At 39.1% G+C, this 72,089-nt stretch overlaps 3 protein-coding genes across 4 annotated transcripts; 2 read left to right on the top strand and 1 right to left on the bottom strand.

Moving 5' to 3' along the window:
* Window positions 1–42,526: 42,526 nt before the first annotated feature.
* glrx2 (glutaredoxin 2) lies at window positions 42,527–49,832 on the top strand. 2 transcript variants are annotated; one of them, XM_038715124.1, is made up of 4 exons: window positions 42,527–42,565; window positions 43,769–43,835; window positions 44,248–44,424; window positions 48,876–49,832. In XM_038715124.1, exons 2-4 carry the CDS (start codon window positions 43,770–43,772, stop codon window positions 49,038–49,040), a joined length of 408 nt encoding a protein of 135 aa, XP_038571052.1. In that variant the 5' UTR covers window positions 42,527–42,565; window position 43,769; the 3' UTR covers window positions 49,041–49,832. The 2 variants fall into 2 exon arrangements, with proteins under 2 accessions (XP_038571052.1, XP_038571051.1); XM_038715123.1 differs by lacking the exon at window positions 42,527–42,565 and adding an exon at window positions 42,590–42,776.
* Window positions 49,833–50,113: 281 nt separating this feature from the next.
* uchl5 (ubiquitin carboxyl-terminal hydrolase L5) lies at window positions 50,114–57,331 on the top strand. The gene is made up of 11 exons (XM_038715120.1): window positions 50,114–50,312; window positions 50,781–50,844; window positions 50,929–51,034; window positions 52,341–52,466; window positions 53,229–53,290; window positions 53,735–53,865; window positions 54,083–54,146; window positions 54,420–54,522; window positions 55,954–56,067; window positions 56,314–56,412; window positions 56,950–57,331. Exons 1-11 carry the CDS (start codon window positions 50,237–50,239, stop codon window positions 56,992–56,994), a joined length of 990 nt encoding a protein of 329 aa, XP_038571048.1. The 5' UTR covers window positions 50,114–50,236; the 3' UTR covers window positions 56,995–57,331.
* A 3,653-nt stretch (window positions 57,332–60,984) lies between these two features.
* LOC119900308 (regulator of G-protein signaling 21-like) lies at window positions 60,985–63,317 on the bottom strand. Its single transcript, XM_038715122.1, has 5 exons — window positions 63,187–63,317; window positions 62,990–63,079; window positions 62,437–62,498; window positions 62,065–62,231; window positions 60,985–61,876 (listed from the first exon to the last, which is right to left on the bottom strand). Exons 1-5 carry the CDS (start codon window positions 63,273–63,275, stop codon window positions 61,682–61,684), a joined length of 603 nt encoding a protein of 200 aa, XP_038571050.1. The 5' UTR covers window positions 63,276–63,317; the 3' UTR covers window positions 60,985–61,681.
* Between the last annotated feature and the right edge of the window lie 8,772 nt (window positions 63,318–72,089).

Below are 72,089 nucleotides of genomic sequence, written 5' to 3'. Positions count from 1 at the left end.
AGAGACCATAGTCTTCTTTAGCACACACACACACACATGCACACACACAATAGTGTGATGGTGGCAAGGATATTTAGTTTTCATATTTGAGGGAGGGCTGTCTGTATCAAAAGATCTATCAGCATACAGCAAACTACTAGAATAATAGATAGTTATTAGATAAGGAGCTGACTATTAAAATGATGAGGTTACAGTTTAAGGCAGGATACTTTTTTCAAGAAGTGGTCAATTTTGAGATTTTGGTCTACTCAAATGGACAGAAAAATTCCAAAATACACATTTAGATGGTGTTTGTTTTAAGCTCCTAACCTTCATCTGTTTGCATCTTTAGATTAACTCTAAATTGACTAAAACAAGCTAATCTGCATATTTAAACATAACATTTCAAGGGAAGAGACTCTTAATGTATGTTAATGTAGTTATTTTGTTTAACCTATTCACCTGCAGCGCCTTGTCAAATCTTTGCAAATTAGAGCATTTTTGCTTTTTGTCTGCACTGAGGGAGCTCAAGAAGGACGGAGGGCATCGGAACTCGACAAAGTCTTGATAGCCTGATATTTTGATTTTTTATTTAATTAATATATTTGTTGGACAGGGAAGCTGTGAGCAAAGGAATATTTATATATTCATTTTTTAAAAAGCAACCCAGAAAAAAGGGCACTTTCTCTACAGGAAAAAAGGGCAGGTGTCCAAGCCCTCTTTGATGTCTGTGTTTACTCCTGGCTGCACACACGGCAGGACATTAACACATGATGCTGATATGCAATCTTTAGGCTCCATTTGCGTCTTAAAAGTAAAATGACTTTGATTAAAACAATTCTAGATCTTGCATGATGGCAGACAAAAGTTATGTCACATGGCAATGCAGATAAGACATACATTTTGAAAAGAACCTTTACAGTATGGTAAAGGATTGGGAAATTGTTGATATGGCAAAGACACTATGGTTAAGGTATGATTAGTTTGGCAACTAAAACACTTACGTTAAGTTAGGTTTAGGGAGAGATTATGGTTAATAAATGGGAAAATGTGCAGGTCTGTGATGGGACAGGGCACAAACTTCAGTCTCCTGCATGAAAATCTGAAGAATGGTCTTCTCTCACCCTGACCCTCACTGTCTGCCTTGCTGTATATGTGTATATTGTTGGCACTGAATGTTGGTATTGGACATAAAGTGCAAGGTGCAGAATTGTCCAATATGGACATAGTTCCTAAGGATACTTCACTGGCCTACAATGCCAGAGATGCCTGTCTAAGAAAGAAAAAGTAGTTGATACTGTTCTCTATGTCTGTCTGTTCATCAAGTCAAGTGTATTTATATCACTGACTACTGACCTCAGCACTGAAGTCGTTCAAGCATGTGTAATGGAGGAGTCATGTAAAATACCAATAAAATACAGCAGCAGCAGTACCAGGGGATTTTACTGATTAGCCCTGCCTGGTTGAAGGTGTGTTAATCACTGACATCCGCTGCTGTTCTATTGTACTATTTGTTTGAAATGACAACCTGCATACACATGACTACAATTTATTAATGTCCCTGCATCCAAACACAGCCTACAAATATTAACAGCTGACGTATGATATATACCTTTGACTAAAGGTTAAATTTCAGGGGCGGAAATATGTGAATGTGTGAGTGTGTAATGTATTGGTTTATGGTTCTAAATGATGAATTGTACTTAAATAATAACAGAAAAGAAGTACAGGAGGTGACGATTTAAAGTGGTATATATTCATACACATTTATGGATTATGTTGTACATAGTCTTTATGCATGTTAATGTATTTGTGTGTGTTCCTTCCGAGAACATAAACCACAAAACACTGTTATATAATCAGCTTGGGGTGTCGGTTTTTTGACATAAAGTAAGAATTAAGAAAGTAGATCAAGTGTTTAAAAGAGAGTGTTTAAACAAGCTGTATCATAAATAATGTTGTCTTTTTGGGCTGCAAAATACAGTTGACCACAAGTACTTAATTCATTTGTTCATATCTAACGAAGGTTGAGGTCAAGGGCAACTGGACTTGGTTGAAGAAAAACTAGAAGACGTTTCGTCCCTTATCCAAGAGACTATTTCAGTTCTAATTTGTTAATAAGAGCAGATGTATATAATATAAGCTTTGGTTCCACAGTGGCCTAACCACTGCAGATTGATCTTCATCTGTGAATGCAACAGAGAATTTGCAGTGGAGTTGTTCTGAGTGACCATGTATACTTCTTCCAACAATACCCCCTGACACATGTCCTACAGCTCTCTATACCCACATGGGTCATGTTTAATGAGAGGAGCATCAACTTTTGTCCAGTGTTGGGCAGTAGCGTCGCTACAAATAGTTACTAGTTTAACTACATTTCTCAGTAGCTTGGTGGTAGCGTCGCTATTTTCTGAATCAAATAGCTTTTCGGTAAGGAAGCTCTTTTATTGACCGAGTAGCGCTGTAGCTTCCACACACGCTACGTTTTCCCAAGCGTTTCTGAAGGATCAGTAAGTGACGCCACCCCCACACATGGACCTGTATGTGCAGCCGGTAGATGCGCTTCCTGTGACGGTGACATCACGTACCGATCCTTGGGCTGATGTCTGCGACTTTGCTGCAGGGGAATAAAGACACGCGTGATTGAGTTTACTTTCTATTGTGATAGTTATTGTAACACCTCTTGTGAGACATCTCTCTCTCTCTCTCTCTCTATCTCGCCCATTGCCATGAATGTTTAGGTTGCAATGTTGCCAGAGTACAAATTCACATATAAACAATAAAAATAAAGTAAAATATAATATAATACATATATAAGTAATTAATAATGTGATAATTAAGTGACTTTATACAAACAACAATGGTTCTCCCATTGTTGCATGAGGAAATACATTTAGCTGCAATGATATGGCAATAAGTAGGAGCGTTTCTGTGTGTCTGATTCAGCTCTCTGGCAGGCACACACACACCGTTTGGAGCAGGTTTTTAGTTTTTCTTCTATTGCTACTATGGCTGCTGTATATATATATATATATATATATATATATATATGAACTATAAAATATAAAAAAATTAAAAGTAAATATAACTAAGCTACTTTGCTGTAGCATAGCTTGCTACGTTTCACTGGGGGGTAGCTTCTGTGTAGTGAAGCTTTATTTAAAGAGGTGGTATTGTGCTTTTTCCCTCTCCTTTATTGAGTTATATCTCTTTTTTGTGCATGTAATAGGTTTGCAAAGTGAAAAAGCCATCCCAAAGGGAGTTCCTATCTCCCACAGAAAGCTCTGCTTTCAACTGCACTGTCACAATGAAAACGCGTCATAAAGCTTGCCAAGCGGCTAGCAGGGGTCAGGCACTCCCTCAAACCAAGCTAGTCTGAGTGGAGGCCCTTTGATTTTAGTTAAGCCCCTTTTCCACTGCACAGTACCAGCTCGACTTGGCTCAACTCGCCTTTTGTTTGGTTTTCCATTGTAGACTTGTTGTACCTGTACCTGCTCCCAGGTACTTTTTTCATATCACCTCACCTCCATCGAGGTTCCAAGCAAGCTGAGGGATACTAAAATGTAACGTGAAAACACGACAGACTGCTGATTGGTCAGAGAGAATATTCACTATTCACTGCATCATCATTGCGTGCGCCAGACACAGAAACAGAAAGTTTTATATTTAACAGTTTTCGTATGGAATTTCATCACTAAATCCACTTCTGAGAAGTTTTGAGGTGAGAAATCAGCTGTGTAGATTTCGAATATTGACAGTTTATATATATAAATATATACACACACACACACACACACAGTAAAGGCCTAGTTTATATTGAATTAACCACAGTAGCAATAGAAGAAAGACTAAAAACCTGCTCCAAACAGTGCGTGTGTGGAAAAAAGAGCTGAATCAGACACACAGAAACTCTCCTACTTATTGCCATTACATTGCAGCTAAATGTATTTCCTCATGCAACAAACAGAGAACCATTGTTGTTTGTATAAAGTAACTTAATAATCACATTATTAATTAATTATATATTTTTTATTGTTTATAAATGTGATCGGTACGTGATGTCACCGTCACACGGAAGCGCTTCTGCCGGCTGCACATACAGGTCCGTGTGTGGCGGTGGCGTCACTTACTGATCCTTCAGAAATGCCTGAGAAAATGTAGCGTGTGTGGAAGCTACAGCGCTACTAGGTCAGTAAAAGAGCTTTGTTACTGAAAAGCTATTTGATTCAGAAAATAGCGATGCTACCACCAAGCTACTGAGAAAAGTAATTAAACTAGTAACAACGCTACAGAAAGAAAAGCACATTGTCAGTCATTTTTGTTTGACCAAGGAAACTGACTAACAACTTATCAGAAGTACTGATCCCTGCAACATGACAAGGCCACAGTATCTCAGCTCTGTTACAGATGTGCAATGTCTTGACATTGTGTTATTGGATAGTTTTTCTATTGTTGAACTCTTTGCTGACTTTTCACAGTCAAATGTTCCTGCAGCTGTTGTTTTTAAGTTTTCTAGAAGGCTGCTGGAGTGAAGAGAACTAAGCGAATTTACCAAGCCTCCAGAAACTGTGTAAAGGTGGAAAAGGTGTGTGCGTGAGGGGGACACAGTCACTCACTCAACAGTGTTTTTTAGTTTAAGAGTCTTAGTTGATCCAGAATTTATGGGAAAAAAAATTAATCTTACTTAGTCTAGAACTAGACAGCTTTGTGCATCAGATGGATTTAGATTATTAATTTAGATGGATCTATCTGAAGTATGACTATTACTTTGATTGTATTTATACAGTGCTTTTCTGGTATAGAGCTTTAAAGCGCTGGTCACATTCACCCATCCACATACACATTCATACACTAATGGCAGAGGCTGCCAAGCAAGGTGCAACCTGCTCATCAGGAGGGATATAGCACTTCCTATCCAATGCTCATCCATACACACACACTCCTACAGCGACAGCACAGCCATCAAGCAATTTGAGGGCAACTGGGGGAGCAAGGAATCGAGCCAGCAACCCTCTGAAATTTGGATACAGCTAAAGCTTACTAACTGGAACAGCATCATTATTAAAGGTTCTGTGTATGAGAATCATTAATATAACAAGAGCAATATAACAGCTATCTGATTGTAGTCTAGTGTTTAATTTGTATTCGTCTCCGTAGCCTAAAGTTACATTGCCCTCCATATGCTCATGCATCCTTAACTCAACACTAGCTAGAACATTTTGTTATGCATTTTTGGCCCTCTCACCTGAACTGCTTCTCATCTCTGACACTGACCCTCTGGTGCACTCTTATCACATCCTCTGTCTGAAAACATTGAACTCAGTTGCCCCAATCAGAACCAGTGCCCTAAAGAACTGGCAGACATAACCGTCTGTAACTCCCTTATGCTACATAGCAGACAATATACATTATTACAGAATCAATTATAAAAAATGGTAAACAGAAATAAACTATAATCAATGGAGCGTTGCTGAGGATGAATTAGAGTTTAAGAGTCTGATCGTTTGGGGGAAAAAGCTGCTCTGCAGTCCTGGTGCAGCAGCAGAAACTCCTATATCTTTTCCCAGAAGGCATCAGGGCGAACAGGCTGTGGCTGAGTGGGTTACTGTCCTTTAGTGCCCTTTGGGCTCTGCATAGGCACCTCACCTCACCGATATCGCTGATGCTCGGGAGATGGGTACCAATGATCTTCCAAGCAGTTTTAATCACCCGCTGCAGAGCCCTCCAGTCCTGGGCCGTGCACATCCCATGCCAGTTTGTGATGTTTCCAGTCAGGATGCTTTCTATAAAAGTAAAAGCTGACAAGAACTTGCTGTAGGAATTTGGACTTCTTAAGCTTCCTCAAGAAATATAGTCGTTTTTCTTCACCAGCGTGGAGATGTGAGATGACCATGTCAGGTTCTCTGTGATGCTGATTCCCAGGAACCTGAAACTGTTCACCTGCTCCACCTCAGCAGCACTGATGTAGACAGGAGTGTGTGTCTTTATCTCCTTTTTCCTAAAATCAACAATCAGCTCCTTACTTTTGCTGATGTTGAGCAGTAGGTTGTTCTCTGAGCAACACTCTACAAGATTATGATATGAAGTCTTATCGTTGTTTGAAATCCGGCCAACGATGGTGGTGTCATACCCAAACTTCACAACAGAGTTCTCTCCATGTCGGGGGATGCAGTCGTGGGTGTGCGGTGTGAACAGGAGGGGGCTGAGCACACAGCCCTGGGGGGCTCCGGTGTTGAGCACTCGAGTGGAGGAGGTATATCCCCCAATCCGAACTGACTGGGATCGGTTTGTGAGGAACTCCGATATCCAGTTGCAGAGTGTTGTATTTAAAGCCAGAGTGCTGAGTTTGCTGGTAAGTTTCATGGGGAAGATATTGTTGAATGCTGAGATCATGTGACATTGTAACGTCACTTCCTTTACATCTGTATCTCTTTCCACACTTAATAAAATACTTAACTATATGAAGTCATTGACTTGCGCCTTGGATGTGGTCACTACCAGAATACAGAAAGAGATGCTTTCTGTTGGCTCTTTCATCTTGGCTATTGTAAAAAGCTCACTGATCTCCGGCTCCGTCCCTTTTTGTTTTGAAAATGCTCTGGTTGAATCCCATCCTTAAAAAATCCCACCACTCTGAATAACTACATTTTTATCCAAGGTCCTAGAGAAAGCTGTTTTCAAACAATTAGTGGCACAATTGTCAGACAATGACTTACTCAAAATATTCAAGTCTGGCATGTGATCTCTCCATTGCACTGAGGCTGCTCTCCTCGGAGTCTAATAAACTGCTATTGAACGACGATGCTGGTGAGTGCTCCATTGTAGTTCTTTCGGACCTCAGCGTTGTTTTGACACAGTATCACAAAATGTTCATTGACAGACTGGAAAGGTGGGCGGGACTCTTTAAAGCTAACGGAACTAGCAACTTATGCTAAGCCCTCGGCCAAAAATCTTGTTGTAGTTTTTTTTTTTTTTTTAACCAGGACTTGTGTTTTGAACCCCATGTAAAGAAACTTGTTTAATTATGTTTTTATCATTTGAGAAATATAGCCAAGGTTAGGTCATTATGGAAAAACCCATACATGCATTTATCTCCTCCAGCCTCGACTACTGTAACTCCCTAAATACCTGTCTCAGGATCCTTGCATCCTTGTACTGGCTGCCTGTTTCTCTTAGGATTGAAATAATTTTAGTTACTTTTAAGGCCAGGCAGGGTAGCCCCGTCATATATTGCTGAGCTCTTCTCCTCCTGTGAGCCCGCTCTGGTAGAGAGCTGCTAGCCATTCCTAGGTCTAGGATAAAAACTGAAGGAGACGGGACCTTTGCTGGATTGTAGAGTCCCAGTTTTCACTTCTTAAGACACATGTTTACTTATTTGCATATTGACTTGTTTATGTTTTATATACTTATTGTCGTGAATCAGTGTGACGGCAATTTTTATCTTAATTTTTTTAATTTTGACTTTTGTATGCTTTATATAAATTATTGTACACCACAGTGTGAGTAAGGCACTTTGTTTTCTGTTTTGAAAAGTGCTTTATTTTCTCATCTAATGCAGTGAATTAACAGTTTGTTTCAACCAAACCAGAGCTGGTGATTGTTGGTTGGTTGGTTGTTGGTTTATTTTGTTTCTGTCCAGTTTGAATGACGTATGTTTTACGATGATCTGCGAGGTAAAATAACTGTTTTCTTGAGTCTGGTGGATTGTATTGCCCATTTAATTTTGTCTGAGACGCTGGTGCTCTAGTGCAACATTTAGTGACAGCCAATGTTGCATATTGCTCCTTATTTGCTGTGTTGGACAAATCAAAATGTCTGCCGTGAGAAAGAAATATTCTTGTCTGACAGATTTTAAACACAATAAGAAGACATTCTCAGGAGATAATCAAGCTTGATAAGGCTGAAGCTTAGGCAGATTGAGGTTAAAACATGCACACAAACAAAATTTTTAAAAATGGTCCAGAGATTGTAGTATGAAAGAAATATGAAACCTGAATAAGCCATTGGACCATAGTGTATTGAGTAAGACAAGCTGTTAGATTAGTCCATCCCATGGGACCTGTTGGGGAAAAGGAAGTGGTACTTGTGCACTCAAAAGCTTTTAATACATGGACAAACACTGGCTATACAACAAAGAGCTGAATGGAAAAAAACAGCTGAAACGGGTCAACAAATGTGGAAAAAGCCAATAAACAAATCACTTCTCAGCTCTGTTTTGTTTCCACAAATTTCTAGGCTAAAATTTAGTCTATCCTATTATGATTATGAATTGGGTACTTTCCACATAGAGGTCTTCTCTCTTGTCGCAGGCTGGATAATAAAAGCAAAACATTCACATTGTTCATGGCACCAACTCTAAAGCTAGGCTTCCTGCCCACAATTTTACATATGACAAACAAACATGACAAACCACACATATCCAAGCAGGTCTCAAGTCTCATCCTTCAAGTCTCAAGCAAGTCTGGGGTCAAGCAAGTCACAAGTCAAGTCATATGAAATTCTTAGGAATTCCTGATGGCAATTCAACTGTATGATCATTTTGGAAGATGTAGTGAGTCTTTCTGTTGTAACTATATTGAACTATACACAAAGAATTAGTACTTTTTAGTCTACTACTGGCTTCACTGATTATTGAAATGGGGTAGTGTGGTGTCCGAACGATAATGCTGCGATGATGTGTTGAGAAGAAATCCGCTTGACACTGTTCTTGGTTATAAAAGTTTATTACATCAAAGAATTCAGCATCAATTACAAGCTCTGCAGCAGCTTGGAGAGTGACCCAGCCCGATGGCCACTCTGTCTCTCTGTACATCGAACACAGCTTATATAGGACATGTTTAGGTCTCTGCTAAATACCATATAAGGGCAAAGTCCCTTCATAGACACTAATCTCTACTCCCCCTACCACTGGGTCAGAGGTCAAATTTCATAGGAGGGTTCACTCTTTGCACACCCATCAATCATTACTTCCCCATAAGGGTTCACTGTCCCCATAAGGGTTCACTGTCCCCAGCTACAGAGCATTATGTTAAACTGTAATGGTCAAATGCACATATGTTATACACCACAGTAGAAAAATAGAGTAATAAAAACATTTGTCAGTAACAGTAACCTCTTTCTTAACATTTCTGTAAAATTAATTTTAAACGCCTATGCAAGGCATATCAAAAGTTAATTGAATGCAGTTCTTGAACCATTTGGAGAAAATACATGGTATCTCTGAAAGATAACACTCTTACACTCCCCGAATGAACTCTGAGTGCCAACACTCTGTAACACACTGATGTATCTAACCCAAAAGTCAGAACCACTGTAAGTGCTACTGGAATTGATTAATAAAAGTTTAAACACACTAAAACTAATTTTAGTAACTAACTAATTTTTTATTTCCCCTTGAAAAATCCTGCTAACAAATGCATGAAGACCACTACAGCTGGGATTCATTTACTGCAAAACACTATGGGGCCATAGCATAAAGCCATACCTAGTCCAATTTTAAATTTTACACCAATACCATGAAAAATTAATGTTTTTCTATGTTTTAGCGTATTTTTTCTAAAACAGTACTGTCCCCTGGTGGCAAGGGGCTGCTGCTGCATCACTCCGTAGATTTACGCAGATGTGTTTTTTTGCTGGTAGATCATGAACTTCCTATTTAAAGCTGGATATCGTTATTTTCAGAATTTTATTGGCTACACGAAGTGCCAGTCATCGGCACAATTGGTTGCAATTGCCTCGGCCCACCCACGAAATAATAGTGGCTGGCCTGTCTTTACAGCACAGACTCTCGTTGGATGTTGTAGGCTGTGAAAGGCATGTGTGAGCTCCTATGGGGTCGAATTAGCTGTCAGCCGAAAGGTCAGAGTTCAGCAGCTAATATGATTACAAGATATTGCACTCGTTTACGTCCAATCGAAGTTATTATGGTTATAATGACATACTAGCCACATCTGCCAGCAGATATGAAACGATGCAACAGCAGTCCCTGGGGATTTATTGATGGAATAATGTGTTTTGGACTAAATGTTTTTGCTGGATTGGATCGTCTGGACCTTTGACAACGTAACAAGACCACTTTTGTGTCGGAATATAATCAATTGGTGGATTAAGTTACTATGAGGCTCATAGATGAGTTACGTCAGTTTTAATTGTACTGGTTCGTATGACAGAGGCGCTGATTGTGGTGATTGTCCCTTGAACTGGTCGAATGGTTTGCATTGGTCGAATCACAAGGATTTTAGCTTTCAAACGGTGTACCATATGAGGATGAACTTAACATAGCAGTTGTGGGCACATAACAAAATCTGTCATCAGGACCTGTTACCACCTGGGATGTTAAGATGTTTTCACATAAGCACCAAACTGCAGCTAAACAACTGGGTGTAGCTTAGCTAGCTTTCTATGCGTTCAACCAGCCTATAAATTAGCTAAAAAGCCACAGTCACGTAATGTTTCTTTATCTGTTCTGTAGTGACGGATGAAGTTGGATGTTGTGGTGGTTGTGTCAGTGATTTTTGAGCTGCAGACCTTGCACACCGCTGTTCTTTTCTTCCTAATGTCATCGACAACATAATCCTTGAATGTCTGTGGTGTATTACACGTAATGGTCTTTTTCTATGCCGCTGGTTACAGAGATCCGGACTACTATGTGAAAGCACACATGGTTGAAGGATCATGCCACAAATGTTGGAATAAGCGAATTCAAGTATTTAATAAAAAAGTCATTTTCAAGTCATCTGTCTGAAGTCTAAGCCAAGTCTCAAGTCATGAATACCAAGTCAAAGTCAAGTTGTGTCTTTTGTCTGTTTTACTGAAGCGAGTCTTCAAATTTGGGACTCAAGTCTGACTCGTGTCCCCCACCTCTTTGACAAACACAACATGAAAAACACAACATAAGGAATAGTGCATGTACTGAATTGATTGCCTGGGGCCAAACTCTGCTTGTCATTGCATTGCTTTGCCCGCTGTGCAGTTGACTCTCGAAACTTCAGTCAGGTTTGTAAACCTTAGTTTGTACCTTGATATGCACATTGTCCCAAATAAACCGAACTACATATTGTATGGGTGCTCTTCAGCACTTATATTCATATGATAAACAGTCCTATCTTTATTTAACACAAGAAAGCACTTTCATTGTCACCCACGCCAAAGTGACCACTCTAGCTCAGCTCATGTGAAAACATCTACAGTACTAAGTAGCATGCAGGACTCGTTCAATACAGAGAGATGGTGATCAGAGATGAGGAGATGAACACTGATTCACTGTTGCAGTTTTCCATTAAAGCTTAAATCTGCATCTGTATTTTGACTGTATTTTCCATATTAAATGGCACCTATGACATGTTGTCAAAATGCTTACTGATTCCACAACAATCACTACAACAGAACATTTGTCAACCAAATCAATGAAAACAATAAACACAACAAATCAAAGGTGGAACATCAAAAATACATTAGAAGTCCTCTAAAAATCTGTTGACAGTAAGTAATACTCAGTGAGATACACAGCATAAATCCTATTTAACAGATTCCCTAATGAAAAACATATTAATCAACAAAAACATTGCACACATTAACATAGAGCTGAAGTGAACCCAGAACTTCCAGGTTCTGTTCCAGAAGTATAAAAACACTCATTCAAATCCCATTTCCGTTTGTAACATAGCCTTTCTCAGCAGTAAGTCATATAGATCACTTCATATGTCTAGATATAATGAAAACAATATAATGTTCACTGAATATTTCTTCAGCTAATGAATGGAAACATTACTAGAAGAAAGCGTTGGTAAATTCTATGGATGAAATCACTGCCGCACTTGTAAATGTTCATCAGAGCTGATGTTTTCTGTATGCTCATAAACTTGCTTATCTTTATTAAGATTTAGATTTTATATTTATTCATTTAGCGATCAAAGCGATACAATTGCTATATATGTCAGAGGTCGCATGCCCATGGAGCAGCTAGGGGTTAAGTGTCTTGCTCAGGGACACATTGGTGGATGTCACAGTGGGGAATCAAACCTGCGTCTATCACACCAAAGGCATGTGTCTTATCCGCTGCCCCATCACCACCCCCCTTAAAATCATGAAAGTTTTAAATTCTAATAGCTAGTGCTGTAGTGGAACTGATTTATCTTCTAAATCACAGAGACACGATTCCTTTTTACTGACGTCATGACTTCAGCTTTCTTTAGATTTTCTTTAGAAAATATATTTGTCTGACTACCAGCATTTCTTTTGGGCTATATTGTCACAGGTTAGATTCTGTCACACTAAGTTAGTTTTACTGTATTGATCATTCTTTCTGAAATGCTGGAATATGATAAGATAAAAGACCAATTAACATTCAGTAACTATGCTAGCTCCTGTGAGGCTAGTTATGCTTCTTCCGCTAAGATAACTCAGTATGCTGTTTTATGCTAACAAATAACTGTTCCTTTGTTAAAATAACAAGGTACTCAGTTTCTGTTATCAAGTATAGTAGGATAAAACCAGCTTAACTACATTGTCTAGCCAAAGCTAACATGTCTTGCTTAAAAAAGGGGTTTTGACAGTGGTGGAGAGTAAAGTAAAAGTAGCACTGCCACACTGTAATAACACTCAAATTAAAGTCCTTCATAAATGTTAAGTAAACTTATGGAATTATTGACAGAAAACTCTAAACATTACTCCCTGCGGTGTGGAGGCCTGCTATTCCATATTATATTATTTGATCATGAGTGGTGATTTGACATTAATATTTAATTATCATTTTACTGTGGAGGTGAAATATCTCAAATGGGCTTCTAGTTACCATTAGTTTCATCTATAACAAGGCATCATATCTGACAAGCCTACTAAAGAAATACAGCTGTTGAATTAATGTAGTGGGGTACATTTCTCTCTGAAATGTATTAGGGTAGAAGTAGAAAGTGGCATAAAATAAATATATTTAAGCACAGTACTTGAGTAATTGTAATTAGACAATGCAATCCACCATTGAGTTTTGAGTTTCTGTTATGGGTCTTGGCTGATGTAAGTCCTGCTTTGCAGTACAAGAACAAGCCCGAGTTTTTTGTATAATTCCTCCATCCACTCTCTCTGCCATTTCCTTGTGGCTGCTCATATCAAATTCAAAACCCTGGTGATAATGGAGGTGTAACCTTGTATTGTCCAGGTTTCACTCAAGCCTTACATACCAACCCCTTTTCATCACTCAACCCAGGTGCCAAACCTATTCTAGCTGGCCCCCCAATGGCTGACCTTCCTACTCCAGGCAGGGCTGCAAAGTCACACCCTGAAATGAACAAAGTGAGGCTGCATTTGAGAAAACCATTCCATGTTGACTAATTACGACAATATAAAGACTGTGTTCTCAACACAGTCATGGCAGGAACATGCTTCCTTGACAGTAAATGATATAACGCTCAAAGAAAGTGTAACTCATACATTGGATCTTTCTGTAATCATGCTTATGTTATCCTTTATCATCAAGTATCACATACCAGCTGTGTTGGTAATTATATGTATGCTGTGTGCAGTTTACTGACATCACCTCACATCATTTCTTGGTAATGAGGATGAAAATGTCTTAACAGCTTCCTCTTGATGTTAGTTTGCAATGCTAATTGCCTGGTGTGACCATTAGCTTTAAATTCCCGAAATACTGCAAACTAATCCTCAGTCATGTACAGTTCTCTGAAGTTTAGCTTGGTTTATAGTTGATGCAAAGCGGTTCAATTTTTTGTTGCTCAATATTAGGTTTCATCTACTGATGGGATCACCACAACAGTTATTTAATTATCTTACCCACAGTAACAGTAACAGTGTTTACATTCTTTCATTCATTTTGTGATATATAGTGATGATGGATTGTCATTATAGAACTGGAATCACGTTCATGTAACTTCTATTTGGCCTTGTCTCATTATTAAACCTGAACCTTACAGTCAAGATGGCCGCGAAGATAACAAAAATTGGAATTTATTAATCTTGTATCTTGCATAACTTGTGGATGATAACATAACAGGTACCTATGGATGTCTTGAGCCACAACAAATAAAAAATGTGGCTTGCAACAGACAAGGTATGTTTTTACCCTATAATTGCTGGAAATGCCCTTTTCTATGTTGTAACTGTAGAATGGCGAATACTGCTGAAAAGACAGAAGTCAAGGCTTTACGATAGGCTCTGTCAATAAATTACTGCAACCATGGGACGTCCTTGAATATACAGTCATAAAAGTGCACAAAAAACATCAGGGTGATGGATCCAGTAGATAAGCAGCAGACAGATTCACTCTCTCTCACCCACACACAGTTACAGAGAAAAGAGAAGATTTTTGAGCATTTTGTAAAACTTTCTTAATGTTGTCTTCATTCTCTGTAATATCCAATGGCATTAGACAACACATATAATACATATTCTGATCTTAGCCCTCACATTCAACCACTTTACCAAGTCAAACAAAGTGACCATGAGATGTGGTTTAAGCTTAGAAAGAAGACTTTATGGACTTTAATTTGTCACATATTCTGTTCTTATTACATGCAAACACACATTGAATAAAACAAAATACACTATACACTATTACTTCTTATATTTACTTGGTGTCGAAATAGGTCCAGGATACATTGTGATCCATATCTGCCACATTTATATCTCATGAAATGATTTGTCCTCTTACTTGTACTGTACTGTTATCCTGATACCAGTGGGAGGAGTTGCAGTCCTTAAAGACACAAGCACTTCAAGGAAATATAATGATACAATAAGTCAAAAAGCATTGAAAAAATGTTAAATGATCTCACGCCATAGGCGTAGATCATTACATTGCAAATCTAAATACAAACTTTCTAGTATTTCTTATACTTGTCACCATAACACATGTGGAAAAGCTTTGCAATTCAAGATTTGCAGGAATGAAGGACATGTAGCATTTGGGTAAACACACTCAACACTTTGTTGGCGGAGAGTTTTGAGAAATTTTGATGTGCAGCAGAACAGCCTGTTCAACCTCTAAAGACTCTTTATTCAGTATATCCTTCACTGGCTATCCATCGACTGTAACATTTTATGAAGTGCAACTGCAGCTGCTGCTGCTGCTGCTGCTGCTCCACCAAAGGCACAACTTTCAGAAGTGATGCAGGGATTCAAGGTTGGCTGGTTTCTGGTCTGGGAGATATTACCCTCTGGAGGGAGGGGGCATCAATCGCGCTTGTCTTGAGGAACAAAACCCTTTGTCTGCAGCCGGGGAGTGTCTTGTTTTTATGTATTTATTTATTTTTCCTCACTTTCGCCAAACCCAGTGTGACTTTCATTAAGAACTCATTAGGGCTCTCCAAAGTTCCAGATTGCATCATAAAACATCATAAAATAAATAAAAAATTTCAGACAAAATGTGAAATAAAATCAGAAAATTCCCTTTGAAGGAAGACTTTGTGTGTGTGTGTGCTTGTTCATGTCATGTTATTTTTGGGGGGAGGCAGTGCGATGTTCATTCATTAAATCTTCAGTTGGACATTTTTTTAAATGCATCATTTTAGCAGATGATGAATAAATGATCACAGAACCACAGGCATCAAAAAGAGAATTAACGTGATTTTAATCTCTGACTTACCTACTGACAAGAAGCTTTACTCAGTTCATTTTCTCAAATGAAGCTAATTGACCCAAAGATTTGGAAAGATTAAGTCACACTGCCAATTTTGCTGTTTCATTTCAATCAAAGTTCTCCACTTTGTTTTCACTTGAATCCATTCCTGGTGTTACTTTGCGTTTGGTTCGTATTTCTTAGACTTTTCTTCTTCCTCCTCTGACATCCATCTGACCGCTCATTGACCACCTTCCTCCGGCACTCCCTGCAATTACAAAACATGATTAATTTATTTGGAACCCAGTTGGTGTAGTACATTCTGAGGCCTGATGAATGTGATGCAGTCTTTCTCTGCCAGCCCCCTTTCTCTCTCATTGTACACTCATTCTCATTACCATGCACAGCAACCTTTCCTTCACAAGGTCAACTTTTGCATGTGATGTACAACAGTAACTACAGCTCACCATTCCCACTCTGGAGAGATAATAAAGTCAACTGTTTGCAAAAGGGAGCACCATCATTCTTGGTTTATTCTAATTATCCAGTCTGTCTTCCTATAAATACACTGGATCAGTCATCGCTGGGAAGGTTGAAAGGGGGAAGCAGAGAAATCAAGCAGCTGAGAAGGACAGAAAAGAGAAGTGGAGGGGGGTTTAGGGTTGGGGGTTGCAGGAAGTGACAAAGCAAGCAGGAAAAAAGCATGTGGGAGGGGAGAGATAAGTAAAGGTGTGAAATCTGGAAGAAGACATGGAAAGGGGAGGAGAGGGAGATGAGAGAAGGTATAAAAGATAGAAAGGATAACTAAAATACTGAATACTTTGAGAATCAAATTTCTCCTAAACTGCATCAGTTCTGCTGAGGAACAGATTATTCTTTCATCATTGTGTCTCTAAACAACCTGGCCATACAGGAATTGTTTGATTATTAGCTCTGTACCTCTGGGAGAGAGATGTATAACCTCCAAGCTGTTTTTTGCATGCTGAAAGAAGAGCTACAAGAGGGCAAAACATTGTTTTATCATGACAGGCTCTTCCACTGTGGAGCTTCTTTTATTCAAGCCCTGCTAACATTTTAGAGATATTTCAATAAATAGCCTTCACACAAAGAGTGTCTTTAAATGGAGAGAAACAAAACAAGTCTGACAGCGCTGCGTGTATTTTTTTCCCTTTGAATTTGGTCATTATTCTGCACAGAGCTGAGAGGAAGCCAAGTGTGGCAGGTGAGAGCATCTTGACTAGACAGCTGTCAAAGCCACTCTGAATGCAAGGGCAGCGCAGGAGAGCCGCATCACCAGTGGAGGCCTCACCGCTCTGACTGGTGAATAGCAGGTACAGTCAGTGTACAGCAAACACACAAACATACACACACTGGGAAGAGTCACGCTAACACACACACCTGCAAGGGTGGTTTCATTGCCATGGCAACCGGTGATTGATCCCCTGAGTTATGCAGAGAGAGAGAGAGAGAGAGAGAGAATATTAATGACAGAGAAGAAGCAGAAGATGGAATGTGACGGCATAGTGGGTGAGAAAAGAAGCTAATATACACACAGAGGCTCACACTAACATACCGAGGGAAGGATCAAAGAAAACAGCATGTAGAATGATTTGTGTTTGGCCATGTCTGCCAGGCTGCACTGTCACACTGCAGGTTTTCATGCTCAATTTCGAACTGCTGCTCACTGCCGATTGTGTGGATGTTCGTACCGTATGAACTCATGGTTGTAATCCACATAGGCATGTGATGAAAAAATCCACAACTTAAAATGTTGTTGAAAAGCATCTTTTTTATCCTGTTTAATTGTTAAATGGACACTTCAGAGACTGCACAATTAAGATCAGTTTCCTCATCATGAAGTGTACTGCTCAGCCCATGAAAACAGTTGAATGCATATTTACCACAATTGTTCTGAAGGATGTTTGTCAGGTCTGAAATTATTAACTTAGTGTTGTGTATTGTTGGGTTCTCCATGTATCATGATGGAAAGATGAGGAGTCCAGTTGTTCTTTACAGTCACTTGATGCACAGTTATGCCCCTTTCAGGGAGTTACTGTGTGGGTACCTGTGCTGTAGCTCTGCTAACAGCTCTACCTAACAGGGGCTGTCCAGTGTGTGGGAGCATATACATGTTCCCAGAGTCCTTTGTAACCTACCCCAAACCCTAACCCTGGAACTGGGGAACATAGGACCCATATCATGTTCCCATTATGTGCCATGTAAATCTGGGGAAAATAGGATCCTTGGGACCTACACAGGAGAGTGCTGGTACGTAGTTGTAGCCTCTTCTGTTTATTGTTTTAACTTTACTGTTTGACAGCCCTGAATATCTTGTTCTGAATATAGAAGTTATAGGTGGGCCAGGGTGTAATGTTTACTGCCACAGAAGAGGAATAAATCTCTTGTTCGTGACAACATTGTCTCTTGTTGGTGCCACTGCCACCAGCAGCTAAGTGCAAGAGGCATAAGTTGGACCTATACAGTTAGCTCTCCATTTATACTTTGCAACCACAGTTGTAACTGGTAATAGACCAAAAGGTTTGCCTGTTGCATTACAGTCAGGGAAGCTGATCAAATCCAAGCAGGCCATACATTTTGAGTATTTATACACAATGTGTGCATTTTTGGGGAAAAAAACTCACCTGTTTTATAGTAATATGCTACCAACAATTGACAGTATGTGATTATGTTTTCAGCGCTACAGCACATGGGTGTTTACGAGGCATGTAAGGTCTAAAGAAAAAATGCCATCGAGATGCATTGTGGGAGTTGTCCAATATTTTTAGGACTTGACACATACTAAGGACTAAAAGTCAGGATGTCTTGCCCTCTGCTGCACCAATTTTGAATATATTTTTCTTGTTATATGTGTCTTGCATTTACTTTATGGAAGTTCAACACTAAATTGCTGGAGTGCATCTTTAAATATGCATACAATGCATTGAAGCTGTTCCATTACAAAAATACAGTCCAGCCTATTTACAATAAAATTTGGGCCCATTTCAAGAACAGCTCTTTTTTTTTTTAAGGAAAATAATATGCAGTTGAAAAAAAACAAAGTGGCATAAAATCTAAGGTGTACTCCTCTGGCCATAGATGGTTATTACATTAATAAAGGTTCTTTCTATTTTTATTAAGGTACAATATATTGGAATATTGATTACCATGCCTAAAACTGTAATTGCAATATTCACTCCCATACACTGTAGGCATACATTATGTATATCAAATTAATTTTTGATTCTTTCAATAATTATGTTTTGCTACTTGTTTCCACCACATTTTGCAGCATAATTTATGTTTTTATGTTTGAACAGTAATGAGATATCTGCAAAATACTTTTTTACATCGATTAGTCAATCCAGCAATCATCTACCTGGTTCAACACTAATGAGGACTGCCCATACATGAATAACCAGAGCACTAAACTGATTAATTAATATGCAGCTGTAAAACCCATGTATGCAGTTTCTAGAAAACAGAAATGTGTAAAGTCGCAGAAAAGGTTTCCAATTTCCACCCATCCAACCATTATCTACAGTATACCTGTTTATCCTATGCAGGGTCACAGAGACTGGAGCCTGTCCCAGCTCAAATGGGGTAGAGGCTATTGGTACGTGGTGGGCAGATCACTGTCCCATCACAGGTCTAACATGTATGTCTTCACTCCTCCAAAAAATCTGCATTCGCCACTTAACCTAACCTAACCTGTCTTTAGACTGTGCGAGGAACTGGGAGAAACCGTAAACAGAGAACATACAAACTAAAATGTTAACCTGATCTGTATGTCCTTAAACTGTGGGAGGAAACTGGAGACGGGGGGTATGCAAATTCCACACAGACGGCCACTGTGCTGCGAATATATTTTTTCTGAGAAAGGAGGTAAAAGAGTGATAACAGCAGCGTTTGTGATGTCCTCTCCACCCACTGATGCTCTTGGCATGTAAATGTAATAGAAGTAATTTTTGAAAGAAAGAAAGATACAGGCAAATTGTCCCGTTGATGGGCTAATCAATTGATTGGCTGATTGTGTCAGCAGTAATCTCCAGTGTCAGATCATAATGGCAGTTTGTCTTGACATTATCAAATGCAAGCACGTCTTCCATGCAAATACTGGCTCATCTAGAGTCATTGCTTTTTTTTCCCATTTATGCAGCACATTCTGTATCTGCCTAGCCCTGCAACATCAGATGTGTGTTCTGATGCAGTGTGAATACAGTCAATGAAATGGTGTGTTAGAATATTAAGAAACAGAGCCTGCAGATAAGAGAAGTATCAGCCAAGAAGACGAAAGTGATACGTGGTTTGTCATTCCTAGGAGAGTCATCTCAGGATGCATCAGGGAACGGCTCATTATCAGAGAAGACAAATGCAAAATCATTTGTAGAAAACTGAAGTTGGGAGAACAAAAATCTATCACTCAGTCTAAATGCAAACTATTTTGGTCAAATGCTTTTAATCCTGATCTAGAAAATCGCCCTGTTTCAACACCACATAAGAAAACAACAGGCACAATTCTGTGGCAGCATAAAAGGATTCACTGTAAGTAACACTTGCTTTTCAAAAGGAATAAATATTGTGCGTAATGACAGAACACATTGAGTACCTTATTTCTTACACATGAAACACATTAATTATGAATGTGTTTCTCCCTCTGTATGGATGGATAAAAGTGCTGCAGTAAAGAGCATATTTTTGTTCTTTCTTTGAGGACAATGATGCTCAGCATGCTGAAATCTCGCTGTCTTTGACTTAAGGCCAGCAGCACTGTAACCCTGCAGTGCCAACCTGGAGACCCACTAGTCTGCAACTCGTTTATTTTTTTCTGCTGATGTGCCTTCCCGCTGAAGAAGATTATTGTGCTTCAGATAAAGTGTTTAAATTGCTGCAAGGTCAACGTAATTCCGGCTCCAGTTAAAGCAACTCATAGAGACCAGGAGCTCTGCTTGGGGGCTCTAAAGCCAGCTGATAAAACTGCACCGGGGGAAGGATTCTTAAAAAAGATAAGAGAGAGAAAAAGAAAAGGAAGGGAGAGTTGGGGGAAGATGGATCGCCAGCTTCCACAGCCAACAGGACGTCATCTGTGATTGCTGCAGGCCACCCACACAGGAACAGTGGCAGGGACAGGCCGTTTACTTATCTACCTTGGCCTACTGAGCCTCAGGGGTCGAGGATTATTAGAGATAAATGCTATATTTTCCCCCTGATGTGTGGTACAACTTTGCACTACATAACCATATTAGTAATTGTTCTGTTTATCTCCACATTGAACATAAAAAATGGGGATTAAATTTGAAAACTGCAGTAATATTAAACCAAAGCAAATGATTGTTGACTGTAAGAATAAATAAGTACAACAGTGTCAAAAGTGTAATTTGTTTCTGGTGCAAAGTGTTTCACTCCTCAATTGATTTGATCGTCCTTGTCAGGCTGTCACTGCATTTTGGCTGAGCAATACAACAAAGCAACTCTGCCCTCTTCAGTATGAAACCAAAATTACACAAAACATGCTTCGTTTGGCTTGGGTCAGATTTGATAAGAGTGCAGGTAGAAAAATGGTTCCCCCACGTGGAATCAAAGCCAGTTTTTCTCACATTTTTAAATTTTGAGTTAAAATTCAAAAATAATGATTTAATCTGTCAAACATTTGTACAAGACATTTGCATTTGGATAATACATTCATACCTTGTCCTGTATGATGTGTCATTAAAATATCAGGTGTCAGGTGTTAGAAAAGAATAAAATTAAATGCTTTCATACATTTTAATGGTTTGACTCGCCTTGAAACTGTTATGTATCTCCAACTTTGAAATAATAACAATGAATATTACGTTTTTTGACACCCAGCCCTACCTCTGATTTAAATGTCAATCAAATATAAACACAGCACACAAAGATGTGCAACACATCAAGCATCTTTGAACATTCAGCGTATTCATGCATTACCATTTTAATGTGCAGCTTGTATGAGTGATAAAAAAAGTATTTTATCAATTCAGAGAGAATAACACTGTATAGCTGGGTGTTGCTGACCTTATTTGTAGGGGACAAGAGCACTTCACATTGTGGAGCGATACAGATCAGTGGAAGTAGGGTTCAGTAAGTGTTTCAGCATCGTCCACGGGGCCGTTTTATTTGCCATCTTGTATCAAGAGCTCCAGGATTACTGTGCTCAAGGAGCTGTGAAATCTTTTCCGACACTTCAAGCCACTGAAACAACTGGTGTCCGCCTCTCCTATCACAGAAACACACGCTGTCCAGCGTCCATCCTGAATAACAAGGAAACATCCTCCCGACCCTCACATACACACACACACACACACACACACAACCTCCAACACTCTCTCTTACACACACGCGCGCAGTCAAAAGAATTGGGACCTATCCTTTTTAGACTTTTAAACACTAACCTGACATGCCACCAATCCAATTTGTGTCAACAGTGGTCCCTCCACCTGTCGCCTCGACAGCAGCAACAAAAACAGCAATTCGTGTTGACAGCAGTCAGGAGAATACTTACTTGGCACATTGTCGTAACCTTCCCTAAAACAAATGTCACCGTCAATAGCACAGCCCATCTCATCTGACACAAGTCATGTCAAATCTTTCAACAGTGACATTTAAAAACTAAAGATGACACATGAGCAGCAGGGGATCGTATAATTCATTTAAACCCTATGAACAGAATTGTGGACACATGTTTCTAATAACCCTAATCCTGTTTTTGATGTAATCCTTCATCTAGATGACAACTTGGTGTTTCTGTAAAATAAGAAAGCACTTTTGTTCCTACTGAACTTTGTACTGTTATTGTGTTGTCCACATTATTTTCTTAGCCCTGTGAAGATATTTTAATCTGTAATTGCAAACGAAAATAGCAGTTTATGTTTTGGAGGGTTTAGGCTTCCCGATAATGTATAATTGAAAAAATAAACAGCCTTTGTGCAGCCGCAGAAAAGGTTTATCATAAATAAAGAAAAACATTCTGCAATAAAGTGCTGCCTCAAAACTCATGTTTTCATTTCTTATTCGAGCAACACAAAGGGTCACTGAGGGTCACTGAGAGTCCACTGTGTCCCTCCCAAAATATGCACATAAAGACATGCTTCACCCCAACAACACACACATATTTTATTCATAAAGAAGTACTGTGATGGTACTATTTGGACTAAAATCACCCAGTTTGGAGCTTATTCATAAGTAACAGTTGAAAAACCATTTGGCCTGATGTACATCGATTCTTATTAATTTGATAACAGTCAGCGGATTACCTGAGAAGACAAGTTTGCTGATTTGATCTATGTCAGTTACCTTACAATCTTAAAATACATTCACACCAAGCAGACCGTCAGCAGGTTTTATGTTTTTTCTTATTCATAGGTTTAGGGAATAAAACAATTTACAGTAATCCCTTGTCACACCCTTTGTCCACCAATACAGGTGTTTTCAGTTAATCTCCATTGTGGGATTGTACAGACATTTTGTACCTTTCAAGGTGGGATAAATCATTTTCATTGACACACTGAGTCCGGTGACTTAACGTAATTCCCAGCATAGTGTCAACATGGGCAGATGTCTAATCAGACAGAATGATTGGAGTGCAGGGCCCTAAACATGGATTAAGGTAGTCACAAATGCTCTCCATGGTCCTGATGCCATGGCATTCTCGCAGGTATGCCCATTTGCTGGTAACCAGAAGGCTGTTTCACAAAAGCAGAATTTAGAAATCCAGGATAATAAAAAAGCGAGTCTTAACCTAATGTGTTCAGTGCATCCTAGCTTTATCCATTTCACAAAGGCCAAACCAGACAGAGGAGGCGCGACTATGCCAAGCCAGGTGTGAGTAATTCAGTCCACCATCAAATAATTTGACTGAGAACACAAAATGTAGCTGTAGCTGTAATTGTTTTTGTAATATGTCATCCAAGTTACCTGCAATTTGGTAGAATTCTTCTGTAATGTAGCACATTGTTGTAAATACTGGCTTTACTTAACTGAAATAAATAAAATATGTAGTCTACATACTGCCAATATGTAGGCTACCTGTGGTATTTTAATGAAGGCTAATAAAAAAATTGCGTAAAACACATATAAATGGTTTCTGATCAGAGTGACTGAACATATAAGGCACCAGGATTAATCAAGCCTTTCTGTTAGCCTGGTCTGGAGCAGGCTAGGTGCACAGAACAAATCCCATGGTAACTTATGTGCCACTGCTTTCGTGAAACTGAGTCAAGGCTAAATTCAGCCAGGATATCAGGAAAATCCCGGGTTAATCCGCTCTCTTGGTTTTGTGAAACAGCCCTCAGGTATTCCTGCTACTATCAACAACAATTGCAACAACTGTTTGTGCTCTTTTGATTCCCTAATAAAACAAAAGGTCATAGTTGTGTTGTACTCCAACTCTACAATGTAAAATAACTTCAAACAAAATGGAGGAAAAGCTAATCATGGTGGCCAGCAGTCTCCCAATTATTTACAATATAATGTAGCCTACTGCTATATACACAAAAGGGCAATTACGTGTTTTGCAAACACTTTAAATAAATAAGGTGCTTTTTACCAGCAGTGTTCTCTTTACACAGTAGCAATAAAATATTTATTGTGAACCTCAGCGGGGTCAGTGTGTGTGTTCACTCGCACAGACTTCACTCGCTTAAAAACTTGAAATGACGTTACAAGTCGCGGTGGATATTTTACAAGCCCAGACCAGGTAACATTAAAGCAACATTGAACACCGGCTGCAGATGTGCAAGCGGCTCACCTGCTAAAATCACCTGGAAAAATATGGAAAGAAGATGACAGCGTAGTCTGCCGAAGCCTCCCTCCACTGCTTGTTTGGGTGGGTGATTTGCTGGCGGATCCACATCCCGCCCCTCCTGTGACCCATGGTTTGACTTTATGTGTATTCAGAGCCAGTGAGCAAGAAACTTTCAAACTAATAATAATAAAATAAAAACTGCATTAACGTGTGATAAAATAATTGTTGGCGTTAATTAATTAATGCGTTAACGCGATAATAACGCATTAATGTGCCCAGCCCTAGTTATAACTTTATAAAACTGTAACGTAATAAACCTGTAACCCCTTTCTAGCCAACGCTAATAATTATCTTGACGGCAGCTAGCTAGTAAATGATTACGTTAATTCGACTGCGACAAGTTGGGCAAGTAAACAAACGCTCATTTATCTTCTCATAACGAACAACAGTCGTGGTTAACCTCCGGTAGGTCGTAGCTGAAGCAAGAAGCAAGCTAACGTTAGATGGCCAATGCTGAGCTGGTGTGTTTACTCAACACAGGTTACTAATCTATTTGCGTTCAGCGCTTCTTTGTTTGGGTCTTGTTGTATGAAGTTTTAAAGCCAAAGTTTATGATGAATGGTTCAGCAGCTGCCGGTGTTTGTTGTCCTCTCTCACGTGCATCATAAGTTTCCTAAAAAATAAACATTGTTCACGAGTCCCGCACTTTTGAGGACGTGTCTCAAGTCGAGTCTGAAGTCACTGTGTGTGCGACTTAAGTCTCTAACTCGAGTCCCCATCTGTGTTTCAAACTACTTTAAAACTACTGCCTATATCTTATGGTTTCTCCTCTATATCAAAACTTTTCTACTTGGAAAATATTCAGTATTATATAAAGTAAAATCTCTGTTTTTTCTCACTTTTTGTGCATGCAACACCCTCTCAATCATCTCTCTAATAAAGACAGGAATCTCTGTCTTTATTTCATTGAATTTTCATTGAATATCAAACAAATAAAAAGTGCAATTAATACCAAAATGTCGTTGCTAATATAATCATATGTTGGTCTACTTTAACTAAACAATGGTTTAAGAAGAATTAAATAATAGTTTTGCAAAACATTATAATTTTATGATGTCCTAAATGCCATGTGGTGCTACTGTCTTAGCTAAGTATGGAGTTACGGCTACTGTTAGCCAAAAACTTCAGCCCCGTCACGTTCAACCCTGTCACATTTTTTATTATAACAGGATTGAATCGTTGTGACAGGGTTGAATGTTTGACACTTCTTGGATTACTCAATTGTAGACTTGTTGTATTGTGATGTGAACTCAATATTTATGTTCAATATTTTCAGACATTCCAATGGCAAAAACAGCAGCAGAGAGGCAAAGACAGTACAGAGCAAGAAGGGATACAGACGCAGAGAGAAGGGAAAAATATCTCAGGAGTGAGCGTGAAAGGTGGAAAAGGGACAGGCAGGGAAAAAGACAAAAAAAAGCAATCTGGGTGACAGAGCTAAACGACATAAGCGAAAGATGTGGAGGGATGCTAAAAAAAGACAGAAGAAGAGGGAAGCTTTGAGGAATATCGACACCCCTCCACAAAGTCCTGATAATCAAAATGCAGAGCAACCTAGATCTGTGTCCTCGAGGTCAGTTGTAAGGAGTTAATTTAGATTAGATGAAGTTGAGTGTAAGTTAGTGTGTTTTAGAGAGTGTAAGTGTATACTGTATGTAAGTGTATATAGGGGTTTGTCCGTGTGAGATTTTAAATGTTGGCTGCAGTTTTGGTAATTATTTATTACCTGGTTTTGTTTCAGGCAACATTTGGAGGGAAAGAAACAATCCCGAAGAGCAAGATACGAACTGCACAAAGAGATAGCACAACTCCAACATGCACTCACAAAGGAGAGGAAACTTAAAGAAAAGTACAAAAAGAGGCTCCAGCGATCAGCAAAACATAATGAATCTCCAAGATCCAAAGTCCGTGAACTGGTGAAGAACTGTCCTGTGAACAGCAGAATCAGAAAAACATTACTACTTCATGAAGCACTCATTTTTTACATCAAAATTAAATACCAGAATGCCAGAAATGAAAGAGATAAGCAAATCTTAGCCAAGGTTACTGTGGGAAAGATTGTCAAAAAGTATAGGCTGCAGAGATGGTCAGATCAGGCATTGGGGTTTTCAAAGAAACGCAGAAACCTTTTGAAGAGCAAAAGCCTGACCAGTTTTACCAGAAAGACTGTCAACAGGTTTGCAGATATATCTATTCAGAAGAACGTAAAGAGCTTCTTTAACAGAGATGATGTCAGCAGGATAACTACAGGAAGAAAACAAACCATTACAAGATACAAAGTAAAGATGCAAAAAAGGTTTCTTGTAGACACAATGAGAAACCTCCACAGAAAATGTCTAGCAGAAAATAATGTGAGGATCTCATTCTCTTCATTTTGCCGCCTACGTCCCTTTTGGGTTGTGCACCCCTCTTTGTCTGATCGTGAGACATGCCAGTGCAAACTACATGAAAATTTAAGCTTTCTAGCAGAAAAGCTTAATCAACTAAAGTTGATGGAGACATCAGATCTGGAGAGACTTACTAAAACTGTGTCCTGTGATACCACTCGCAAGGATTGTATGTATGAGAACTGTAAAGATAAAACTGTTCCTCTCTCTAGTATGTACGACAGTGTAAAAAAAGTGTCCTATACTCAGTGGGGGACAGAAGAGAAGGCAAAAATGGATAATCGGGAGGGGCCAAAAGTAAAGATATCTGTTAAACAAATTGTTCCACACACACCTGAGCAAGTTCAAGAAGCATTCATTCAGTATTAGGCAGTATGCCTACTACCGTGAGCTGAAAAAGAGCATGGCCACTGATGAATGTCTATGTCTATTTTTCTGAGAACTTCACCTGCAAGTACAGTTCTGAAATCCAAGCAGTGCACTTTGGATCATCTCATCAACAGGCGACACTACATACAGGGATTCTTTGTGTATGCCGTTGCCAAGAACCGACCTGCTTCAGCACAATATCCCCATCAAAGCACAAAAGCCCAGCAGCTATTTGGGAGCATCTGAACCCTGTATTGGATTATGTGCAGGCAACACACCCAGAGGTCTCTGTGATACACTTTTTTAGTGATGGGCCTTTTACCCAGTACAAGCAGAAGGGCAATTTTTTCCTTTTTAGCACTGAGCTAGAGAAAAAAGGGAGGGACATGGAATTTTTTTGAGGCCAGCCACGGCAAAGGAGCACCAGATGGTGTTGGAGCAGCCTTGAAGAGGACTGCTGACATGCTAATAAGCCATGGCCGGGACATCCAAGATGCACATGAGCTCTTCGAGGCCCTTTTCAATTCAATTCAATTCAATTTTATTTATATAGCGCCAAATCACAACAACAGTTATCTCACAGCGCTTTTCATAAAAGAGCAGGTCTAGACCGTACTCTGTGATGATATTTACAGAAGCCCAACAGTTCCCACCAAGAGCAAGCACTAGGCGACAGAGGCAAGGAAAAACTTCCTTTTAAGAGGCAGAAACCTCGAGCAGAACCATGGCTCAGGGTGGGCGGCCATCTGCCTCGACCGGTTGGGGTGAGAGAGAGAGAGAGAAAGAGAGAAGAGAGTGAAGAGAGAGAGAGAGAGAAAGAGAGAGAGAGAGAGAGAGGGATGTAAGGAGAGAGAGAGGGGAGGGAGGCAGCCTACACAATATACACACAGAGGTACAGACAGCGAAGGTAATGTTGCTATAAACTAAATGAAAAATGGTACAGATATTTATAATAGTGTTAATGGTAACCATCGTAATGTTAATGATTATAATAACAATAAGACTAGCAACAATAGTCGTTGCAGTAGAGGGTGTCGAGCAGGAACACGGGGGCAGCAGGCGACCCGCAGCCACAGATCCAGACTCCACAGCTCCAGAGCCAGAAAACCTGCAGGAAGTGATAGGAGGAGAGAGGAGAGGGACGAGAAAGCACAAGACTACCAGAAAGGGGAGAAGTTGTGTTAGTAACATGCAATAATGGGATAAGGTTGCATACAGAGGGAGAGAAAGTAGAGGAGAGAGGAGCTCAGTGCATCATGGGAAATCCCCCGGCAGTCTAGGCCTATAGCAGCATAACTAAGGGATGGTTCAGGACTACCTGAGCCAGCCCTAACTATAAGCTTTATCAAAGAGGAAAGTCTTAAGCCTACTCTTAAATGTGGAGATGGTGTCTGCCTCCTGAACCCAAACTGGAACCTGGTTCCACAGGAGAGGAGCTTGATAGCTGAACGCTCTGGCTCCTAGTCTACTTTTGGAGACTCTAGGAACCACAAGTAACCCTGCATTCTGGGAGCGCAGTGCTCTGGTGGGGTAGTAAGGTACTATGAGCTCTTTAAGATAAGATGGTGCCTGACCATTAAGAGCTTTGTAGGTAAGAAGAATGATTTTAAATTCTATTCTGGATTTTACTGGAAGCCAATGCAAAGAAGCTAAAACAGGAGAAATGTGATCTCTTTTCCTGGTTCCTGTCAGAACACGTGCTGCAGCATTCTGGATCAGCTGAAGAGTCTTAATGGACTTTTTCGAGCAGCCTGATAATAAGGAATTGCAGTAATCCAGCCTAGAAGTAACAAATGCATGGACTAGTTTTTCTGCATCATTTTTAGACAGGATGTTCCTGATTTTCGCAATATTACGTAGGTGAAAAAAGGCGGTCCTTGAAATTTGCTTAATGTGGGACTTAAACGACATGTCCTGATCAAAGATAACTCCAAGATTCCTCACAGTGGTGCTGGAGGCCAAGGCGATGCCATCCAGGGAAACTATATCTTTAGATAATGCGTCACGGAGGTGCTTAGGCCCCAGAACAATAACTTCAGTTTTATCTGAGTTTAACATAAGAAAATTACAGCTCATCCAGGTTTTAACATCCTGAAGGCACATTTGAAGTTTAGCTAACTGATGAGTTTCATCTGGCTTGATCGATAGATATAACTGAGTATCATCTGCATAACAATGAAAGCTTATGGAATGTTTCCTGATAATATTGCCTAAAGGAAGCATATATAAAGTGAAGAGGATTGGTCCAAGGACAGATCCTTGAGGAACTCCATGAGTAACTTTGGCGTGCATGGAGGACTCATCGTTAACATGTACAAACTGAAATCGATCTGATAAATAGGACTTAAACCAGCTTAGAGCGGTTCCTTTAATGCCAATGAAATATTCCAGTCTCTGCAATAGGATCTGATGGTCAATGGTATCAAATGCAGCACTAAGATCTAATAAAACCAGTACAGAGACAAGTCCTTTGTCTGATGCAATAAGGAGGTCATTAGTAATTTTCACCAGTGCTGTCTCTGTGCTATGATGAGCTCTAAATCCTGACTGAAAATCCTCAAATAAACTATTGCTCTGTAGAAAGTCACACAGCTGTTTAGCAACTGCTTTCTCCAGAACCTTAGAGAGAAATGGAAGGTTAGATATAGGTCTATAGTTTGATAAAACATCCGGATCAAGTTTGGGCTTTTTCAGAAGAGGTTTAATTACAGCTACTTTAAAGTACTGTGGTACATAGCCTGTTGATAAAGATAGATTGATCATATCTAGTATAGAGGTGCTGACTAAGGGTAAAACATCTTTAAGCAGCCTAGTCGGGATGGGGTCTAAGAGGCAGGTTGATGGTTTAGATGAAGAAATTATTGAAGTTAGTTGGTAAAGATTGAGGGAAGCAAAACAGCCTAAACATGTATCTGGTTCTACAGCTGTTTCTAAGGTTCCTGAGTTAAGAGATAAGTCGGTGCCAATTGAGGGCAGGTCTTGGTGAATTTTGTCTCTAATAGCTAGAATTTTATCATTAAAGAAGCTCATGAAGTCGTAACTACTGAGAGCTATGGGAATACTTGGCTCAATAGAGCTGTGACTCTCTGTCAGCCTGGCTACAGTGCTGAAAAGAAACCTGGGGTTGTTCCTATTTTCCTCTATTAATGACGAGTAGTACGCTGCTCTGGCATTACGGAGGGCCTTCCTATAAGTTTTAAGACTATCTTGCCAAATTAAACGAGAATTTTCCACTTTGGTGGAACGCCAATTCCTCTCAAGTTTCCGTGATATTTGCTTTAATTTGCGAGTTTCAGTATTATACCATGGAGCTAACCGTCTTTGTTTTAGTATTTTCTTTTTTAGAGGGGCTACAGAGTCGAGTGTCATTCGCAGCGAGCCAGCAGCACTATCAACAAGATGATCGATTTGGGAGGGACTGAAATTAGCATAGGAGTCCTCCGTTACTTTGTGACTAGATAATGTATTTAGAGCTGATGGAATCGCATCCTTAAATTTAGCTATAGCACTATCAGACAGACATCTTGTATAGAAATTTTTGCCCAATGGCGAGTAGTTCAGCAATACAAACTCAAAAGTTATCAAACAGTGGTCGGATAAAGAGGGATTCTGTGGGAACACCACTAAATGTTCAATTTCAATACCATACACCAAAACAAGGTCAAGGGTGTGGTTAAAACAGTGAGTCGGTTCATGAACACTCTGAGAGAAGCCGATGGAATCTAACAAAGAGATAAACGCAGTACTGAAGCTGTCATTCTCAACATCTACATGAATATTAAAATCCCCTACAATAATAACTTTGTCCGTTTTAAGGACTAAAGTTGACAAAAACTCTGCAAATTCAGATAAGAATTCAGAATACGGGCCAGGTGCTCGGTACACTATAACAAAAAGAATTGGTTGCAGTGATTTCCAACTTGGGTGCGAAAGACTAAGAACAAGACTTTCAAATGAGTTATAGTTTAGTTTAGGTTTAGAGCTGATTAATAGGCTAGAGTCGAAGATAGCTGCAACTCCACCTCCTCGGCCTGTGCCTCGAGGAATGTGAGTATTAATATGACTGGGAGGGGTGGATTCATTTAGGCTAACATATTCTCCATCACCCAGCCAGGTTTCAGTAAGACCAAATAAATCAATATCATAATCTGATATTAGTTCATTTACTAGTACACCTTTAGAAGAGAGAGATCTGATGTTTAAGAGTCCACATTTAACTCTCCTATTCGTTTGCACTATTGCTCTTGTGGTTTTAATTTTTATGAGGTTTTTATGCACAGCTCCTCTTCTGTTTACCTTTTTAAATAATTTCGATGGTCGGGGGACAGACACCGTCACTATAGGGTTTTCACTAAGTAACTCCTGAAATGGAGGAGCAGAGAAGTGTGTTAGACTGCGACTCTGCGTAGGGTTTTGGGTGGGTAACTGCTGAAAAAGAAGGGCAGAGAAGTGTGTTAAACTGCGACTCTGCCTCCTGGTCTCAACTCTGGGTTGTCATGGATTTGGTCCACTAATAAACTTGGCCAGATTTCTAGAAATGAGAGCTGCTCCTTCCCAAGTGGGATGGATGCCGTCTCTCCGGATCAGACCAGGTCTTCCCCAGAAAGTCTGCCAATGATCAACAAAGCCCACATCGTTTGCCTTTTGGAGACCAACACATCGATCAAGTTGTTCTTTGTCAATGGTGATACTGTTGAGCAGGCACTTGAGAGGATGCCATCAAACCTACCAGCAGTCCCAGCAACCATGAGGATACATCAGGTGGTAACTCTTGCTCCAGGAGAGATACTGTCTCGTGATGTCAGCTGTATGTGCTCGACCCAGAAGCAGTTACAATGCGAGTGTTGGAACACAAATCATTTCAGCTTTGTTAAGAAGGTGCCAGATGCTGTGTCACAGAGGCAGACACAAATCCACTGGGAAGACCCAGAGGTGCTAGGGCAGTGGTGTGTGCTCACATATGATAAAGATTTGTTCCCAGGAATAATACTTGCAATGGATGAAACGCATGTGCAAGTAAAATGCATGCACTGTGTTGGGCCAAACAGGTTCTTTTGGCCTGCTCGTGAGGATGTGCTTTGGTATGTTTTTGATGATGTGCTTGAGCTCATCCCACCTCCTAAGCCAGTGACATCACGGCACATGGAAATTCAAAAAGATGTTTGGGCCAGGCTTCTGAATAAAGAATGAATTAATGGACATCTTACAGTCCTGTTTTCAAAGTTCAATGTTAAGCACTAAATACAAGTTTTAATCAAAATGAGATCCCAGCAAGGTAGTTTTCCATAGCCTATGCTGTTTTATAAGGGATTTTTTTGGATCAAATGGAAAAATCGATTGATGTTTGTGATGAACTAATGCTTAATGTTTTTGATTTAATGTTAAATACTTACTAAAATGTTTGTTTTTACCAACTTCAATAAAATAAAATTTTAGTGAATGTGATATCATTCATTTTACAGGTAAGAAATCCATACTATATTGAAATAATGATCATCATTTCAACCCTCTTATCATTTTCAACCCCATTATGAGTTATTATGAGTTCAACCCTGTTATTTGATAGTTTTTATTAAATATTTTTGTGATAAGAAGACAAATTAGGTCAATGTTTGTTTTGATGTGTATAGAATTTCGTCGGAAAAAAATATGAAAGCTTGATTAAATCCTAATGTTAATGCATATTTTGTGATAAGATATAAAGACCAATGTTAGATACGGTTTTCATGACCTGATTTGGTATTCAAATGGTGAGTATTTAAAAATAAAATTCTACATGCAATAAATGATATCAAACAAGGGACATCTCATTAAAAAGCTTCTACAAGAATTTACTTGAAAATCTTTTTAAATCATATTTACACAGGGTCCAAGTGGTCTGTGACGGGGTTGAACTCCAAAACAACTAATCCACTATCACATGAAATGATCAGAAATATCACTATGCCCAAAAGGCACCCATCTCAGAGAATCACTCATATACTAGAGAACAGCGTTGAGCTGAGCTCTGCAGCAGCAACAGCGGGAAACATTCGCGGGGCACAGCGAAGCTGCTAGCGCAGGCGGAGATTATGCTGCTCAGCTCTACAAAAGCGATGCTCGAAGGACAGGGTTTATATTCTATGTAGTTATTGTCATCACGCAGGTTTGATGTTAGAAACAAATGTGTTGAAACAGAGTTGTAACTGCTAAATATCTAGCAATCTCCGCCATTGTCATGTTGTTTAGCTCAGTTTTTCATCGGCCCTGTTAACGAACACAGCACTAGTTTTCACCAAATTTCCAAAAAGGTAATGCTCCACCAAAGAAAACCATGAAAACCAAATAAGAGAAAACAAACTGTATGTGTGATTGCACCCTGACAGCCAATCGGCAACTGAGTCATGAGTGTAATCAGGAGTGGCTGCTGGATCTGCCATGTCCTGCTGGTGAGCTGGTGATTGGAGAAGGAGGGGCTGGAGGGGGTGGGGGTGGGGATGGGGGGCAACAGTACAGCCGACAAGATTCATGACAGCCTCTTGCAGAACCTTGTGGACTGATTACATGTCCAAGAAAATGCACGCGGCAAACGGATATTAAATCAACACAGCTTATTGCCATGCCAGTGTAGGACTGAGCCAGAGCGTGGGCAAAATGCATCTGCAGCTCACCCCTATAAGCACTTTAGGCAGTGGGAGAATTACATTTCTACGGGGGCTCCAGATGAGTTAGGCAATCTGCCTTTCTGTGGCAATGATCAATAGTGATGGTCCTATAAATTGTTCTGTCTGAGAAATATATTGCTGCCATAGTATCTGTTGTGTTGCACTGGAAGGCCACTCTGCCTTTGAGGGCAGTGGTTGGATAGGTAGTCAACAACTGAGTGCCAATCCAGGAAAACGCACTCACCCTACCGCACTCACCCTACCGCAGATCTTTTTTTGATCAATCAAAACTTATTATCACTTGCCAATGTGCAGATTTTTTTAAGCCATTTGATGTGAAATTAAGCTCCCACAGACCAAACAAAGCAGAGAGAAATCTGGCAGCTAATCTCGTTTTTATCCTGCTAACCCTGCATGCTCATGCTTCCTGTCATCTGAACAAAGGGGTCTGTATTAAGCTGACAGGAGTGCTAATACTTGGGCTTGAGTCATGTGTTTCTTGACTCGGTCTCTGCTTGCGGTATTGTCCTCTTAGCACTACTAATGATACTACATACCATTTAAAATGTCTTCAAATGTCTGCAGAAACATCCAGACTTCTGAAAGCTGCATGGATCGATTTTTGGCCACTAGGGGGCAGAAAATCAGCCGACAAACAGCCACCACATAGCACGATTTAAAAAGTTGTTGTGGCTAAAGTTGCCAACTTCCATATCCAGCAGACATGAAGCAATGTTAGCATCATTCAATTTGAGTTTCTGGCCCTCTGACAAATGTAAGTCCAGCTCTAGCTCAGCTGTTAAATGTAATGTTTCAATTAGTAACATAGATTAAGGCAGGGTTGAATAGTATTTTTACATTTGGAAAAACCCTACTGTACAGGTTTTTTGCCAATTCTGGCCTTTGATAGATCCTGATTTTCTGATGTTGATGTTGGTTCAGTCATGAACCCTTTGGACCTGGTCTTTACCTGACATGGAATCAAACCCAGCAATCCTGACTGCAGCCAGCGCTTTAAAGTTTTCTCAACACATAAAAATCAGGATTCTGGCAGCAGCTCAGCTCCATTCCTGACTCACAAGGAGTGAAAAATCACAGTGACACGCGCTTTAGTTATCCGCATGATAAGTGCTATAGATTTTAGTGTTAGCTTATTGATGAACTGACTAAAAATGAGTTATTATGCACTTTGCCAATTGCCTGTTAAGCAGAAACTCCACAACACTCAATCAAGCTATGGCCAAGAGCTATGCTTTGATCAATGCAGACTACAATTGAGATTTTTCTTTAGTATCAGGCTGCTTGGCCTCAAGCAACTTGCTAACTGTAGAGAAAATATAATTGTGGAGAAAAACTGAGAAAGTGAACAACTGAGGACTTTCTATTCTTAATCAATAAAATTATACATGTACAGCTGAGGACTATTTATTTTCACTACATTTTTCAAAGTATGCATAAATAAATGAAAACAACTTTCTTTCATTATTGTGTGTTCGATTATAAATCAAAATGCCTAATCAAATTATAGGAACCACTTATGAAATACCTCCATCCATCCATCGTCAACCGCTTATCCTGCGTACAGGGTCCCACCTGACATCGGGTGGGACAACAATAATAAACTACATTCATTATAATTTCAAATAGTGGAATACTATTTTACCACTAGTTGAATATTAAATCCAGTTACAGCCTTGTGCAAGCAAAATACTCTACATTGGTCTCTAATTTGTGAATGCTAAGTCCTAACTTGTCAATAATTATAATAATCTTTAATATAATCATATTGTTCAACATTTAATGATTTGTTGTAGCACGTCAAACTTTTTTTAATGTCCCCCCCATGCAGAGTGTTATTGGTCGGTTGTCGAAAAGTGACTGACAAGCACGTCGGCTCTGTGAAAAGTTTAACATGTTGAACAACTAAATGCAGCAATACACTAACGTTAATTGGCCAGCGAGCCAAACTCAAACCTTCTTTATCTTCTCCCAGTTTTCTTCTGCCTTACCGCTTTAGCTGCAGTCAACGTCTCTGTCACAGAGCAAAACACTAGAGACTAAAGACTCCGGAGCACAGAGAGAAATGCCGGTGCTCCAGTGACTAGTCTGACTTTGTTTTGAACAATTAGCGGCAGGACGGGGAGGGGGGTTATGATAGGCTCAGTGCTCATAAATAATCTGTTTTTAGGGGCACATGCAAGAGCCGAGTGTGGACGGAGATAATGAGCAAACTGCAGTGCACACAGAGAAGAAAGCATCAAACACACTTTTTCTGTTTTATTAAATCGCACACTTTTTGCGTTTATGTACTCGCACATGATGACATCGCAATTGCAATTGTGATTGCGATTAGATTAGTTGTGCAGCCCTAGAGTGCAGGCAGGTTTAAATTTAGGTTCAGATTTAAATATCTCTCTTTCATTCTTTACACAACTACTTCTGTCACTTTTCACATGCATAATATGAAAGTCTTCCAGGAGAGACAGTCTGACAATGTGTGCTGTTAAACCCGATATTTAAATGATATGTCTCTCTATGTCCTCTCTATGAGTTGGCGGCCTGTCCAGGGTGTAACCCGCCTTTCGCCCAATGTCAGCTGGGATTGGCTCCAGCCCCCCGCGACCCTGTACTCAGGATAAGCCGTTGACGATGGATGGATGGATCTTCTATGAGGTTTACACTCTGTCTTTCAGTGTGGCCGTTCAATACAACTGTAGACACCTTTGAACACGTGAACACGTCGTATGAACTGGCTCTGATATAGCATAATCACAATCATAATCATAAATACTTTATTGATCCCCGAGGGGAAATTCTTTAACCCCGACCTTGACTCTGTGTGGAGTTTACATGGCGTCCCTGTGGAGAACACCAAACCAAAAAAACATTTCAGGTGGATTTGAGGCAGTGATTGTTGATACACTTCTGAGGCCCCGCTATCACTATGATGAACAGGTTCTAGTCCAAGAACAGATTTCCATGGGTGTCTGTCTTCTGTACAATATGCGCTGGAATAGGCTCTAACCCCACATGACCCTGTTTAGGAAAACAATAAACATAAATAAATGTCCATGAACAGATTATGATTTGTATCCCAAACAACTGTTAAAGCAGAAAAGTCCATGTCAACAACTCACCCCATGCTGTCTCTAATTTGTCAAAGTGAAGCAGACCTAATGCCAATGAGATGCGTGATATAGATCTCACTAATGGCTGCTCATTCTTTTCCAAAGACAAATTATCCATAGCAATTCTCTTAAAGTGACTTCATCTTCCAATCTAATGTAATTAATGTATGACTTTCTATTATGGTTAATTGTTTTGGGATTAACTGATATCACATAATAACATTTGCATATAGGCAGGCATATTAAATAGGTCATTTTGTATATGTGGGTGCCTTCATCAATATCAGGAGACTGTATCGGAATATCCATGTGTTGTATCATAAATTGAATGGCTCAATGGCACTCAGCAGTGAGAATATGTCCACAAACAATTTGTCAACAAATTCCAGTTCCATGTGTCAGAATTTCATTGTAGCTTGAAATGTTTTTCCATGCCTCATTACTAACTGGTTTTCCATGATGAAGGGCGCACGCTTTTCCCTGACTGGGCCTGAAATGGTACATGAAATATGTTAAAATTCTTGTTACTTTTAAGAGTTTTTTGTCCGTTATCAAAGCCATTTGAGACTATTCAGTGTTTGTGCCAAGCTATGTCTTTCTACCAAAGAGAAAAATACTACAGGGTTATGTCTAACCCAGAATGAGCTTAAATGGCCACCACAATGCTTACTTTGACTAGTAATAGAGGATGTGTGTCTTTTAGGAGCACCAAATTTAATGTTATAACATGACTCCCTTCAGAGGTTATATCCCTGTCATTGTATGGTGATATTGCCAAGGCAACCCTTTGGCCAGCCAGGGGAAATCAGTTTTTCCCTTGCACCATGACCAACCTTTGGTGAAGGTATGATAGCAGTAGGCCTGCAGGTTATGTTGGTTTGATCAACTTACTGGAGAGGATTTAAAGATTTCACATGGGTACATGGGTGTAATGTAACACACACTCACACTTGTACAAAGATGGTGGATGAAGCCTTTTCCCAAAAAGAAGCAATTACCTTTTTATGTGAAGAAACAGGTTTTACACCTTAAAGTCCAGCCAGGAAGGTGAAGACTCCAGTTTGATGTTGAAGCCCGTTCAGCCTGACCAAAATGACTGACGTCGTAGAGATCAGTTGGACCAATCCTCCTTTTCTTTTATCATGTTTTTATCAATGCTGTATTTGAACTATGATGCTATTTTTCACTGTCCTTCATAATATTTCTGGATTTGTGTCAGTATATTACCCACTCCAGGGCAAAACTGCAGATGTGTTTGATGGTGTTAATCCATTCTGAAACGATGCATTTCTTGCTTGGCTTTGGAAAAAAAGGTATTTGAAGTGAAGCACTTCTGTGCTGCCTCATTAGATATCTTTAGATTTGTGATTGATTCCCTAGCCTGTGAGCCTATTTTGGGATAACATGGTAATGGGAAATAGTTGCTTCTGAACTAATGCATTTCCTCCTGTATTTCGTTCCTGCAAGAGGGAGGGGAAATGAAAACCTCTGAAGATAAAGGAGGAAATAATCAGCATTTGCACCAGCTTTGATGGCTGTGTACAGAGTGTGAAGCAGAATGTTTTCACTACCCCCTACTGGAATTCCACTGGTCTCTTTAGATAGATAGATAGATGTGTGTGTGAAAAATCAAAACCAAACCACCGCACGCCAAAATGATTTCACTCAGTGTACCTGAAGAAGCCATAGTTGAACTCGCCCCAGGAGCGAGTTCAATCTCAAAACGTTTTGCACCGGTTTGCAACGTTTTTGGATTGAACGACATGTTTCCTTGCAACGTTCCGCAACGGGCTTTGAGGTATGTTTTCTTCTGTTTGATGGGCGTGTCATAGATGTTACCCAATCGGCTGCGATAAGTTTGTAAACACAATGGAAAATGCAGTGCGCTTGCATTCACAACAGGGTGCTCAGGGAACTCCCGTTTCCGTAGAAAAAAATGTTTTGCTACGTTTTTGTCGGCGCAGAATTTTCCTGCCTTGTTAACACCGTTACACCGTGTTTACAAACTTGTTGCAGCTGATTGGGTAACACCTGAGACACGCCCACCAAACGGGAGAAAACATACCCCGAAACCCGTTGCAGAACGTTGCGCAACGTTGCAAGGAAACATGTCGTTGGGTGCTTCTCAAGTCTCTTTATTTGTCGTTTCCTCGCTCCTCGATTCAACCGGCTCTTGTTCCGCTCCGCCATCTTGCAGGCCATCCCAAAGCTCTTATTTGGGTCCACCTGCAGCCTGCAGAAAAATTTGACGGAAGTTGAACTTCCATATATGGTTTGTGCCAGAAGCCACCGTGCACAAAACGTGATGGCGTTTATCTCGGCCGCTTGGACCATGCATAGCCGTTAAACAAAAAAAAAGAGCCGTTAAAAAAGAGGTGTCAAGTGTCAACGTAGTTATCAGTGTACATTATGCGTTACTATACAATAATTATATATTATTAATATAGTATATTAATACTATAATTCCTGCAAATATTTATTTATAATAGCCTAATGATAACAATAAAGCAATGTTTCAATTCATACCACTGTTGTTGTTGTATATTTTATTTGCTCCAAAGTCATTTTAAGTTTCACGAACCAAGAATATTCTGTAATGCTAAATCACGAGCCAGATGTATGTTTTAGGTTAAAACTTTATAACATTACTGAGGATTTAGTAATAGAATAACAGTTTGATAGCTTTATGGCTGCTGTCAAAGCCAGTGTTTCGTTATGGAAGAAGCGCAAATGGACAAGAAATGGAGGTGGATACATACTTTGGACGTTTTAACAAATTGTGAAGACAGTACTGTAACAGTCCCTCACCCATCCCTTCTGACGGAGTGGCTAGATGACATGAAGCAGTGGCCCGATGTTAGCTACATCGACATTGTTAATTACCTTGTTTTTTCTGAGGGTGTTGATAGCAAAGAGTTATTATTATAGAATTACAAAAGCACAGAAGCATATAATTACTTGCATAGTAACAAAATAGGTATGGGATTGTTGAAGAAACACAGTGGGTTTCTATTTTTGAGGGCAACCGTAGAGCCCAGTCAGAGTGTCAAAAAAGCGAAACATACGGCGTGGGTAATGATGAGGGATAGGACACTGTAGCTGATTGGACTGATCTGATACATCAGGACAGATTAAACTCAAGTCACTGCAAAGTCTTAGCCTATATTTGAGTTATTTTATGATTCACTGTCTTGTTAAAATCTGTATTCATTGCAGGTCCGAACATCAAAGGCCCCACACACAACTTTATTTATTTGAAAGATCTTTCTTTCTTTTATTTCTTCCATCAACTTTTATTATGGAGCCAAATAATGAATTAAAGTCAGAGAGTCTGTCTGCAAGAAACATGTTTTACATAATTTATTGTCATTTCTATTCAGTCACATGTGAGTCTGGTCATTCCTGTGTTTAGTCCAAATAGACGACAATAAGTACACGTGAGTCGGACAAGTCACTCAACTGCACCAAAGTATCTAATGAAGCAAACAAAGTAGCCTATCTGATGAAAGCAGCCAGCGGCTACGCGAGTAAAATCAGCTGATGAAACAATGAATGAAAGCGCTGCTGTGCTAAAAAAATTCATTGGATTGAAATGATGGAACGCAGTGATCGACCGGTAACAAGTGATGTGACTTGCAAATTAAATGTATGCAGTAGTGTTGAAGGATATCAGAAGAGGAAATAAACGGAAAAGCCAAAAACTGAGTGTCGACTTTGATACAAGTTACATCATTTCACTTTCCCTGAAACATTTAGCCTAATAAATCCCAAGACACCATGATCATGTACTGGGTTATTCAATAACAAATTTACAATCAGAATCAATAATCTAAATGCAGATTGTGCCAGTAGAAATTATCCTGTGCCTCTGAGCAGGACATCAGCCCAAAATTATTCATGTGCAGGTGTTTGTTAAACAGGTAACAGAGATTCATGCTGCTCTGCACTGATAACTGTGAGACTTTATTAGTACAAACACAGTGCACATGTACAGTATGTAGACACAAGCTCCATCAAAAGTCTCTACAGCTGTTAGAGCCAACTGACAGCTGATCCAGCTGTGACCAGCTGCCGCCATCATCAGAAACGGACGTTGCTTTAGTGACGCTTGGGAGGAAAGGAGTTTTTTATTTTTTTTATTTCACAAACTCTCTGTAAAAGTTGGTGCACAGCTCAAAAAGCGCGTTAGTTCAAGTCGCCATCTTGGCTCCTCTTCGGAAAGGAGGTCTCATATGTCTCTACAAACATATTTCCTGGTTCCTTCTCTCCTGGCTTGGTTTCCTTGCGTCTCTCCATGCATCTCCGGTGACTAAGACGCAAGGAAAAGAGGCAAGAAAGGGAAAAGTGGATGCAATTAAGAGACTTAAGACTTAAGCACCCATTCAATCTGAAAATGTTGCAAACCGGTGCAAAACGTTTTGAGATTGAACTTTCCCGTACTTTACCAATGGAGGCAACGAATAGCCTACTACTCAATTAAAAGCAGATTTGTCGAAAATCTGGTAGGGAAATAATGCGCACTTTAACACTTGAACTAAAGAGTATTAATAGAAGCAATTTAAGTTCTTTGCTTTATTTATACATTTTTTAATCCAATCTTGGACATGGATATTCAGCAGGTAAACAATTTGTCTGAACATTTATTCTATACAGACACAAATCACAAATAAGCCAGAAAGATCAAGGGGTTATCGAAAAAAATATAACCAAAACAAAGGCTGAAGAAAAATTAAATAAATGTTTTGTAAAATTTAGGAAGGTCATATCATTCAACAATCCTCATCCATCAACCTACGGACGCTTTTGCATTTCCCCACTATCTCCAGGTAGAGGACATTTAGTGGAATCATGATCTCTGAGGGCTCTTTTAGAGGTGTGTCAAGCAGGCTACAGACTTTTAATGCCGTTCAGAGTTTTTCAAAGTAAAAGCTCAGTTCAACTTTAAATACAAGATGGCATTAAACAAGCTTTCTTGCGCTTTTTTTTGCAGGCAAAACCACTAAAAAGGAAGTGATTATGTGAGGAACTGTTGCTGTCATGACTGAGATCTATTTCAGCACTGCCATCAAAGTATTTATTTATTTATATTTTTTGCCGCTATTAAAGCACCATAATCTGGCACCAAGCCAGATATTATTGTTGGCGGGCAGTTTTGGCGATGATCCATAATCACAGAGAGATGTTTCCCTTGTCAATGTTTGTATAAACTTTATTTAATTTTTGTTTGTACATTCAGATATTTAAATAATATATTGCTTAATGTTAGCAGCCATTTCCAGAAAGCTTGGCTTCTTTTTTAAGAATCTTGACTTATACAAAGAAAACTTGGTTAAAATAATAAGCAAATTTATCACATAGTAGCCTACTCTGAACATACATTTTTGTCATTTTTAGTGAAACCAAACATTTTCCCACCGCAATGCCAATTGAGGGTAAATATAAGAAGTCGTGACAATTTGCTCCAAAACTTTATTGGCTGGTGAAAATAAATGTACCAGCATTTCGTTTAGTTCTCCACAAAAAAAATAAAAATAAAATACAGCTGATTTCAATGTCTTTTTTTTCAGTTTTTGCAAGTTAGTGGTGTAAACTTGTGAAGTGACGTTGTGGGCGTTACGTTACACACTGCGGCTTACGCCAGAAACTGCTTCCGGTGGTCACGTAAGGTAGGCTTTAACAAGCATAAACAGTGCAAATAGAGCCGAAAACAAGCATACCGTAGCAGCCAGCGTGGTGTTAACTGCAGACCTGTCAGTTCGTTAACCGCATGTCTCATCTAGGCCAACAGCTCGATCATTTATTGGCCATATCTTGTTTTATCTCCATGTTTGCTCGAGCAGGATGTCTTCCCAGGGTGGCATGGACCGGCTGCCGAAGGTCATTCCCGCTAGTTTGACTAAAATTATAGCTAGCTAGCTATATCAACCACAATGCACACGTTAGAAAAATATTACTGCCAAACGTAACGTTAAAATAGTAACTTGAACATGGCGTAGTCCCTGCACTGTCCTCTGCCGAACAGAAGTGTTTCATAATAATCTCCTATAATGTGAAGTTGAATCTATTTTAAAGCGCCTTGCTCATCGAAAAGCACACATTGCGTGTAGCCTTTACGACTCAGTCGATTCCTCTGGCAAATTCGGCAGGGATGTGATTCATTAACAGTACATTATTTCATAAAAAAATCCCCTTTAATCATTGGCATGCCTGTTGTTGGACGTTAGCTAACGGTCACGTTACCACCGTTCACTTGTGCTTTGCGGTGTGCGGTAACTTGGTGAAACAATTTTAATTTAGATTTCCATTTAAATTTAAATTCCGGGAGGTGTATCAAGTGTATAACGTTACCGAATGTACAATAAGGTGGTCCCGTTTCATTAAACATTTACAACAATGTTTTACAAAGTGTTGTTAATTTTCACAAAAGCGCGCTGTCTAAAAATGTATATATTTTAATGGAGTTTGGCATGTCACCCATCCACACGAAATCTGAGCTAATTACCAGTGCCAGGGAAGAGCATGTGTACACCTAATCCAGGATTACTTACCACATAAACCTGCAGTTGTAGACCAGGCGTTACAGGGAGTAAAACAAACGGTATTTATTTAGCTGAGACTATAACAATGCGAATGGATATTTTCAGGGCAGTAGTTAAACTCCAGTTAGATATTATTTTGATTCTAATTATTAGCCTTCAATCCATCTCTTCATGCGATGTCTTCACGTTTCTAAGGTTATTGCATGGACCTGGGCATAATGTTAATCCTTGTAGTGCCAGTTAGATTCCAAGAGATTTTAATGTACAAGTAGCCTATACCAAATGCTTTCAAGTGCTGTGTGCTCCAATATTGTGCTTTATCCTTTTCAGAATGGGGAATTTTACATCCTCCACTACTGGGGGTTTGTCCAGCACAGCCTGTGTACAGTATGTTCGGGTAAGTAGATTCATACTGATCTCTTATGAAATGGACCCAAAGGTAGCATACTTAACTTCATATTTCAAAAAACAAACAATCCAAAAGTTTTGACAGACAAGGCCTTGAAATATCTTGAATGTAGCGCGATATGACATTAATTTCTAGACCCTTGCTGATAATTTCGCATGTCTACCTTTCCCATATGATCGGGGTGGGGTTACATTTTGTAACTTTTAGAAAATGTATGATTTAGAATGTTGTTTGATTGTAGAGGATGAATGTATTAACCATGGAAATATTTAATTAAAATAACGGTGATTTAGGTTTCCTTTTGTGTTTACCCAGCAATTCCCTTGAGGTCTGGTATGTGCCATCTATTTCTGTGTTCTGCTGATATTTAATTAAATCTTATTTTTGCCTGACCTTTCAGGAGATGGTGTCACAGAACTGTGTTGTGATATTTTCGAAGACCACCTGCCCTTATTGCAAAATGGCCAAGAATGTGTTCAATGAAATTGGTGCAACCTACAAAGTGATTGAACTGGATGAGCACAATGATGGGAGGAGACTGCAAGAGGCCTTAGCTCAGATGACTGGTGCCAGAACGGTAAGAGCCTCGTGTTGTATGTTGAGATCAGAATTTTAAGTAACTTCACAGCCTGTTGTTTCAGCATGTATTGGGGGGGGGGGGGGGGGGGGGAATAGTCAAAACGTGCATATTTGACAGCTTGTTTGTTATGATAACTCTTGTCTGGTCTTTAACTTGACCCATTCAGTCAATAGATTCAGCTATTTTGAGTCAAGATATAGAGCAAGTTGCATCTTTGTCAGAAAATAGCCTTTAATGATAGCATAAATATACATACAATTTGATTGAGTAATTATTTAAATATTATGTTTAACACTAATTTTCCAGTTTGAAATAGTTACTGCATAAATACACTAAGGACCCTTAACAGAAATTCTAAGATACAAAATGTTTTTAGATCAATGTGAGAGTTAAAAAGAATTAAATGACTTAATTTTATATGGTAAGTCTGTATATGTACATACAACTCCCATTTACACATTTTTTCACTGTGTTCGTCCCTTTAAAAAAAACAACAACCGGGTTTTACAGTTGAAAGAGGCACAGCTCAACTCTGATTTGTTGATTTGTTTTTGGTTAAGTTATATATTTTTAAAAACAAATGATTAGTAGGTTTTATAGTTAGTTATTAATTAGTTTTAAGTTATTTCACAATGACAAAGTAATAAAATAATGATTTAAAATAGGTAAAATAATAACTCATTATATTGCACTTTTCACAAACTGAGTTGCAAAATCCCCTAGTAAAACATTTATAGACAGGCATTTAAAAGTTGTTGTTTTTTTACCTCCGATCTTTTAAGTCCTTTTAACATTGAGTATCGGCCCATTCTGATTCATATCCGATACTTTAATTAACCTAAATGTTGATCAAATATGTGTCTGACACTAAATCTGAAACACCTGATTTTCCATTAGTTACTTGATCCAAATGTTGTGAAGGTACTGTTTTAAAATTATTACATTGATGAGATTAAAATTATTGATATGATATGAATAAAAGTTAAAGGTTCAGTGTGTAATATTTCTGAGGATCTATCGACAGAAATACAATATAAGATCCATAACTATGTTTTCAGTGGTATTTAAAGACCTTACATAATAACCCATTGTTACGTCCCAGTAGGGGATTAGGGAGTAACCACTGATGTTAAGTACTGCAAGCAAGGATGGGAGACTCCTGATGAAAAATTAACCACGCGTTTTATTATTAGAACAAAAAGAAACAAAGATCACAGGAGACATACTCCAGGCCAAACCTAACCTACCGAGCACAGTCTGCCGCCGGCCGGCACCACGAAGGAGTGAGAGCGACCCGTGGAGGAACCGCCTCCTTGATCCTGTAGCTGAGTGAGCACAAGTGGATTCTGTCAATCACCACTCAACCGAAACCTAGCAACGAGAGGGGACAAAAAACCACAACAATACATACCCCTCCGTTGAGATGTTTTTAGTACCTTAGAATATATACATAACCGCGGTCACCTCCTTCCATGGACGTCGCCACGTTGCATCGTCATGTTTCTACAGTAGCTGTAGACGGACAAACATGGCTACAGTACAGTGTTTTGTCACTACATTATTATTCTTTTTCTACGTCTGGCAGAATTCAGGCAGTGCAGACACTCATCACTGTGTTGAATACGTACGTTAGAAGAAGTAGTAGTAGTAGTAATAATATACTGCAGGGGTCTGCAAATAAGTTTTGGATCGGAGCAATATTTTCAACCATTAGATGGTGGATGAGAATATGAGCCTTAATATTACCTTCCTTCAGTTGGTAAGGCGCAGGACTCATAACCTGAGGATTGAGAGTTCAATCTCAACTTAGGGCAGTGTTTTGGGGGGGGTTTCTCTGCAACAAAGGAATTCTGCAGCGAATGTTTCTCAGATCATGACATGTGCTGCACTGTTTTTGTTTTGGTGTTTGATCCTCATCCATCAACCTACGGACGCTTTTGCATTTCCCCACTATCTCCAGGTAGAGGACATTTAGTGGAATCATGATCTCTGAGGGCTCTTTTAGAGGTGTGTCAAGCAGGCTACAGACTTTTAATGCCGTTAAGAGTTTTTCAAAGTAAAAGCTCAGTTCAACTTTAAATACAAGATGGCATTAAACAAGCTTTCTTGCGCTTTTTTTTGCAGGCAAAACCACTAAAAAGGAAGTGATTATGTGAGGAACTGTTGCTGTCATGACTGAGATCTATTTCAGCACTGCCATCAAAGTATTTATTTATTTATATTTTTTGCCGCTATTAAAGCACCATAATCTGGCACCAAGCCAGATATTATTGTTGGCGGGCAGTTTTGGCGATGATCCATAATCACAGAGAGATGTTCCCTTGTCAATGTTTGTATAAACTTTATTTAATTTGTGGTTTATAATGGACTGTGGTGCAGAAACAGTGACAGTTTTTCACACTATTGGCTTACATTTTTCATGTTGTTTGTCAGTGGCAAAGTCGCAATAATATCTGGTTTTACTGAATAATTAAGTAAACATAATTTCTTAATAAATATACCTAAAGAACCCTCGTTTCTTGACTGGCCACTCTCTGCTGTCTCAGAAGAGACATCTTTTGTGCTGTGTCAGACACTGTAGCTGTCCTACCCTCTTTGAAAGGTTAGGGGGCAAGGGAAAGAGTGTTGCAATTCACAACCATCGCAACTAGATGCCACTAAATCTTACACACTGAACCTTTAAATGTCATTGAGAGAGAAAACAAATCGCCCTGGTGGAATTGTGAGAACTACAGTCCACTCGCTGTTTTACAGAGTGGAGGTTCCTCCCTCACATATCTTGAGCCGAGTACAGACACTGGCTTGAACAGACAAGTTTCATTTTGGCCTGTCATCAAGTTACTTATGAAATCAACATTAATACATTTCCATTTAGCTGATCCTTTTAACCAAAGCGACGAATAATTGCGGTATATGTCAGAGGTCGCACGCCTCTGGGGCAACTAAGTGTCTTGCTCAGGGACACGTTGGTGTCTCACAGTGGATTCGAACCTGGGTCTTATCCACTGCGTCATCACCACTCCTAGCAACAGCTATTAAATCACTGCTGCCATTTGTTATTTTAACTGGCGAAAGCCACGATCAGCGGCGGCTAAAAGTGAGAAACTAGCTGAATGTTTTACGCCAATTCCAGCTCAACTCGCCTCGAGTCTACTCGACTCGGATTGGCCTTGCTTCGTTTTCCATTACAGATACCAAGAGATAGTACCCCTTAATGTAGCTGGTCATCATAGTGACGCCACACACAACTGCTGCGACATAATGTTCAATGCGACACACGCACCAGCCACCCACAAACAGCTGTCTCTTGATTCAAGTTAAAACGTTTCAACATTCCTCAGAATGTAAAGACAGAGAAGCGGTATGAAAACCTTCCAGCTGTGTTTTCCTCTGCCGTTGTTGCTGCAGCGGTCTGTGTGACAGTGGGACCAGAGGGGCTCAGTGAGCGGACGGCTGGCCGGCCTCGCAAGCTCCTCCTGCAGGTTGGCGCAGGCTTCCCCTGCCGGCACTTGCGGGGCTTCTCAACTCAGAAACTTTCAAGCACATTTTTGTTGCACCATCACTTTTTGTAAAACTGTCAATATTTGAAATCTACACAGATGTCTTCTTTCCTCAAAACTTCTCAGATGGGGATTTAATGATGAAATAACATATGTAAAATTTGTAAAATATAAAACTTTGTTGCTGACCTGTCTGGCGCACGCAATGATGATGCAGTGAATAGTGACAATTTGACCAATCAGTAGTCTGCTGTGTTTTCACATCACATTTTAGTATCGCCTCAGCTCGCTTGGAACCTTGATGGAGGTGATATGAAAAAAAGCACCTGGTAGCAGGTAGAGGTACAACTTTTCCACAATGAAAAACAAAGAAAAGGCGAGTATAGTCGATGGACTACATTGATTTGTCTGTCTGGGTGTCAGAACTCGAGTCACTGTGCGCACAGATACTCACACTCTCAATTCTCACCGGCATCTGAGCAAAATACTGCAGCTGTCGTAAAGGAGAGCAGGCTGTGGTGGATGTTAGACAAAACACAGTCGACTTCAATAAAGAAAAGGATCCGATTTATATCTGCTTTATCTCCATTAAAATAGACTCTCTTTGAAACATTTTGATGAAAGGAAGAGTCACAACACACAGGTATTGGTAAAGACAGAGCCAAATGACACAATTATTTGTAGCAATTTAAAAACACAGCTGCATAGTAAAACACAGTGATTTTCACTGTAAAAGACAGTTTTAAACAGTTTTAAACGCTTGACTCCTGAGGCTGCCTGTAGTTTAATGGCTAACTGTAGTGGAAGCTAGAGGGCTGCTGTATGAGGATTTCAGATGGCTCATAAACCTTAAAGTATTTAAGATATAACTTGGCACTAGACCTCTTTTCTTTTTTAAGAACTACTTATTCACGCATGCTGATGTTGTGACATGATTTGTGTGTTCAGGTGCCGAGAGTCTTTATTAACGGAAACTGCATCGGGGGTGGCTCTGATACCAAGCAGCTCCATCAGCAGGGGAAGTTGATGCCCCTGATCGAACAGTGTGCTCCCTGCTGTGCTGCGACCAGCTCAGAAGGCTCGGGCAGCGGACAGTTTGAGTCCACTAAATGACTAACCGTTCTAGTAGTTTTTTCCAATCCTGTATTTATTAAATGTTTGCTTGATCTTGTGCTACAAGTAGTACATTGCTTAAGCACAACTATGTTATTCATTTATCAAAGTGCACTGGATACTTGACGTTAGGCTACATGCATTTTCAACCGGGCATATACAGTATTATTATTATTATATTATTATTATTATTATTGTTAAGATCATTATTATTATTATTAAAGCAGCCATCTTTTAAACTAAACCTGTAAATAGTGGAACTATTTGTCATACTTCTCGTCTGCATGGGTGTTTTATTGAACAATATTGCAGTCATAAAAAAAACATGATCTCTTTAAGCATCAAACTGAACATCATGAAGTATTCATGTTAGGATTCAACACTCATCTTTAAAATGAGTTTATTTGAGAGTCCTTTTAATGCAAGATTGAAAGCACTTCAGATGTTTGATTAGGACATTTTATTGTATTTGAATATATCTTATTGAGAAATGTATGTTATTTACATAAACTGAAAAATAGAGTAATTTTGTATTTTTTGTTGCTTGTGGAAGCATTTTTTTATGTCAACAGCTGTGTGATTTCAGCAGTAGCTGTGTTTGTCTGAATTTTTGATTTGATTTTTAGGATTGACTTAGAAAAGTGTATGAATATCCTAATGAATCATGATGCTGGTCAGTATTATGAATGTATAGATTAATTGGCGTATGTATGAAGTGACAACCAGTGTGAAACGTTTTTAAATGCCTTGAATGTGTATTTATGATGAATAAAGTCCACTATCAGCGTCAAACGTCTTGCTTTGCGTTTTTTTTGTTTTTTTTTTACCGAATGGTGCTTCATTTGTTACCTCCCTCCTCCTCGTTGGAGGGCGGAATTTGGTTGTAGTTCATAATGGAGTTCTTTTTTACTCTGTTTAATAATTTAAAGTTTTGTGTTTGCGAAGGTAGATAGATATGCATATTTAAAAAGTTGATTGAAAAGTTGAACTTTTGTAATGCGCGTTTTTGTTAAATGTGTGTCGCCTTCCGTGTCCGCTGTAAAATAAAACGTGCGCACCCTGACTGCCCTCCGCATCACTGTGAGGTCACTCCAGTTCTTCAGTTAAATTAGCTTGACTAGCGGGTGTGCTGCTAAACTGGGATATTAGCATCGTGTTTATGCGCACAAAAGGTTGAATAAACAACATTGTAAAGAATGGCTGGAAGCGCAGGAGAGTGGTGTCTGATGGAGAGTGACCCCGGCGTGTTTACAGAACTGATTAAGGGTTTTGGTGAGTTTCTGCTGCTCATTCAGTGTAACGTGGCTATCCGACAGCGCTAGCTAGCTGCCCTAAAGCTAACGGTAACTTCTAAATGACTACTGACTTAACATTAACCCAATGCCCGAAGAGTGAAAAATGCTACGATGCTGCAACCGAAATATTTTAAAGGCTATGCATTCTTAACAGCCTCCCCAAACGCTACATTCTCCAAAAAGCTGCGTGTATTGAATGGAAAGCCTTAGCTAACCTAATTAGGCAAGCTAACTGGCTAGCATTAGTCAGCGTTCAAAACAACGGCGCGTGAAAATAAATCCATGAATGATGACAAATGTTGTGTTTTCCCCTTGTCAACTCGTCACGGAGAAAAGCTGCTCAGTCAGCTCACGTTTGTTTACGGCCGGGTAAATCTTAACGTTACCTAAGCAGTTACTACAGCAAGTGTGAAAGGATGTTTGATGCTTTAACGTTACTTGTCAGGTTGCAAAGGCGCCCAGGTTGAAGAGATATGGAGTATGGAGCCCGAGAACTTCGACAACTTGAAGTATGTTCACCTAGCAGCTTCATTATATTGCATGCTCCTTTAGAAAGACAGACCTTTTTATTTTATTTTTATATTCTGTTGCAGACCAGTTCATGGGTTGATTTTCCTGTTCAAGTGGCAGCCAGGTGAAGAGCCAGCAGGATCAATCGTTCAGGATTCGAGGCTTGACCACATCTTCTTTGCAAAACAGGTATCTTTGCCGTTAAAAAACACACACACACTGATCATTTTAGTATTATCATGACATTATTATGTTTCAGCTGTAGTATAATTAACATTAACGAGTTCATAGCCAAGGAAAATGGCAACCTGCTTCTGTATATCTTATTTAGGGCTGGGTGATGTGGTCAGAAATGTTATCACTATAAAAAAAAAACCCGAATGAAATCAAATTATTTATCACAATATCAAAAAGTTTAAAGGCAGATTTTTTGCTCCTGAGTAAAAGTTGAAGAAACCAGATGTTTAATTGTAGTTTTAAACTATTCTTAACATTACATTTATTCATTTAGCTGACGCTTTTATCCAAAACGACTTACAATTGCTATAAATGTCAGAGGTTGCACTCCTCTGGAGTTAAGTGGTTTGCTCAGGGACACATTGGTGGATGTGTTACAGTGGGGAATTGAACCTGGTTCTCTCACACCAAAAGCACGTGTCTTATCCACTGCCCCATCACCATCTTTATGTTTATCCAAATCTGAGGTAGAACGCTCAAAATAATTATGGTAAAATCTTTTTTTCAACAAAAATACAGAGTAAAATCATTTTTCAGTCCATTTTCCTCAAAATAAATATGGTAATAGAAAAATAAAGTGCTAATTTGTTCATGATTCAAATTAATTAAAATCAAATATTTGTTATATTGCGATAATTATCATTACTGTTTTGTTGCCCAGCCCTAATTTTATTCTAAAGTTCTCAGCTCATGCATGTGAGTCCTTCCAGATGCATTTGACTCATTATCCTAACTGCTGAAGTATAGTTTCAAAAGAAAGATCATGATTTGGGTTCGGCGATGTCTACAAAATTTCCATCGGATAATGTCTACAATGAAACATCAGGATGGACGATTTCGTCGTTGCGTGCGCACAGGGGTCTTATGTGCATGTGTTCTCGCACAGACTTCACTCAGTAAAAAAATGGTAGACTATTAACTTACGTTACAAGTCGTGGTGGATATTTTACTCACCGACCAGGTAAAGCAACAGCGAACACACAGAGTGCAGATGTTGGTTTCAGTGGTTTGATTGGCTACGTCATAAGGGATCACAGGTGGAAATGTATGGAAAAAGACGAGTTTCAGTCTTTTAGGCGACTTTATAAAACATACAGCTGATGGAGAAAATGGAACAGACTGTGCTGTCACAGGGATTTGCAGAAAATATGTGGTTCATAAATTTGATATCTGCTTTTTAACATCTGAATTTACTATGTGGTTGCTTTTAGATGCATAACCATAAATAAAAGGATTCTTTTTATCTGTGTGTTTTCAGGTCATTAACAACGCCTGTGCCACCCAGGCAATAGTCAGTGTTCTCCTCAACTGCTCCCATTCTGACATGTTACTCGGAGACACGCTGACAGAGTTCAGAGAGTTTTCACAGAGTTTTGATGCCGCTGTACGTTCATGGTATTTTTCTCTTGAATCCAAAAAACTGTAGGTTTTGTTTTTAAACTTCTATTTTGCTTTTTGTTCAGGAATTTACATGTATATCCATTTAATAATGTAGTTTTCTGTTAGTGTATTTGTTAAATGAAAAGTATGAACCTACTATTTTAATTTAAGGGACACCTTAAGGGACTTTTGTTCTAACTTTAATAAGTAATACATTATTCATTACTCTTTCTAAAAATAATGTTGAGTGCTTTCCCTCTGGAAGCAGTATTTATTACAGAACTGGCTGTAGTAATTTCCCCTTCCATCTCGAACACTGACAGTTTTATCCTCTTACCTTCAAAACTATGATGACTCAGTTGTCTGTCCCCACAAATTTTCGAAAGTGCCATGCTGAACTAATTTATAATGCAAAACTTCTCCTTTTGGTTTGGAAAATCTCAAAGTAGAGACACTTTTTCCTCCCAGACAAAGCTACTTGATATTATTTTTATTTAATTTCAGATGGAAAGACAGACCTTTTTATTTATTTTAATTTCAATCACTGTATAAAACACTGTGTATATTTATAGGCATAATAAACAAAACAAATGAGTCATTTATTTTAATTAGTACCTTTTTATAATTACTGAAATCTAAACACCAATTGGATGCATTACTTATAACAGGAATGTTCCCTATAGCCGTTCATTATTTATGCTGCTGCATCTTTAAGTCAAATGTTATACAGTCAGCATTATAATCCTGCATCTCCCGTTCTCTTCAGATGAAAGGTTTGGCTCTTAGCAACTCTGAAGTGATCCGACAAGTTCACAACAGCTTTGCCAGGTAAGCTCCTCATATCATATCCAGCTGGAGAAGCTCTGTTTGATGAGCTTCATGTTATTTTTAGCCCCTCCATTCTAACTCAGTGAAAAGTGATTGGCCCATTTGTTGCTAATGCACCAGTCTGCTTTTGTGAAACAGTCAAATGTTAAGACTGGTTCATTTGTTGGTCACTCCAAAAGTGTATTTACTTCACAAATTAAAAAAAGAAAACATTTTTCATTATCACTTTCACAACTTTCTTAGTGATGGCATTTTTAATTGAGGCCAATAATTTTTAACATTGTGTACATCACATTGATTTATTGACTTAGATTTGTGTTGTGATTTTCTTGGAGCAGAGTAATTCCTTCTTCCCTGCTCATGGATGTTTTAATAGACAAAACACTAGAATCTACATCTGTTGGAGTGTGACGTATGTTTTTTGTGTGTGTTTTGTATTTGAAGACAACAAATGTTTGAATTTGATGCAAAGTCGTCAGCAAAGGACGAGGACGCCTTTCACTTTGTGAGCTATGTTCCTGTAAACGGCAGACTATATGAGCTGGATGGACTTCGAGAGGGACCAATTGACCTGGGTAAGCAGAAAAATGTAATGTTTTTCTTTTATTGCTTTTATGTTTAAAGTCCCTCGGTGTGAGGTCCTGTTGTGCACAGCTGAATTTGTTGTATTGGCCATGGCCCATTTCCCCTAAAACCGTCTGTTTTATGATGACAAACAGTTTGTGCTTTCAATTACTATATGTACGGACAGCTGCAGTATTATTTAATCTTGATGTCTGCGTTTTTCACCAGGTACATGCAACCAGGATGACTGGATCAGCGCAGTCCGCCCAGTGATTGAGAAAAGAATACAAAAGTGAATATCTTTAAACACTTATTTTAGAAACAGTTAACTTGATCTGACAATTTAATTCTGCAGTTTAGCAACAATGAAAGACAATTAATATAATAGACAATCTTCCATTCTTCTCATTTGGTTTATTTGCATTTCTTTTTTTCTAATCTTATCAAGCATGGATCGTATTCTCTCTGTATATACTGACCTTTCCTGCCAAATACTGTACTACCTTAACTTTCTTGACAGTGTATGATTTTGTACTTACTAAAATTGTGTTGTTTCCCTCTTCAGGTACAGTGAAGGAGAGATCCGATTCAACCTAATGGCCATTGTGTCAGACAGAAAGATGATATACGAGAGAAAAATTGCAGAGCTCCAGACACAGCTTACTGAGGTGAGTGGCAGCAAAGGAGTTGAATCCAGCGTAGACATGACAAAGAATAATATATTCTCACAGTAAGCCTGCATGTGAAATGCATCAGTTTCGGCTTTCAAAAGGCTCAGAACCCAATATTTTGCTCAAGTAAAAAACAAACACTGGTGAGGGTGTTTGGGACTCTATCCACTTATCTCGTCACATTTATCCACCACCCGTGATATTTCGGATACAACTGCTCCGGTTTTGATTAAACTTAGTGTAATGATGCAATTTGCCACATGAGTTGCAACATTTAGAATATAACACTAAGAGTTCCAAGTTGCAGGAGTTTCAGGTGAATGAGAGAAATGACAATAAAAAGAAATGGAGAGACGGGTCCTTCAATCATGTTAGGACGGTTCCATGTAGGCCCAAAAATAACGTGAAAACCCTGTGACATCCCGTCGCACATGAGAGATGTAACCATATTGCTTGGATTATAAACACTTGGCAAATCTAAAACAACTATTTGGCCAGCAGTGACGCTGCGTTGGTGTTAGACAGGTGAGCCTCGTAGGTGGGCTGATTAAACAGTGATGATCCAAGTCAGACAAACACACTGAGCCATGAAACTTTTTGTTGCCGCAGCTATGCAGTAGCTGCAGTAGACACCGGTGCCAACAGGAAGTAGCCCTGTAGTAGTATTTTATTGGTCTAAAACTGGCTTCACTGCTCTCCATTCGTACAATACTGTCTATGCAAAACACATAATCAGTTGTTCCTCTGTTCAAAGTACTATTTATAAGAATAAAATTTATTTTTAAAATGCATTATGTCATGTAATCTTGGTGAGTTCTCAAAACTACACGTAACAAATGTTAGGGATGTTTATCGGATTTTAAAATCCTCAAATATCAAAATTATTATCGGTCCTACAAATCCCATATTTGTCTGGCTCTACTGTGGATTATGGAGAACAATATAAAATATATAAGAAGGTTGATTCATAGGGAAGGGAATTACCAGACATGAATATCAAATAAATAAATAAGTCAATGAGTATTTATACATTTCACAAATTTTCAGTATTATATCAAAATGTACATGTGTTGCATAGAAGAGTAGTTTTCAGCCCATCTGTAGTGGACATCATACCTGTTTATCCCACAAGGTAAAAATCCTTGTTCCACTGACCTTTTTCTGGTTGAAAGGTTTAGTCTGTTGCACCTGAGACCACACCCGGCGTTATCATTGGGCGTTTCAAAATATGCTCTCTGTTTCAACTGTAACCAGCCACACCTAATAGTGATGTCAAGGTATGCTGATCACACCCTAAGTACACATCTGCATTACTGCTGCAAAACATATTACTGCTGGAGGGTTGAAAAAACAAGGTTTAACTTTATTGTTTTATTGCCAGGATATATCCTGGTTCTATTGAGACCATTTCCCCCCTTTCATTTCCAGGATGAACCAATGGACACAGACCAGAGCAGCACTTTTCTTAGCTCCATCCAGTCAGAGATTGCCAAGTATCAGCTCCTTATTGAAGAGGAAAATCAGAAACTTAAAAGATATAAGGTGTGTTTCTTCTACACAACACCACACGCCCTACAAATAAATGATGTATTTCATGTCACTTACACGGAAATTGCCCATAAGACGACAGGGCATGTTTATTTTTTCCTGTGAAAAATACCTTTTTAAAATAAGCATGAGCACACTATAAATGTAGAGGGACCTCTGAAGGTACTTTAACCACAGGTGTCCTCTTCATTTCCTTCATCACTCATACTCCGTTTCCCACATTTGTTGGATTTATCACAGATTGAAAACATTCGACGAAAGCACAACTACCTTCCTTTCATCATGGAGCTATTGAAGACACTGGCAGAGTACCAACAGTTAATACCTTTGGTGGAAAAGGTATTTTTTCTGTCTTTCTGTGGCTTTTCACAACAAAGTTTTTGTTTTTGGGTCTATGTTTGTGAGGAAGAATTACGTACCTTAACATTTTGAAACATCGTCTGGTATACCTCCTCAGCAGACATGTACAGAATTTGTAAATTGGTTGGCAGGGACTTCTGTGGACAAATAATGAGGGGCATTGGTTAATGTGAAGGGTTTCAGGAAGGAAAAATAATTAACTAATATAATAAAAATGCCATGGCATTTCTTTAATAAAACACTGATTCCTGCAGTGATGTTTGGAAAACCAGAGCTTTATTCTGTCCACTAGAGGGCAAACGTTACTTCTCAAAAGCATGCCATGCCTTGTTCATAAATAAGACGCTGCAAGATAAATAAGATGCTGTAGGTATGTTTAAACAGCTACATTAATTAAAATGAAATGGCTGCAGAGTATCTGCCTAGATTTGGTGATTGGAGTCATAAAAATGGTATTGTCTACTAATTCCTGTGTAAATTACACTAATGAAAACGTATCTGGGATTTTCTCACCAGGCGAAGGAAAAACAGAGCGCAAAAAAAGCCCAGGAGGCCAAGTGAACAACAGCAACAGACACTTCAGCTGAGAAGCCTCTAATCACACACACACGCATCCAAAACCCTACAGTCACTCTTTCATCACTAAGCCACATACGGACACTGTACATCATCCGTCATATTCATGTTAATGACCATGGGTGGTCTGCAGCACTTCTTCAGTGTGGCATCATGTGAAACCATTCAGAGATTAAGAACTGCACTGCAGGTGTAGCAGAGAGACTGTCCGGCAAAATACTCTCTCCATGTGTGTCCATCAGCTGTAATGCATGATACAAGGAAAGATGTGCTCAAATTGTTCTGTCTTATTTTCATAATAAAATGTCTAGTTGTTTGTGAATTGGTCTTTTCATGGACAGATTTCCAAAACCCTTTTTTATAATTGATTTTGTTTTCTCTCTAACATATTGGTCAATTATAGACTTTAGAGTCTGCACATATTTTTATCTAAATGGTCCTGACAGAGATAAATTCACTCAGACTTAGTGGTAGGTCTTTACCACCACCTACTGGTAAAGTAGCAGAAAAACAAGGAGGATGTTTAATGGAGATTACCCAAAGCCATCTATTAAACCTTTTTGTTTTTTTATTTAGTCCAATGTAAATTATTGAAGCTACAGTATGTGTTTAACAATGTAGGATTTAAATATGTTTTCAATCGTTTGACCTGATGTGAGCACACTGACAAGCTGCAAAGTCCTTATAAGTGCATCATTAAGAAATGACAGGTATTTTTGGATAGCTACCCCTAGTTTGGGAGTCTAGTGGCATCTGATTTATCCTGAAAATCAACTTCTGTTTCGAACTTTACAGAACAACTGTACTTAGCTGTTTTACAGGTGTGTCTAAAGTCCTGCATAGTCTGACGTATCAGCAGTCTTCCAACCAAAATAGAACGTGGCCCTTTCTATTTTTAGCTCCAGTGTTTTATATAAACACACCTTAAGTACTCCTTGGATCTGATCCCAGTAGTCTGTTACCAAGATCCTTCATGGCAACAAATAACAACCCACAGGTTTACTACCAGTTCAGAGAGAGAACAGTGTGTCTGTTTTCTTATTCTGTTTGAGGTTGGGCCACGTGGATGAGCACAGTGACAGTTTTCCAGTTCTGCAGGGCGTTCACGAATGCCTTCTGTACTCCACTATACATGCTTTGTCATCAGACATAGTAATTATCACATCTTTTCATAGCTCTTTCATCCATGATATTTGGCTGAAGTCGTCACACAGACTGTATGGCATGGTAGACAGACAAAATGCAGATGTTAGAAAAAGAATGAAGTCTTAAAATAGCCAGAGACTGCTGCGTAATGGAATGTGTGTTGTGTGGGCCTACTTTAAAGGTCAAGAAAAGTTTATTTGTACAACTCATTATCACGTACAGTGCCTCAAAGGGCTTTAGAGGCCTTTAAAAGCAGCAGTTCCATACACAGAAATGGAAAAAGACCTTGAAAAATAACATTAGCATGAAGGGTGCAACTAATAGTTGTCTTGTTGATTCTTTTTTTCTGATGAATTATGACTATTTAAATTTCAGGAAAAGAAGCCAACAGTGGCCTGAAATTGCTTGCTTGTTCAAACCCCAAAAGTATTCAATTTTACGATGATATAAAACAGAAAAGCAGCAAAGTTGAGAAGCTGGAGCCAGTGAATGTTTTGGCTTTTTTTGTGGTTGATAAAGATGATTAATAGGCTTTTTATAATCAGCAGTTAAAGGAAAAAAAAGGGAAGAAACCTTGGGAAAGGCAATTGAAAGCGAAATCCTCTCTCCTCCAGCTACCAGTTTAATAGGTGTGAAAAAAGACATTTACAAAAATGAAATGAAAATGAGAGTAGTTAATATAAAAAGCAGCCCATGAGGGTTTTATAATCCAAACAAAACAAAAAGGTCTACAGCCATGCTAGGGGCGAGGGACTTGGGCACATTGGTGCTTTGAGCTAAATGCTGAACATGCATGGCAAATTGTCCATAGTCACAAAACTAACATGCTTCTTGTTTAGAAGATGCAAGATCACCATGGTAACTATCTTAGTTTAACATGTTAGCATGCTAACATTTGCTATGTAAAGCTAAACATAAAGTACAGCTGAGTGTCATTAGTTTTGCAGGTATTTTGTCAAAACAAAGTATTGGACAATGGGGAATTTTGTTGTGATAATAGCAGTGAATGAAAAATTAAGGGGTCACCAAAGTTATTACAGTTCATCCTGAATAGGAATACATGGATGTATGTTGCAAATTTTACGGCAGTTGAGACATTTAATTTAAAGCTACATGTCAACCTCATGGCGCTAGGAGAAAAGTCAGGGGATCACTGAAGTAAGTAGTCTCAATCCTCTTGAGGATCATGACTCATGTCTGTAGAAAATTTAATGCCAGTAAGGACCTTAGAGGTGGACCGAGCGACAATACCATCCCTAGAGCCATGCTACAAGTGTGGCTTAAAAAGAGATAACGCAAATTCCAATACTAAAGAAAATGTGTGTCTGGGTTTCAAACTATTTAATAATCTACTCCTCTAACCTGCAGGCCAGCTGAGCATACTGAGTTGCCGGTGTAAAAGATGATCTCATTGTACCATGATAGCAGGCCACAGGTCTGAGGAGAGAGCAGAGCTGTCAACCTGTCAGGAGCAGTGTTCGGGTGTCTGGCCACTGTCAGACACTACTATGAGTTTACCGCTGGAAACACTCAATATCAGAGAGCAGACACACAGCAGGCAGAGGAGGACACTCTCTCCTGTCAGTCAACGGGTTCTCCCTCCTTCTGCGCCTACAACTTTAAACATTATTACAGTACAGAACTCTGCTGTGATGACGTTGCCACCGTCAGCTGCACAACGAGGAATGAAATGTTCCAAATCGTTGAGGAATGTTCTTTTTGTTGTGCAACTGATCATTCAGCACATTGTCTCTGAAAATATGTCAGTGTACAGTAAGTGGATGTGTCTGACCTTTCTGTTAAACACCCAAAGTGCATGTTTTTTTTTTTACATTGAACCATTTCAAGTTTTGATGCTCAAGATAAATTGTAATTAACAGTAAGTGAAAAAATATATTTTGTACTTTGCTTTAGCTATAAACAAGTTATTACTGGAATGTCTAAGCCACATATTCGCTCTTGCTTGCACTGTCTTTAATAAGCAATTAGGCATTCTAGTAGTATGTAGTTATAGCTGCTGTAATCAAATTTTATACTGCATTAACAATGGATCAAATATACTGTAATGTACTGTAATGTGAAAGGCGCCATTCATAGTGATGAACCCACACATAATTATCATCCAACTCTGTAGTTCCCTTCATTTCTTCTGAGCTTTTTGCGTTTTCTAAGTTATTGTTTTGGCTTTACAGCCCCCAACTTTAGTGGTCAGGTGGCAAGAAACACTACTCCAAATGTTTTCTAATATTGCTCTGTATCTGTTGGATGTGAACTGTTTGCCAACATGTTAGCACTATAACCTTTAAAGGTAATAGTACATTTTGTATGTACAGCTTGTTTCCACAACCACAAAGTGGCCCAAAAGTCAACCACCAGTTCACTGTAGCATTAATGTAGACATTTGAACACTGAATTAGGAGTCAACTAGACGATGATAGTGTATGTGGTTTCAAACGTTTCAAAACCAAGCTAAATTTGTTTTGGTTACTGTGGATACACAGTGGGTGGCACAGTGGTTCGCACTGTTCCCGCCATCAAAAGACATGCAGGTTAACTGGTGACTAATTTGTCCTTAGTGTAATTGTGAGTGTGACTGGTTGTCTGTCTGTGTGTGGCCCTGCAAGGGACTGGTGACCTGTCTAAGGTGTACACTGCCTTTCGCCCACTGTCAGCTGGGATTGGCTCCTGCCCCCCCATGACCCTGCACACAGGATAAGCAGTGGACGATGGATGGATGGATACTCTGTTCCCAAATGTCAATAATGAACTTCCATGCTTAAAGATGTCTGACATTTTTTGGTTGAATTCAGAAATAAACGCATCAGACAGTTCAGAATTGGAGAAAACTTTTTATTTCTCAAGCAGTCCAGCTGCCTCAAACTTAAATTCACATTCAACAATATTTACAATACATTTACATACCATTTTCACAGTTATTTCAGGACAAATATAGCCTGTGGATATTGTTATATAAATTAAAATTGCACTTTTTTCATAAACAGATGCAAATCCAGCAGACCAACATGGCAATGAAAACGAGGCATACATAGCAAGCCCTTTTTGACAAATATAAAAAGAAATATGCTCTAACAGCATTGTCAGTAGAGCTAGTTAAGTGTTTTGACGGACTTTGACAATCTTCTCAGTTGCAGTTGCACTACAGCCCCATTTTCTTGAACTGCATCATTGCTCGAAATTCTAATAGCGTACTAAAGAAAGTGCACGTAATGGCCCAGTGAAGAAAATGTAACCATAATCCTATCTGGAAGAAATGCTCTATGTACTGTCTGCAGCAGGGTATAGCATCCAGCCTAATCATCCCATCTTCACTGTGGAAAGCTCTCAGCAGGACGGACTAAAAATGGCTTCAGTTTTGCATTTTCCACACTCGCCGGTAATGCTTATGCTCAGGATTTGCATTTATGTGTATTATCCTGAGGCGATGCCTGGAATGAACATCATCAGTGGTTTATTCACACAGTCACGGCGGTAAACAAATGACTTCAGGAGTGGGTGTCTAGTTTGACTAGGACTTAATGTGCTTGCCCTGGCCCCTGGCAGCTTCACACAGTTCTTTGTAGAGGTCAGAGTTGATAAACCTGGGGTAGGAGTTGTTCTGCATCAGGCTGTAGACTTTCTTCTGAGCTGCCAGGAAGCTAGTTGCAGTGGGCTCATGGAGGCTCTGGGCGATAGCATTTTTGGTGTAGAAATCCAGGTTTATCTGTGACCAAAGAAAGCCATTATCAGCCTTTGACATCAAATTTTAATAAGAAATTTAATAAAGAAAAGTGTATTTATAAAACTTGAAGGTACATACATTCTGATTAAAATCAGTTTGAAGAAACTAATCAAATAACTCATGTATTTGCATTAAGAGCAAATGCTATAATGGCATCTGTTCGCTGTTACCTCTTTGGGAGCTTCATTTTTAATGAACTGCTCGTAAATGCTGTTGGCCTTGGACACCAGCTCTTTGTGTGACGTGTTGGTCCTGAAATCCTCACAGGCCGTCCAAAACTCAATGTTCTCTTCGCAGAACTCAGACTTCAGGTAGATACAAAAGGCAGCTTTGCCATCTGTGGGAGGAATAAAAACAAGGCGAAATGTTAAAGATAAGGCCAGTAACATGAATCAAGGGACACATCCACTCGCTGTTTGCCCATTCATGTAAGGTAAAGTAAGTGGCCAATAAACTGCCTTCAATCAGCACACAAATTCAGCACAAAGTGACCTTTGAGACTTTTATGTAATTGTGCACCAATAGCAGTGAATGATACTTACATTTATGACTGAGTAGTGTGTCAAGTGACTGCGCCCACTGATTCACGTCATCAGCGGTTGGCCTGAGGGTAGAGAAGACAGATCACATTAGAGATAATTGTAGTAGAGGCAACTACCACTTTTAAATGCAAGTTGAAAGCTGTACTATAAGAAGATTATATTGCAAAAACTCTTCTTGAATGAATTCCATCATTTATGTTTTTTTGTTAGTTTCACTTTACTATACAGTATGTCCATACTGTCATTGGCATTTCATTTAGAATGAAATAGTTCATTTGAGGCTTAAAATCTTAGTAATCTGGTTTGGTTTTATATAGTCATACATAACATACACAAAAAAGAAGAGTAGGTTCAATAGAGTGTAGATTATGCAGAGACTACAAAATAAAATAAGTTAAACTAGATAACTTATAAAAAAAAAATCTAAAAATCTAATCAAACTATAACTAGTATAAAGAACAAACAAGATGTTATGCATCATAATTATCAAATATCAAAATAATAATTTAGTCATAAGTACACATACATAATCCTCAAAATAAAAAGGTGTTACCTGTAAGATCGGTTTTCTGTTAGATGTAATATCGACAGTGAAGAATTCCTCTTCAAGAGACATCTTATTCTGTTTCTCCAGTTTTTCCTCCTGGAAAAAGGAAAAAAAATCATTAGTCTTTTATGGTGGTGGTGTTTTGAATAATATATTTTTACAAGGTCATCATAACCAGAAACATTTACACAACATTAACTTACTTTATCCCCTCTGCAGCCAGGTCAGTGGGTTTCATACAGTCAGTAAATGCCATACTTTGGGATGACACACCTTCAAGGTTCTCTCTCATGGTTTAGTCTCCTCTCCTTCTCCCTCTTAAGTGTCAGGCTACTTTATAGTTTCTCTCCAACTTCAAGCCGGAGCGTGACAGGCGAGAGGCGGGCCTGGAATGGCAGGTCTTTAACGTGATTGGCTCTTGCTGTGTAAACAATTTCTTGTGGTATGACTCACAGGGCCCGAGGCAATGATAGGCTGTCACTGCATAAACAATCCCTCCCAGAGTCTCCTGTGGGCTTCCATTTTTAAGCGTAGGGTCAAGATGTGACGCACACGGCAGACTCAATGCCCTTATTCCTAAAATAAAGTTCTCTCAGGGAGTGAAGGAACTTTTCTCTCCAGTCTTATTATTATTATTATTTATTTTACATTACAATATTTTACATTTTGAGAGCATTTTGCAAAGTTGCAGCTGCTCTGTGATTTTTATACAGACACATTCACAAAGGATCCAATGCATTAAAACCATAATTTTCTACCTATTTTACAATATGAAGTCAATTCTTAAATGAAAGTAAATCAAACCACATAACCAAACAAATGCCTTTCCTGTTGCCCAGGAACTGTTGTCACCTCAAATGTGACAATCTCTGATGTACAATTGATTCATTGTGACATTGCAACACCACCTGCAGTGTTCAGATTCAGTGAATTACTCACACAGGGTGTGGATCTATGAGGCATTACTTTTGTGACAGGTTGGTACAAAGATGATTGCGCAATATCCGCTTACCACAATGGGGTGTTTTAAGAATGTGGACACTGCTGAATACACTGTTTTCAGTTTATAAACCTTTGATAGAATTCACCTGTTATTGGTAATTAAGTCCAGTTTACCAATTTTACAGTTTACCAAAACCAATACATTTTTTGTCAAAATATGTATATGCATTCAGAGGCAAAGCTGTATTAACGTTGGTTGAAAAGTGAAGGTTTTTAAGATGTCTAGGTTAACCTGTTTCAACAGCACCTCGCCACCTCAATAGATATTTCAGGAAGTAGTTAAAACCTGCTTCTCATTGAAATGTAGTTCAGTCAGTCAGCAACACTTCAGTCAGAGGAATTGACCATTTATAGTAAAGCATTTTCCAGTTAGATTTGGTGGATAACGCGTTGCTTTGAGTGTGCACAAAGAATGCGTTGCTGCTAGGAGAACTGATCCCCTATCAACAAACCCATCCAAAGACATAAGATCTTATTAAAGTCAACAATATTTCAAGCTTTAACACCATAGGAGGAGGTTAAAGGAAGCTGTGGCTGCAACTCCAACTGTTGGCATGAGGGCATCAACAGTGATATTTAGAAGTATCAGGTTACAAAGGCTATCTTGTACACCTGTATGGATGTAACTGGATGTTACGAGTCAGCTGTAGCCAAGCAGCTGATGACGATAATTGAGACTGTAAAGAATGAATGAAACAGCTAATACTGATGATCTTACACAAACTATTTCAGTGCTGCCGGAAATCTTAGTCATTTTAGTTTGACGTAACCTAGAGATCTAAAAAATGTGGCTGTCAGTTTCAACCTCAACATGTAAAAGTCTTTTGTATAGCAGCATTGAGGTTTTCGACCACTTGGGGGGCTGAAGAACTTATCATTGAGGCTCTTTGGGCTGTCGAAAACACAGCAACATTTGCATTTTTGCCATTAATTTGGGTTTGTCCAATATTCACTCTTCTTTTGGGTATTTGAGTCTCTTAAGCTGCTAGATGTTCTGACTTTCTTCACCAGCTAGTTACTTACTTTGTCTACTGTTTCATGCTGGGTAAGCTTTTTTGTGTCTTTTTTTGTTGTTGTTGCCGATAACAGCTTCTCATGGCTGCTAAAAATGGAATTGATCAAACTGATCACAACAAAACCAATGCGGTTAGAAGATGCAAACAAGCTTCACAGAGCTGCAGAATTGGATCCTCTGTGGATTCATGACTACATGTGAGTCTTCTCAATTTATACTATGCATACTAATACTGATTAATGGACCCAAATCTACATACGTTGATATAGATTCAATATTTAGATTTTGCTTCACCCAAATCTATATAATGAATGATTTGTTTCTAGGGCACTGATGGTACATAATTGAATCCAGTCCTTGGCAGCAAATGTTTGCAGCTTTTCAGTAGATAACTCAATAACTGACAGCTGTCTCAAATATACTGTATTCTTGGATTATTAAAGCACAGGTGATCACATGACATCACGTTTAGGTAATTCAGTTACCTTAACGTGATGTCATGTATACACTTGTGTGTCCTTGTTTGTACAATAAGCACTCTGTTACCTTTAATTTTTGTTTTACATATATAACAGGATGTCAGTTGTATTAAATGCGTAATCATTTGTTCAGCTAAACCTGCAGGTCCGGTTTTTCTGCACAGCATTACGCTATCTTCACTTGGCATCATCTCTGCCATTTTTCCATTCAGTCACTGTTTGATGCAAATCTGTGTTCATGAAAATTTTTTTATTCTGTTGTGCTGTGCTTACAGTCTGTCTGCGTGACTCTGAGTGGAAACATAAAAACAAATGCAAAAAGTAAACATGTTTCAAAATAAATAACTATATGGAAGCAATGTGCTTCTGCATTATGTTGGTGTGATAGGGATCTATTTACAGCTAACCTATGTTTATTCTGGTAAACAAATGGACACAGAACCTCCATGTTAAATGTACTGCTTGCTCTAGCTCCTACACAAATAAAATAAATATACAAAATGGAAATTAGCTTAGTTTGCTGCAACTTTAAGCTAGCAGCACTTACTCTTTAAAAAAAAAGGTGCCTGTTCGTTTAATTCAGTATATTTACAGGTATAGCCAGACAAAATGGGCCAAAAAAAGAGATTTAACTGACACTGAAAAGTCAAAAATTGTAAAATGCCATTCAGATAGATGCAACACTCTTGAAATAGTTAACCTTTTGAGGCACGTTTTGTTGTGAAGAAAAGGCACAAATTAACTGCAAAAGACTTGAGTAGAATTAAACGTGACGCAACCAGGAACCCATTAACCTCCAGGGCCACCATATTCCAGAACTGCAACCTACCTGGAGTTTTCAGAAGTACAAGGTGCTCAAAGACATTGGCCATTGTCAGGAAGGCTGAAACAAGACCAACACTGAATAAGATTCACAAGCTGAAGCATTAAACCTGGGAAAAGAAATACCGTATGACAGATTTTTCAAAGGTCTTATGAACAAATGAAATGAGAGTGACTCTTGATGGACAAGATGGATGGGCTCATGGTCGGATCACTGATGGACACAGGGCACCACTTCGACTCAGGCGGCAGCAAGGTGGAGGAGGGGCACTGTTGCTATCATTAAGGATGTGATAGTTGGACCTTTTCGGGTTGAAGATGGACTGAAACTCAACTCCCAAACCTACTGCCAGTTTCTGGAAGATACTTTCTTCAAGCAGTGGTACAGGAAGAAGCCCTCAGTTTTCACCTGACTTAAATCCTATTCAGAACATGTGGACCCTTCTCAAACGTCAGGGAAGACAATGCACCTCTTTGAACAGCATTTAGGAGGCTGTGGTTGCTGCTTCAGCGAAAGTTGATCGTGAACAGATCAAGAAACTGACAGACTCCATGGATGGAAGGTTGGCTATATTGTTCACTAAATATTTTTAAAGGGAAAAACTTTCACTTAATTGCCATTTGGTGTTGTAACACTTACACTAAAACTGAGAACAAACTAGTAATTTGATAGAAATTATTTTGGTAATTTACTCGCCTTATAATTCTGCACACTTAAATATTATATATTCTCCTGAGCAAGACAAAACTCACTTTTCCTTAGTTAAACATTCAGGTTTGAGGTTCAATTATATTTCGGATTGACTGAGAGCATTGTGCTCGTTCAACAATAAAAGTAATTCTGAGGAATACAATTTGCCTAATAATTGTGCATTGTTTGTTTAACAATCTGCATATTATCTACAAACTGGATAATATTGCAGAGTTTTTAATATAATTAATAAAAGTAATTTCCTATCAGCTATCCATATCCACCAGCTTACCATTTAAGCACTGGGGACACCTTATTCCAATAAGTAAATGTAGTTTGATATCAACATCATATCCCAGAAACACTAAAAGGGCATTTCTGTTGAGGAACAGGACACACACCACATGTAAAGCACAATCACAGTTTGTTCTAGATTATCTGAGCTACAATGCATACGCGTCAGCTGTTGTGCTCTGTTGTGACTATCACTGGCCTCCCTCTCTCCGTTGCACCAGTTTGGAGCTCTGCTGGGTGAAAACAAAGTGTTCACTTCACCTCGCGTGTTTATTATGATGTGCAGACTGTGTGTAAGCAGCCGTCTGTTTCGAAGTGGAAGAAGAGCAGAGCCAAGTTTCCATTAAGGCACGAGGTTTGGCCCTTACGCATAAGGTGATTCCCAGCACCGGCTTGCAGAGTTTGTCCTCTTTGTGTTTTGAATTGTTTTAAACCTGGCTTCTGTTTTTTGCTCAGTGGCAATTAGTACCAAAAATAAGTTCTTAAAGAAAGATGTGCACAACATATTGGACACCAAGAGAAGCCACCAACATTACTTTTAAAAGAAGGACATGTCTTCAAGACAGGCAGTGAATAGCTGATGTGTGTATGTGTACAGATGAAGAAAATACCCATATGAACCACTTTGGCTGCTGCACATGCACTCAGCCCAAATCAATTAGGACATGGAAAGAAACTGAAGGAAAGCAATGGATAGTAACTCCTCTGAAATTGACTTCCCTTTTTGACAGCAAAGCCTGGAACTCATGATTAAAGTTCAACTCCGCTTGATCTTTGCATGTACATTCTGCAAAGTTCTTCTTACATGGAATCCAGGTCAAAGCTGGGTGAGTTGCTCTGAAACACTTTTTTAACCTCACTTATCTACAAGGATTAAGGAGGACACAATTACAATTTTAACTGAATTGTAATTAAATGATTTTCACCAATAAAACTGATATTCTTTGTCAATTCAGTACAGTATATTCTTTCAGCAAACATGTAGAAATTATTTTGGTACAAGATTGACTCTAATATGTTTATTGAAGTATCGGGAAATGACACCTTCTTCTATTTTATCATGTACTTGACAGTTGTGCCCAAGACATTTTCCAAATATTAACTCCAAGGGTTATTGACAAAACTTCCTGAGTGAGATCTTTTATTGTGGAGAGACTGTTTTCTCTGATTTTTTAGAATTAAAACTGATCTCCAGTCATCAATGAACAGCGGCCGTCTGCACAAGCTTGACTTTACTGTCACTGTGAGCTGGCATCTCCATATTCAACTCCAAGCCTGCACCTTGTGATGTAAACTGGCAGCCCAACAAGCCACCCACAGTAAGATAAATGCTACTGGATGACAATAAATACTGTGCTTAATATTAAAAATTAATAAGATGCGGTCACCGAAGGTACACTTGAGTCTTGAGATTGTTTGTCACTATGTATTGGCTTTGCATTTATACAGTGATGGGCAGAGAATGGAACATCTTTACTCAAGTAAAAGTACAATTAGTGTAATAAAAAATCATTTAAGTAAGAGTAAAAATTACCATTTGACTAATCTAAGGAGTGATAAGACTAGAATATAGGGCTGGAAATGTAGTGTAATAGGTCTCCTTTAACTGCGCCATTACTTTTAAGTGAAAGCATTTTTGCTGGCTTGTGAGAGATTGATAGAGGCTGCTTTCCAATATGTCCACCAGTGGCATAGTGTGGAGTTACTGCAGTGGTTCTCAACCCCCTCCCAACTCCAGCAAAAGTGGATTTCATTTCTATCAATCATTAACAATATGGGTGATTGAAATAAAACAAAACTTTCAGGATAGCAAAATTGCCTTGCTTGCATCAGAGCCCATGTTTTGTTTATGCCACCACATGAATCACATTGATATAACTTTAGGTCTGTTCAGCATCCATGCCCCCCCCCCTGCAGTGGCATAACTGCCCCCCAGTTGCAGAACCACGGAATTACCATATTTGACTGATTTTCTACATTTTTGCATCTGCCCAGCTCATTAATATCTGGCGCAGGTCTCTTTGTACAGCAAGGGAGGCCAGAGCTGTCCTGCTTAACCACGCGTTCAGCTCGGATGACTCATGAGCTCATTTCAGTTAATCCAGCAAAATGCAGAGTAGAAAACAGACTAGTTGGAACAAAGGTGTGAATGGCAAATGTAGCAAAGTTAAAAGTACTCAAAGAGTAAAACTACTACTTTTTTATTTTATTTGCATTACTACATTTAGGGCACCACATTTAGTAGTTTTCTGCTCTAAAGAGGAAGTGAAGTTGGAAGCTGTTTGTTCAGGTCTGGTTGGTTAACCATTGGCTTTATTGTTTAGGTATGTACATCTCAGCTATCTTTTATTTACTCTGAGAGTTTATCACAGTTATGCCTGCCAAGTGCATGTTAGAGCTGTCAAGCCTGGGTTTATGATCTGGTAGTAATCTTGATATAACCTTAGTAGATATGGGATTGCAGGGTGATACTGTTAAATGTAGGATTTGACAAACAAAATGCCTATCCATTTTTCCACAGACCTAACCAAATGTAGTTTTCTACCTACACTGCTGGTATGTAGTACGCAATTTGGACACATCAACTATCTGGCATCCTTGAGCTACAGCTAACGTAGAACTGTAGCTTATAATGACAAATCAAAAGAGCATTCCGCCAGGTCCTGCATCCTCATTACCATAACTGGTGTAGTGTGTCATTGTCACCTACTAGTCTGAGGGTGTGTCTTTGTACCTTGATGACTTACATGCTATTTCCTTCTGGCCTCCTCCTGCGTACATATATACTGAGATATATGAGAGGTTGTGTATTATGATTTGACTGTGTTCTCCTTTTCCTGTACTTGTGCAATGTCAGGCAGGCTAAGGCAGGAAAAGTAGATACTTATCTTCCTCTCCTGGGAAATGCTTGGTCTCCCCACCTGTCCTCTTACTTCTTCCAACGATAAACATCATAGTTGGCCTCTGACAACGGTAAAATAAACTTCATTGATCCACAGGGGGAAATTTGGTCAGTCAGCAACACATAAAGGACAGATCCCACCCATAAAAAGGACAGAAAGGGAAATACAAGAGGATATTACATTACTCTGGGGCCAGCCAAAGCCAGTTAAAATTCACTGTGATGCCAATAAAATACAATACCAATAAACACAGAAGCATTTATGAAGTTAATACAATACAAGCCAGTACATAGCCGGTCCAGAAATGTGACATCCCCAACGACTCCAAAATAACAATCAAATAACAAATCCTCCGCAGTCAGTATATCTACATACTGTACATACAAGAAGTCCTCTGACGGTAGAAGTTTATTTACAAGTATGAGGCTAAAGCTAGTGTTAAGATTATCTTAGCATGAAGACTGGAAACATAAACAACATATTGAGCTTGTCAGCACTTGTCAAGATGCTTTGAAAGAAAAGAGGGATCTAAATCTCAACTTGATTACCTTTAATAATGACCACTTATGACTGTTATCCAAAATACAGTAAAGCAATATTAATCTTCTCTCACATAAGTGTTTTAAAATCGGTTAGCTGCATTTCACATAGTTAATACTATGGACCATATAGGCCTTTTAAAGTAAACAGTAGGTCCTAAGTGTGCTTTGTCACAACCTGGCTCAACAGTAAGTGACAAAAGCGGGAAACCACACAGTCTGAAAATAATAATAGATATTTTAATAAGTAAATTAAGCAAAATATACAATTGTAGGTGTCTGTCAGATCAGTATATATGCAGTGTATGTGTGAGTGGAGTGTATGGGTGTAGAACAGAAAGAACCAAACAGAACAGAATCAGTCGGCAGGCCAGCAGAAGAGGGGTCAAATCATCAAGCGGGCTCCTTTATAGCCACCTGAGCCCCGCCTGCTCAGGTGTGTTGCATCTCACACCAGATATCAACTCCACCCACCAATTACTTGGATTAAAAGGACAAAACACAGCAAGATACAAAGAATAAGAGAGGGCCCACACCTGGGGCTGTGTGACACGCTACTACAAGTTATCTCATCACCACCCTCATTGTTGTTAGGTGTATTATTCTCTGGAATATGTGCCACCAGGTGTGACCTTAAAACATTTTAATATGTTTGACACATATAGTTCATCCTCCTCTTTTCTTCTGTGCCTTTTGTGTTCTCGCTCTGGTCCTGCCCTCAGAAGGAGAGGGTGTATCTCTTGGAGGACAGAGGGTTACAAAGATTAAGTGGTTTTCAAGTCTACAGTATTCTCACCGCCAGGACAAACATGGGCTATAACTTCATAGATTCATTGAAACTGAGACCGACCCGCCAGAAGTGTAATGTTAGCAGGTACAAGGTGATAAAAAATGAGCAGCTAACCTAAAGTTTAGGTGAAAAGATGACTTTTAAGTTTGGATTTTAAAGTCCCAACAGAATCAGACTGTCTAATGTCAATAGGGATGTTATTCCAAAGGAAGCCCTTCGTGCCATGTGACTTCTTTTGAAAGACCCTTTCAGACTCTATGCGTTTTGAGCTGCACTTGCCGCTGGGTTGAGTGCTCTCTGCAAGCCTTTGAAAATAATGGGTTTCATTGTTGCATGTCTGCCTGTATTCTGAGAGCTGAGAGCAAGGCATATAAGGTTTAAGGAGCTCAGCCAAGTATTAAGGGGTTTGCCCATTTACAATTTTCATCATCATTTACAAAAGTCATCAGAAGCACCTTAAAGTCCAGTCTGACATGGATAGAGAGCGAATGAAGGGAAACCAAAATGACTGTAATATGATAAAATGGTCTCATTTTGTTAAAGATTCCTTCTGCAACATTCTGAACCATTT

Source organism: Micropterus salmoides, unplaced genomic scaffold (genome assembly GCF_014851395.1).
Source record: "Micropterus salmoides isolate LMB-PRFRI ecotype aquatic unplaced genomic scaffold, ASM1485139v1 Ms_hic_scaffold_13, whole genome shotgun sequence".
Lineage (NCBI taxonomy): Eukaryota > Metazoa > Chordata > Actinopteri > Centrarchiformes > Centrarchidae > Micropterus > Micropterus salmoides.
This window is presented reverse-complemented; position numbering and strand designations above follow the sequence as displayed.

What these genes read in the sequence shown, in the direction of transcription:
- uchl5 (XM_038715120.1), top strand. Translation starts at nt 50,237, where the DNA reads ATGGCTGGAAGCGCAGGAGAGTGGTGTCTGATGGAGAGTGACCCCGGC. An exon ending in AGAACTGATTAAGGGTTTTG is followed by an intron (nt 50,313 to 50,780) that starts GTGAGTTTCTGC and finishes GTTACTTGTCAG; the next exon opens with GTTGCAAAGGCGCCCAGGTT. An exon ending in ATTGAGAAAAGAATACAAAA is followed by an intron (nt 54,147 to 54,419) that starts GTGAATATCTTT and finishes TTCCCTCTTCAG; the next exon opens with GTACAGTGAAGGAGAGATCC.
- glrx2 (XM_038715123.1), top strand. Translation starts at nt 42,667, where the DNA reads ATGTCTCATCTAGGCCAACAGCTCGATCATTTATTGGCCATATCTTGT. An exon ending in GCATGGACCGGCTGCCGAAG is followed by an intron (nt 42,777 to 43,768) that starts GTCATTCCCGCT and finishes TATCCTTTTCAG; the next exon opens with AATGGGGAATTTTACATCCT. An exon ending in CCTGTGTACAGTATGTTCGG is followed by an intron (nt 43,836 to 44,247) that starts GTAAGTAGATTC and finishes CTGACCTTTCAG; the next exon opens with GAGATGGTGTCACAGAACTG.
- LOC119900308 (XM_038715122.1), bottom strand. Translation starts at nt 63,275, where the DNA reads ATGAGAGAGAACCTTGAAGGTGTGTCATCCCAAAGTATGGCATTTACT. An exon ending in CTGGCTGCAGAGGGGATAAA is followed by an intron (nt 63,080 to 63,186) that starts GTAAGTTAATGT and finishes TCCTTTTTCCAG; the next exon opens with GAGGAAAAACTGGAGAAACA. An exon ending in CACACTACTCAGTCATAAAT is followed by an intron (nt 62,232 to 62,436) that starts GTAAGTATCATT and finishes TTCCTCCCACAG; the next exon opens with ATGGCAAAGCTGCCTTTTGT.